This window comes from Cinclus cinclus, chromosome 1 (genome assembly GCF_963662255.1).
Source record: "Cinclus cinclus chromosome 1, bCinCin1.1, whole genome shotgun sequence".
Lineage (NCBI taxonomy): Eukaryota > Metazoa > Chordata > Aves > Passeriformes > Cinclidae > Cinclus > Cinclus cinclus.
Window position 1 is genome coordinate 56,178,329 of NC_085046.1, and position 72,089 is coordinate 56,250,417.

Below are 72,089 nucleotides of genomic sequence, written 5' to 3' on the forward strand. Positions count from 1 at the left end.
CAAAGCATATTTAAAACACAGGGAGATTGGGCATAAATGGGTGGGGATTATGAAAATATCAGTCCATGTTAGGCAAATGTTTGTCTTCTCTCCTTCAGAGACAGGAAAGCTGTAAGTTTTTCAGAGCTGTAAAGCTGAGACAGGAGAGCTCCTTAACAGCAGACTCTAACTTGTCCCTCCTCTGGCTTCTGAAGAAGCTTTAGGGCATGCTCTGCAGTACCTGTGCTGGCACTGGTAAGACTTGTTTACTTTCCCTTATCCTTTATTGAAGCTGCATGTGTTTTGTAAGCCTATTCCACAGAAGCACTGCTGCCAGAAGGGCGATGCCAAGGGAAGTATCTTTGGAGGACAAAGCTGCTTTTCTGCTGTGCCACTGTTCAAATACATTTAATATAGAGGGAAGGGGTGACTTATACAGCAGGACTGTCTCATAACATATTATTCCAGTGCATGGCACAATGCCATTAGCAGTGGCTAAATCTTGAAACTTAAGTCACTGAGTAATTAAATATACACTATCTAAGATAGTAAACTGTGTAGTTTTATTGGTTTCTATAAAGTCAGATTAAGTTATTGACTTATTGACTGCACTTGTTTTGTCAGACATGGAGATAGAATTAATAATTGCTTAAATGAAATATCTGGTTGATTAAGGGACAAGAAATCTGGCCTACAACACAAAAGATTACATGTGCTTGCAGGGTCCCTCCTGCCCACTCCAGTATGCCAAATATGCTCTTATTAACACAGAAAAGCAAAATGTTTGCCCTCAGGGTTTCCCATGCCAGTTCACAGATGGGCAAAGCTAATGTTCATGAAGGCTAGCAGAGTCTGATGTAAATGAGGCTTTAACCAAATTTTCAGTGGGTAACTTTCAATATACTTTTGTATCCTCAGAATTAAACCTGAAGTGACTGTCAGTTAAATCAGGAGTAATTTTGAACAAAACCTATCTACTAAGAAAAATCAGTTGAAATTTGTACTGTAAAGAGAAAAAAGGAGTAATTCCCATTAAACACTTGTCAGGCTAATTCTGGTGAACCTAGAGTATTTCTAATCTGAGATACAAAATCAACTTCATCTAGTTTCTTTCTTTATAAACTGATACACTCCAAGAATGCTGACTTCTGACTGAAGTCAGCCAGGCTGCCTGTGAACCAACCAAAAGCTACCTGAATTTGCTCCAAAATTTGTGTAGTAATAGCTGCAAGCAAGCTGAATCAGGGCTTGCTTCTCTGTTTTAAACTATTATTGAGACATTCGTGAAATGCATATTCATTCTTTATTGGCTTTTTGAACCATTATTTTCTAGCAAGAAGTTTGCACTCCTATGTAAGGGTGAGGTAGGGAATAAAAAGTTTGATGTGAACCAGATTCTACCTGAACTGTATTCCTATAAATAGTGACATGTAAAAATAGTTTGAACTGATTCTATACCTTGAAATGTGTCCTTACAGGACTCATTTTCCATTGCAAGGGCTTGTAGACTTAACTATTGCTGTAACCTTTATGACTTACAGAGACTAATTTTATCAAGAAGAAAAGAAAATGTTCTAAATTTCAGTTCTGGAAATTTAGCTTGGTCATAAGAATGAGGGCAGTTATTTCTGGCTCAGACAGTGCTAAAAATAAAAACAACCAGGCCATTTGCCTCTTCTGGAATATCTGTATGTAACTCTCTTGAAACCAGTGGAAATGGAAATAGTAGGATATCTGCCTTTTATAGATTCAGCATTGCTATATAGATTTCACTGTCATGCTGATATGAGGAGGCAGGGAAAGCTGCTTTTGCCATTCCCCTTGAGATTGTGCAGGATTATTAAAATGAAAGTTACAATATGGTTTTCAATAAAATCAACAGAAGATTGAACATGTAGAGGGAATAAATCTGTTGATTGGAAGACAGAGGCCAAACATGTTTTCAGACATTAAAGAAGACAGTACTTCTCATAGGTTATTCCCTGTAAGTCATTTTTTCTTTCAAGAGACTTATCATCCTGACTACTTCACTTGTCTCTACTGCCTGGTGCACTATTATTTAAAGTAATGCCAAGACAACTGTTTCTGAACAAATTTTGTAGCAGAGGAAGGAAAAGATCCCACAGGGCAGGAGGATGAGACTAACAGTAAACAAATGCTAAGTTCAGTTTTCAAGGAGACTTACACATAGTAAGGGTTTGTAATCACTTTGGCTTAACAGGACAGGTTGCACTGGAATTTTTATGCTTTTCTGTTGCTGCTGCAGAGTGCATATGGAAGAGCATTGTGAGTGGCCTGTGGACAACACAACCCCACTCTGCACTGCTGCAAGGCTAGGCTGAGGACTTGAAGCCCTCGAGAGCTGCTGCAGGCATGCAGGGATTGCTGCTGGTTCAGTTGTTTGCTCCCACTTCAAGTCTGACCTTCATCCCTCTTCTTTCTTGACTTACTCTATGGGCTAGTGCAAAAAGGGAAAAGGAAAGAGTAGACCCAGGGCTTCATTTAATTGCCAGGTGCTCTGAAAGGGTAGAGAAAGACTGAAGCAGGTGTCCAGTTATGCTTACATAAGTGACATGAGGCTAGGGCAGTATTTTTGTGTTTTATACGTGCTCCCTTCTCTGTCTTTTTCACCAACAGCACAATGGCTGAAAGGCCTGACTAAATCTGCCCCATCAGTAGTTAGTATTAGGGCTATGAATGGTACTTCAGGAAATGCCCAAAATAATCCACAGGTTATCTAAAGATCCTGGTCTGGTGTCCTGGTTTGAAAAGACAGGTGTGTTCTAGGGAAGAGCAGGGCCTTCCCTCGAAATGGGGCTAATAAACCCTTCCCTCTGAATTAGTATAATTTTGGAATTAAGGGGCTCTCAGGCAAAGATATGGGGATAGGAATAACAGTTCTTTACTAGTATATCTAACAAGACAAACAAAACAAAAACAACAGCTATGAAATTAACACCAAACAGAGCAGTAACCCAGTCCCAGTCCCTTTTTTGCTGCAGCCACCCTCTCCCTGTGCTGCAGTTCTCGGTGGTGGGCAGGGACAGGTCCTGAAAGCTGCAGGAGGGCTGGGGGTGATGGCAGCGGTGTCCTGGGTGGGAAAGGGATGGAAGAGAGACTTTTGCTCACGGTGTCGGTCCCAGTGCTCAGCAGGGTGCTTGGAGATAGCAGGCTGAAGGGATAAGGCAGCAGTGCGGGGATCCAACAGTAGAAAAGGTGGCTCCTGGCGTTAGGATGGCGGGGGGAGCAGCAGCTACCGTCCTCCTCTGACTCCATGAACAAATCCGGCAAGCAAGTGCCTCTCTCCTCTTTTACCTGCTTCTGATCCTGTGGTTTTCCCCCCCTCCCTTTTTTCCCCCTTCCCCCAGTCACTAGCTATCAGACTTCTTAGCATGTCAATGGGGAAAATTCCACAGAGAGAAAAGGGAGAAAAACCAACCCCCAACATCTGGTCATATTGCTGTCCACTTCTAAAACCAGCCTCAAGGTTATATATGACTGATAAAGGGTCTGAGTTCAAGGAGCATGCTGAAGTGGGACAGAGGAGCAAAGAGGTAACAATGCATTTGTCAAGCTCCCTCTTCATTACTTCCAGTATTTGCTCAGGGATAACATGGCAGTGGGCTTGAGCTCCCCATGACAACAGTGATAGAAAATGCATTCAAGCATAGGCATGGTGCCAGCTGCTTGGTTTGGAAGAAAGGGAAAAGGCAAAGACGTTTGGGGCTGATACTTCTCTCACTTGCAGAAACCAACAAGAAACTAATCCACTGATGTAAGTGGGATTATATTGGTTTAAATCTATTATTTCATGGACCCTTATGAGAGCAACTGAAGGGTCAGTGGTCCTAATTAGTCCCCCATACCCACAGAGAATGATGGCATGAGAACAGAGAAGTCTGATTGCACTCTTCTTGTCAAAGGAAACCAGTTTAGATGGCTCTGGTGCCCTGTCACTAATTATGGGCCACTATCCTGAAGGGGAGGAGACAAGAAGAGTATCTTGGAATTATACAGTTGCCCTAGCCCCATCAGAGAAGTGCCTAGTCCAGTGCTAAGGGAGGAAAATATTTTTGCTCAACATCTGATTGAGCCAACTATTCTGCCTAAGATCCTTTGGAAAGAAAACCCTTGATTCATTTATGTGGAAGAAACATTTGGTATACAGTTCTCTTTTTGCCAAACCAATGGCACTTGGGCCAAGTTGCATATATATAGAAGCAGGGCCACACCGTTTGTATTCCATGTCAGTTGAAATAAAAATAATATATGATTATATATCTGGCAAAGCTTAAAGCACTAATAATAAAAATACTAACAATCTACCAGCCAAACAATCATCCATTATTTCTTTTTGGGAAACAAGACTATTTTCTCCTCCCTATTAACTGTACTGCACTAGTTCCAACTAGGTCTCCTTGAGAACTGCTCATTTAACTGGTCCTTTTGTAACAAAGTTATTATACAGTACTTCTGCAGAATGAAGAGGACACTCAGCTAAATAAAAACTGTTGTAAAAAAGCCCAACAATCCTAAGATCTGGCTGCTTCTTAAGCCATTCTAGTGTTCGTGGAGATTACTTAGTCCAGGTTATCAGCATATTCATTTAGCTATAATATCCCGTAGGGAAAAGGACAGAAAGCTGAATTGTTGTCATACCTATATGTTAGTTATTTCACACTAGATAGTACAAGAAATACCAATTGTTCTTCAGATGTGAGTGATTCTGCATCTTCTTGCATCTGAAATGCAACATCCCTTACCATTTTTCTCTTCATAGCAAATGCAGACCCAAAGCTGGTGATTGTTTTACTTGTGATCAGTCACAAGGAAGATCCTGAGACAGTCTTTTGCCAGAATACCATATTGTGTGTCCTTCACTCCTCCTGATTGTTTGTAATGCAAATTGTAGGCTTTGTCTCCTGTAGTGCCATATCCATGGTAACCAAATGAAGGTAAGTTTGCATTACTTCCTTAGTAAAGTGTAATCCTTTCTCTGGTGAATGCGCCAAGAAAGCATACAAACTTAAAGGGACAGTAATGTATTTCATGGAAAGGGAAGCAACCAGAGCATCTTCTGTTTTTTGGGTTTTTTTTCCATTTCTTTTCTCCCTGTGTCAGTTATCGCTGCACTCACTCCTTCATCCTCTCTTTCCTATCTTGTCTTTTTCTATAATTCCCATTGTTAAAAGCTAGACTAGTTCTGATTTCTGCTTTTCCTTTGCCTAGAGGCTAAGCAAACAAGTAAAACTGTCAATTTAAACATCACTTCTTGGCAAAGTCCTTTCTTTGCCTTCTTGGTATCTTCAGAAAAACATAAACAATGGGAGTGGAAAACCACATGAAGAATGACAGTGCTTGTATTCTAGTTTTTCAGACTTTGGGACTCTGGGAGAACAGAGGCAGATGTGCACCAATGCACTATTATTCCACTACATTAATGAATAGGTCAAACCATACAGGTTAGAGTTATCATTTTCTTTGTAATAGCAAAATATTTTAGAAAAAAACTTCTTTTTCTTTTCTGATCTGTAAGATATGATTTAAAAACAATCTTTTCCTCTCCATTTCTGGTTTTAATTCCACTTAGAAGAGCTTAGAAGAGACTTAAAGCACTTATTTTTTTTTCATAGCTTCATAGACTCTCTTAACTGGACAGATATGTTTTTGAGCAAAGGGAACAGACTCAAACTGAATGTACTGCAAAATTGTTGCTGTTGATACTGTTTTCAGTGTTGTTGTACTTTTCTGCTTTTGACAACCTCTGCACTGAATTCATGCACTTTCCCTTATGTATCTGGAAAGTTCAAATGCAACCCTTTCCCTCTTCAGCACAGTCTCATGTTGTTTGAATACAAGGAAGAACTTCTTTACTGTGTAGGTGATCAAGCACTGGAACAGATTGCCCAGGGAGGGTTGGACTCTCCCTCACTGGAGATACTCAAGAACCATCTCAGCACAAACCTGTGCCAGGTGCTCTAGGATGAGTCAGCTTGAGCACAGAGGTTGAACCAGATGTCCCACTGTGGTATATTCCAACCCCACCCATTCTGTGATTCTCTGATTCTGTGAAACATCTTTAGCTATTGTTATTTACCTTTATCTGTGGTGCTCTCTATCAGAGAGACCTCACATAATTACAATGCAACATGAAGATACCATCAGCTTTTAATCTTGTTTTTTAGAGTGAGCAGCCCTGCTTGTCTCAACCAGCTTTATGATTTCAACATCGAAAAGAGCAGGACAAGTTGATATTATGGTGTCTGGACAGAAATTTTACTAAAGGCTTCACATAGATAGAACCCTCTCAAAATTTATATTTACCAGCATATGAGAAAGCTTGAAGCTTTATTACAGCATTCACTACCTGTTATGCTTTTAGAAAAGCTCCTTTTCCTGGAGTCACACATCCTTGTGAGTTTTCACATGGATGTTCCAGTGGTGCTTTGAATATCAAACTAAGTGTCCTTTGTTTCTGTCAAAGCAAATGGCAGGCATGCTGAGAGACAAAATAAAGATAATCCTACAGCACCTATGAGTTCAGAGTGCTTAACAATTACAATGTTGATGGGCAGGGAAAGGGGACCTCAGCTTCATTTAGCTGTCCAAAGTCAGATCCTAAATCTAAAGACTGAAAAGGTTTTTGTCATCTCCTTTTGCTTCTGATTAAGACAGAGAGAAAACATGAAGTTTTCAAGCACTGATTTATCCTAATGAAAACAGTGTCCTGGCAACTGAAAAGAAAGAATAATACAGACCAGAAAAGACAACTACTTTGTGCCTCGGGGCACCTGGATAGATGCATTATTTCTTCTTGTTTACTGGAGCAGCCATTGGTAGAGAGATACTGTGCTCTTTTTCCCTGATGGAACTGCCATAAAAAGTGTAGCTCAGTCAGAATGCAGAACACAACTGTGTCACATAAGGGACTTCACAGTAGTAGTATGAAGGATATCTGCTGTTTTCCTCCCATTTTGTTTTTAAAGTGTTACCTAAAAGCAACAAATAATTAATAAATTATACAGAATATGATCTCTGTAGCTCATAGATTTGATAATAGAAAAATTTTCATCCTAGCTATGGGATCTAAAAAAAGCATATTTTTTTCCTATTCATTCTATGTTGCAAAATCATATTTAGTATTCTGTTGTCATGCCAAAACACCCCAGTTACCAAAAATATACTCAAATAGGGAGGACACTGAGGTGCTGGAGCATGTTTAATGAAGGGCAACATCTCAGTTTTGAGACATATTTCAGAGAGAACTCTGTAATGAGTAGTCTCCTCTAAAGGTTTTCAACCCTCAGTCCCCCTCCATCAACAGAAAATTAATACTAATAGCAAAAAGTGGGAAAAACCCCCCTAAACCAAGAGTTTATTAATAACAGAATTCCCACAAGGCAAGGAAGAAAAGTAAATAACTAGTAAACACCAAATGATCAGAACTCACACCTCCCACACACACAGAGGAACAAAGACCCAAAAATACTTGAAAAATAGGGCAAAAATAGGAGAAAATCCCCTTCCCAACATGTGGCGCAAGATGCTGCCAGCTTTCATTTTGAGGAAATCTGAGCTTGCATGGGGGATGTCCAGCAGAACCTGGTGGTTCTCTGGTATCAACTTCTTCTCCACAGCAGCCACAGTGGGTGAAGCAGCTGGGCTGGAGCCTCTTGGTGGGTTTTGTCTCCCTGGCTTGTCTCTCTGAGGCTTGGGGCTGGAACGGGGTGGCCCACTTCAGCTGGTCCTGCTTCTCCATTCTCAGACCAGCAACTGTTCAGCTGACCTCAAGGCAACTGGAAGATTTCTACTGCAGTACCTCCAAGACATGGAAGAGAAAAACTTTTTGCCTGGGCCAAGAAAACCAAGATAGCCAAGAAAAGCCTAACCACACAGTGCCACAGAATACCTGGGAAGGGAGGCTTTGAAAATGCCCACCAAAGAACCCAAAGCTCCCCCATTCCTGGTCCAGCACATATCCAGTCCTGGGCCTTAAAGATACAACAACCATTTTTGGGCATAAAACAATCATGGAATAGACTATCGTCATAAATAGATAGACAGACAACAAAGCTGGTGAGGGGCCTAGAAAATATGTCCTATGAGAAGCATATGTTTAACTTATGAGAGGTTAAACACCTGGGATTGTTTAACCTGGAGAAGAGGAAGCTTGTGGGGGACTTAATTTCTCCCTACAATCCCTGAAAGAAAGCCATAGTGAGGCAGGGGTCAGTCTCCTCTTCATTGGCTCAAATAAAGGATGAGAGGAAATGGCCTTAAGCTGCACTAGGGGAGGTTCTTATTAGATTTAAGGAAAAAAATTCACTGAAAGAGTGAGTAGGCACTGAAATAAACTGCCCATGGTGGTGACGTAGTCACCATCTCTGGAAGTGTTCTTGGCAATATTATTTAGGGGTCATTATGGTGCTTCTACACTGATGGTTGCACTAGGTGGTGTTGAAGATCTCTTCCAACCTTTTTATTTTGTGATTCTGTAACAGGAAAGCAATTTTTTCCCCCACCCCAAACAGGTGTAGTGTCTTTTCCACATATTTTACCTCTGGTGTTACATCTGAGCTGTTGTGCATGACTGTGGCAGACCTAGACACTGCTTTTTATTGTCTCATGCCAGGAAAATCATAAAATCACTTCTCTTAGATGCAGTTCCCCTCATGGATGGTACTTGCTCAGGAGGTGGTGGCATTGTCCCAGGTGGTGCATATCAAGTTTCTCAGCAAAGTGAAGACATTTCTTCTGTGACAGCAGAACCATGCCTTGAACCAACACTCCCAAGGTCAGACAAGAAGTTTCCCAAATTCACTTAATAGTACAGCATTTTATGTATTTATGTATTTATGTATTCCCTTCAACACGCCTGATACTAAGACAATTATAACCTGTTTTTGCAGGGCTTAATTAATTTTTCTCTCTGAAGGTCTTTAATACAGCCTGATTTCTATTTCTTCTCCCTACTCCTTTCACTATTTAAGGAACCTTGTTGTGATTAAAAATTGCATTGAAGGAACATTGCTTTTGTGGTTTGATGGAGCAGTTTGCATGGTCTGAGGGCTAGCAGCTCGACAGCTATGTCAGTGCCATCACACTAAACTCACATTCAGTTGCAAAGGCATCTGAACAGTTGGGAAAGGTTTAATTTCTGAACGACATGAGAACTGACAAAATTAAGATGCCCTAGCACTTGCTGTTTCAGAGGGCTTCAAAATTTACGTTACAGTGATATTAAAAAGAAAAAGAAGAACACATTATTCCACTGATTAGGGTACAAGGATAGAAATCTTATAATTTAAAAGAATACTATGAGCAAGAGAAAGTATTATTATATTTGTGTCACACACAGGAAACTGATGTGCAACAGAAAGAGATTTGTCCATTTGGAGCTCGTGTTTCCAGATTACCAGCCCAAAGATTCATCCTCAAAAAAATATCTTCCCACAATATCATCAGCAATACCGCTCTCTATTGACTTAGGGGCACTAAAAACACTGATGTTTCGCAATAAATAAATGCAGGGAATTTTTCTTTAGTTTCCAGACTTGCTTTATGAGATGATATCACACCCAGGCCAATGTACTGTACTGGTGACAAGTGTTTTTGCTTTGGTCTTAGTCACAAATTCCATCCTTGTTTTTATTCTGTGTTGCCTTCTTGCTCACAAAGAATCCTGTGGAATCTTTGCACCTGTTTGTGTTTCTTATTTGTTGTGGTTTAACATAGCTTGGTTTTTAGCTTAGGAGAAATCCATCAGCTATCAAAGTGATTCTCTGTGAGGAACTACTAAAAGCTTCCTCCAGACCTGACAGAACCAATCACCTGACTAGTTTTGAATACTGACACCCTGTTAAATCACTTAAGAAAGCTGAACAAGCCTCTGTGAAATTACATTTAAAAACAAACAAACCCTAGGAAAACTCTCTTGCTTCCAGCTTTTGGACAGGTAACTGGGAGCCCACGTGGCCCGGCAGGGCTGAGCCCTGTCCTGCTGCAGTGCTGGCTGGGCTGCGCCCTGCTCCAGAAAGCAGCCCTGTGCAGAAGGCAGCCCGGCACCTGGAATTGGCCATGGCAGGGGTCGGAGAACAGCCATTCAGCCAGAGCAGCCACTGCCTGGCAGAGATCACATGGCCATCCACAGGCCCAGGTGAGATACTAACTCTGTCAGCGCACAGATGAGACTTGCAGACATCACTACTCTCCTTAATCACAGGAAAGGAAAAAAGTGAAGGCACATGAAGAGAACAACATAGAGACACCAAAGTCAGTGAAAAAGGAAGAGCTGAAGTCCAGAGGGAGAAGAAAGAGGAGATGCTTCAAACTTAAGAGCTGAAATTCTTTTGTGAGGCCATGATGATGGACTATGATACACTAGAACATACCTGTAATTCATGAAAAGCCTGGGGGGATGGAATGTTCAAACTGTAGATATGAGCAAAGGCACCTGTGCTAAAGCAAGCAAATGTTGAAGTAGTTGTGATTCCATGAGAAGACTGAACAGAGAGTCAAAGAGTGATGAAGACACTTTGCCCCCAGGAAAGAAGAGGAAGACCTCTGTTCCCAGAGATGAAAATGATCTTAGAGATAGATGAAGAGAATGTTTGCTTTTGAACAGCTCATCCTTAAAAGTGTACCCCATTAGCCAAAGATTGAGCTCTCAAAAACTATTGTGGAGAAAGCTGTAAGTCAAGGGGAGGGACTTTCACATGGTGAACAGATTTCTATCTCCTGGACAGCTGATTCGCTGTGACATTGAAGCCATGAGAAAACTGTTTCTTGTGGAGAAGTTTCCATGGCTTGGCATGAGAGGCTTCTCTCCCTGAGTGAACTGAAGAAAGTCTACTTTAGAGGAGGTAAACTGACTAAAAGTCCCAGGCTTTGTCTCTTTACATTGTCAATGGGAAAGAAAAGAGGAGATGTGGGGAGGAGAAGTGTTCTGAAGGTATATTCTGATTCTCATTATTCTTCTTTTAGTTCTGTTAATAAAGCTCTATTTATAACCTTTAAAATTTTGAGCCTGCTTTTGCCCTTCTCCTAATCCTTATCTCACAGCAGAAAATGAGTAAATAATTTTAGTGGGTACATTGGCATTTGGCCAGTGCTCAACCGACTACGCTATTGAAATGTTAAAAAACCACAACTTTCTTGTTTCCCAGGTGACTTTTTAAGTACCAGATACTTATATTGATACTCAGCGTCATAGTAGTGATTGTGGTCTTCCTCCTTTTTCTTCATTAGACAGGGAAAATATTGCCAGTGCTGCAAAATCTAATCTTTCTTTCACCAAACCTTCACCAGTGTTCTACTCTTTTCATTTCTGTCTGGGTGAATGTGACTCTTGTCAGGGAATATCATCTCAGAGCTCTGTGTTTAGGCTAGGCTGCTTCTTCCACCAACAGAGAAAAAAACCTCTTTGTGTCTTCCTCCTAATGTGGGTGAACTCTTTTACTGACCATAAAGGAAACTGAAAAGATTGGTTGGGAGAAAACATGCTGGCTTACTGGTAGAGTCTAATCTTCAGTGAACCAGTAATGAGCTTTCAGAGTTGCAGCTAGGCAGACTCAGTTGCTCTGTAGTTTAACAAAAAAATAAAGTAACTTTGTAAATTCATATTCCACATATCAAAATTAGGTCTCTAAAGAGTGTAAAGACTTGTGATGGTTGCAATCTTTCCATGTCTTTTCACTGTGCTAATGAGAGTCGCAGCACTGAATCCAGGAGGTAATAATGCAATGAAGCCACCTTCCACTTTATCCTATGTCTAACTCAGACACATTGCAGATCAGCCCTTCCCTCCCTCCTCTGTAATGGAAAGCAAGGCAGCTCCTTAAACTGATAGTCTCAGTGGCTTTGGTTGAACCTGCAGGGATAGACACCTGCCTTTGATGTTTTCCAGCAAGGACTTAAGTATCTGTGACCCATGTTTGTTTATCTTTGGGTTAAAAATCTGAAAAGAAAGGTAGGATTGCTGGCATCCATTTCTGGCACTGCTGGAGGCTTCCTTTTTGCTCGGTAAAAAGGCAATAATCCTCCCTCTACACAAGAGTGGACAGTCTCCGTGATTCGAGCTATGCAGGAGCTGTGTATTGGGATGCATTAATGTAGAACAAAAAAATATTGTTTTCAATTTTCATTAGGACTGCTGGATGCTTCAAGAATATTTATGGCTGCTTATAATAAAGGAATGCTTTGCAATTTTATTTTGCTTTCCAAATTTAGTCATAAAAAGCCCTCAGACCACTAAAGGAAATCACTAGACACTTCTCCCAGTATTCCCCATCCTTTCCAAGATTCACCAAAAATGAAGTCATACAGTAGGGTGGTTATTATAAGATAATTTGGCAATGGTCTTCCAGAGACCTCTGCTATTATTTATAGTGGACTGTATAGAAGAAAATCTCCATCACTGGTTACATTCTTGTGCTCTGTAAGTTTGTGTTACTTCATAATATAGTTATTTATCTTTTTTTTTTTCCAGTAAGGAATATAGTATCTTCAGTATTGAAGATTCTGGTAGGAAAATTGTGACCCCTGAAAATTCAGAACAAAATGTTCTACTTTGACTTATTTCAACAAAATATTGAGCTTTTTTGTTGAACTACATAAAAACGATTTTTTCACAACTATTTGTTCTGAAATGACCTGTCTTGCTTATGAAACAGTCCCTTATGAGAAAAGTGTCTCAATGCTCCATTAATTTCAAGGCTATTCTTTGAAGGATAGAATCTCCCATCATATCTCTCAATCTCTTTCTGATAAAATAATCGGCTTTATCATGGGAATTTCACAAGGCTGTGTGCCCCGGGGTAGATGTAGCGCACTGTACAAGAATGATTTATAGCAAAAACTGTGGTTACACATACTGTACCTGCAATCCCATTGGCTAAGTACCACTATAGAGAAATATAGTTTAATCTTAGACTTACTTAGAATTAATTGCCTTTTGATGACCAAAATTGAGATTTATTTAAACTTTTGTCTAACTGGCATAAAAACCAAGCCTGAAAGGCTGGTATTTCCCATGAATTCTTCAGTATGACTTCATGCATTTGCTGCTTTTAAAGTGTAAAAAAGAAAGAAAAGAAAATATGCAGACTTAGGAATGATATTTGGAAGTGATATGAAGAACAAAGAAATAGCAGCATTCTTATATTGCAGTCATAGCAACATTTTTCAGTATTAGGGTAACATTGAAGTATTATCCTATTGGTAAGCCAAGTAATCCACATTCATGGAAAGGAGAGCTAGCTATTATTGCAGGTGTCATTACTAATTACCATGTCACTAGGCAAACATGGAACAGTTGAGAGCTATCATACAGTTTCCTGTTAGGTGATACACTGAAAAGGCCTTTGCTTCCTTTCTGCTCACTCCTGGCCCAGATAAGATGATTTAATTGGGTTCTTAGTTACATTTACGTTCAGAAATGGCAGACTTTACTCATGCAGAATGCTAAAATTTCACGGGTTTTTGCCTTAAGCATAAACTCAAGATTTGAATCTCAACACTTAACAGAAGTCAATATATAGTGAGGGGAAAGTAGGTAATACATACAGGAAACATGAGTCTATGGCTCTGTTTTTCCACAAGCTATCCCCATCCATGTCCTGAATGACCTGCGTTGTGCCTGCCCATTGGACCACCTTCCTGACCGTATCTCTCCTTAGGACAGAGCAGATATGCTTTTGGGGGATATAATTTTTTTTCTTTCTTTCTTCAGTGGTTTTTATCTTACAGTCTACTAACAAGGGGGAATAAACTGTGAGGCCAAGACCAGGAAGCTAAGACAGAACATCAGAACACCATTCAACATTTCTAATAAGGACTACTTAACAATAAATCATCGAGCACTACACATCTTGTTCTGGGATGGGGGGAGGTATTGGGAGAATGTGATATCATGGATAAAGTACTTTTTTTTTCTCTCATGAAGCCTTCAACTAAAATATCCCTCACTCATCTTCTTTACTGGCATGATTTTGTTTTCTTCTGCTGAAGTAGTAGAGCTTTCTAGGATGGGTTTGCAATACACTCTGGAAGCTATGGTATGAGATTTTTAGGTGACTGTAATTCTGCTTGACCTAAATGCAAAACTTCTCACTTGTTCTCACCTACTTTCCTGATCTGTTGAACATAGGGAATTCAGAGATTTTGTTTTTTAATAGGAAAGGAACCAAAAGCTCAAGTCACTTCACAGCTCATTATGTCCACAGGAGAATATTTTTGAAGCCCAAAATATTATTTATCAGTCTTTCCATATCTACACTTTCTGTTTCTTGGGTTCACAAGCTGAAGATGCAGTTCAACAATTTGTGATTTAACTTTGTCTTCTGTTAGTAAGAGATTACTAAGGCTAAAATGTCCTATCTTCCCTCAAGTATATGAGGCCACATTTTGGTTAGCAAAGATATACTTAGATGTTCAGTGAAGAGTCACAGCACCACAGTTTTAAAAGCATTTTTTATTTATTTGTGTTCATTAGGTTTTGTGACAGATTTCTAAAGGGCATTATTACCCCGAAGGTATCTTCCAGTTTGGTATGAGATTCAGTCTTTCTAGTGTTGGGAAAAAAATACTTACACAGACCAAGAAACATAAATACTGTGCCCTCCTCATGACTATTTCTGTGATGTCTTGAATATGGAGAAAACAAACTCTAATAAATGTCAACCTCTCTAATGAGAAACTTGCCATTAGAGTCTTCTCATTAGAAAAAAAGCTGGAGACTAACCATAAGTGAAATTACCTGTGTTCCACTGCCCAGAGATGTGAACTTTGTCCAAGTCATGAGGTAGACACGGGGTTCTGAGCAGTTTATTAACACTTAACAGATTGGATGTCATAGTCTTGGTAGCAGTGCATTGGCATGCTCTTGCCCCACAGAAATACAGTACAAGTCAACTTTGGTGTACAATAAAAGCTAGTTAAGGTGTCACAGCCTGCGTTTGCCTGATTTTAGAGTTCAGGCACAACAGCTACTGCCTCTTACCCAACCTATCATGTTCTGCCCATTTGATTTTTTTGGTGACTTGCTACTGCCTATATCACCTTTAAACACAGAAATACAAAAATAATCATTAAGTTCTTTACTTAACACCCTAGCCAGTGTTTGACAGTGCTAGGTTTTTATTTTGCAGCATTCAGGTTCATTGAGTCCTGGCAATGTGAGATATTGAGGAAATGGCAGCAGCCAGTTTCTGGTATAATTTTCTCTTGCAGAGAGGAGTCTGTGTGTGTTTCTAGGGGAAAAATTGTATTAATTATCATTTTCTAATCTTATTTTTTACATTTTTAAGGATTTTTATAGTGAATTTTTAACTTCTGTTGGCACATGAGTAGGAAATAATATACAACTAGCAGTTGATTCTAATTTAAAGTATGCTCAGTTTGGTGCTAGAAAGTCTGTTTTATGTTACTACACAAATTACAGGATGTCAGTAACCTTTATATTCTCAATTTGGATGGATATCCTTTTATTGAATATGCTAGAAGAAACTCATATTAGAATTTATGATCAGAAGAATAATCCTCTGAAAGGATGTTGTCTCCTTCTTTACCAAGACAATTTTGTAAAGTAGAAAACTTTAAATGTTTATCTTCTCTACTTAGTTTTATAGATAAAAAAGCCCCTAGTGTTTATCTTACAGAATTCAGGTATCTTCTGCTGCTCATAGGCAAATGTTACCTTAGCTTTCAGAAGATCAGCAAGTGTGTTATTTCAGTGTTAGAAGAGGAAGTTACAACTACAGGCACAGTATATTTTCATCTAATTTATTCCTATCTCATCCTCATGAAATTATCAAATATATACCTTACTGCTCACAGGTATAGCACACTTGGAGTCCACTAAACTGTCATAAGTTCTTGGACATATATTTCCTCCTCCAGAACCTCTTGCAAGTATTCACCACCTGTCACTACTCTCAAACATATACAGTGTGCAATGCTAAGCCCAGAGAAATCAATACTCACAAATACTCACAAAATTTTGAATATACTTGAAAAATTATTATGTACCAAAAAATCATACCTGTATATGTTGGAACGAGACTATAAAGCAATATATGACAACTTTCTATTTTAAAAAATTCCCCTTTTTTCTTAGAAAAACACCCCAGAGATTTAAAAAAGTCCCCCTTTTTATTAAAGAAATGGGAATTGAAGTTTCTTTTTAATAAAATATGCTCTATATATATCTTCAGTGGTTTAGCAGTGCTTGGTGGAACCCAATTCATAGTGCCTACATTTAAATACAGGGGCTTAGAGTGCACTGCTATTGATTCATGAAATGTAAAGGTATTTATTTTCCCTTTCTTATTGACATGCATTGCATTATTCTATGACTAAACTACAGTCTGAGCTTTCCACAGTGATATTGTATGGCAACTTTGTCACTCAGGCTAAAATTTTTCCTTATTTAATTAAATCAGTCTTTTCATCTTTTCTCTAATTTGTCAGATTTTTTTTTGAGGGGGAAAGTGTAAGAAAAATAAATTATTTTTAGTTCTTCTTTGCAGTTTCCTTTGCTCAAACTTGTATCAATAATGTTAGTTCAGAAATCTGCATATCCCTATAGGTTGTTTAATATTTGAGCTGATGGATAACCTGCAATGGTAAAAAAAAATTATCAATGCAATGCTTTGATAATTGTGAGGGTTTATATGCACTCTATATAAATTGTGAGTGCTTTTATGCACTCTGTTTAAAGATTTGCTACTGATCTTGATAGCTGTGTGTAAGATAAAGTTCATTTTGGGCATGATTAAACCTGTTGACAAGGACTGCTGTGGTGTGGAATATTCCTTTTACAGTGTGAGGACTCTGAAAAGTAGTTTCTTCTGTGCAGATTAGCAAATACAGACACAGTCAAGTGAAGAACAGAATCATTCTCATCTGCCACTCCTGTTGCTGCAACTCATTGCACCTTGTGTCTCCAAAACTTTGTTATGAGCAATTATATCTTTTGAAGTAGGTGGCTACAGAAACCATACTCCCTAAAGATTCCCCAAAGATTCACCATCTGTCAAAAGTGAGCCACTCTGCCACCTTTATAATTAACTGGTACCTTACACCTACATTTTCACACCTACTGTAACATACTGTTCTTGAGAATAAGCGTATTGCCTCACTCACATCAACCCCTCTTCTAAGACACTGCAATTATGTATCATAATAAGCCAAGACAAAATGCAAATGTTTACTCTAGAAAAAAATAATAATGACAACCCAGAGGAGTTTGTAAGTAAACACATTTCATGGTTGCTTTCTTACCAACCAGGTCCCTGCCTGAGGTTTCAGAAAGTCCAGTTATGTCAAGCTGCGAGAATCTCAGCTTTTCCCACATGCTCACTGGTCCACCCCGAAGGTTAGTTACATCCATATATTACCAGCAAGGAATACAAGTTATTAGTCTGTCAAGAGATCAACAAATGTGAGTACCATTTTAAACAAGCAGTCGAGGTCTTAATTTTTTAAAAGCCATATACTAATTTATTTGAACAAGATCAAAATAATCTTCTCAATAATTGTTACCTGATCTCAAGCAAATTTGTAAAAAATCAAAACCTACCTGAAGCTACACTGGGCTTTGCATGCTCTGGAAGGTAAAAGGCTGGGAGATATTATGGCAGCTGCAGCATGTCTTGTCTGTGTTGTGTCTAGAGCAAAGGGATCCTGCAGAACTGTGAACCTTACACCTTCTATTAATGTTCTACTTGCTAAGATATCTAGATGTAATGTCACCAGATTATTCTGGGGAGAGGAACATATATATTAATCTTTTAGCACCATGACCCAAAATGCAAAGTGACTACTTCCACTTCAGCAACAGTTCCCCCAAGATGTGAAAAGAAGGGAAGATAATTATTAAAAACAAGGCCATATGATAGCTACTGCAAGATAAAAATGGTACCAAGACAGTGATGTAAATAATCTCGATGTTTCCACCACAGCATCACTGAATGGCTGGTGTTCTGGGAAAAGGATCCAGTGGAGATTCTGCTTAATTTGGGGTTTGGTACAGAAGAACCTGATGTCCTCACAAAAATCCCTCCTCGGTTCCTCGGTGGTGTTTCTGTTGCAAAAGGATTTGATGTCCAAGCCCTTTTGGAAGCTCAGAAGAAGCAGACGGATATTGAGAGGCCAAACCTATATGGTAAGGAGAAATATTCTGGCAAAAGGAGTTTTAGTCATAAACAGTGTGGGAACTGAGAGGCTAGAGAAGAGGATTATGAAAGAAAATTCATGAGAAAGAGACATATTAGGAGACAACGAGGAACCTTATGTAGTCCTTTGTGGCAATGATACTTCCTGATATGACTGAAGTGCTATTTAGGTCTACTCAGCTATTGACTCTGATTTATGTGCTGAATCTACCAGCTTGTGGCAATTTAAAACAAACCTGCATATCCTCCATAAGACCTACCCCACAGCCAGAGACAGTCCTTGGTGTTGCAAAGGCTGCAGAATTAAATGAGTCCATTGGCTCAGCCACTTCACCAGCAGTACATTGATATGTGCCAACCATCACTGGTGATGTAAGTCAATAGAGAAGGTACGGAATTCAGTAAGGCCAGACGTGGGCCTACATTCCCTTTTCCCCCTGGTAGATTCCTCTCACAAGACAAGGTTCAGAGCAGATAGCAAGATATTAACTTCCCATGACTAGAGGTGCCAGAGCTTGTGCATTAGACCCTAACTAGAACCTAACAGTTTTGTGGTTCAAATATGCACTGAGGGTACATGAGGATCATATTTTAAATACAACAAATTCCTTATTCAAATTGCACCACAGTCTTGATTTTTATTAATTTAGATGCTTTTAGTTCTTGTTTTGTGTATTTTGCTATTGAGAAATGAATACATGGTCTTCACCCTAAGATATTTCTGCATTAAGATAACATTGTTAATCCGCTGGTATATCATATATCTGAAAAGTCCCCTTTTGACATCAGATTCCCAAAGTTGTGGCACAGGATAGCCAGATGGCTCTTGAAATCTTCTGTTAACTGAAGATGCTCAGTGAAGCAGGATCTCTCACACAGCCCATGTATTGTTGTGTAGAAATACACCAAGCAAGAAGTAAAGATGGAATGAGAATTTAAAGTGAAATGTCAAAGCATTGTGAAAAATGTGTTCCACTCTCCTCCCCCACCAAGCCCCTCTCCTTTTATAGCAAGGCCCATATTTCAATATTTTCAGCAAACTGATACATCAAACAGGTTTCTCAGCTCTTACTTTATTTCTCTCCTTAGAGAGGGGAAAGAGAGGGACATGAGCTCATGGATATGAGTGGATGGAGATGTATTTAATGAGAGGACTCTTAAATGGAAAAGGAATTGGTTGGATGGAAGCATCCAGAGGGTAGTAGTCAATGGCTCACAGTCCAGAAGGACTATGGGATCCAGTGTACCTTCAGCACATTTGCAGATTACACCAAACTGAGTGGTGCAGTTGACACACCTGAAGAAGAGGATGTCATCCAGGGGAACCTGGGCAAACTCGATAAGTGGTCCTATGGCAATCTCATGGAGTTTAATAAAACCAAATGCAAGATGCTGCCTCTGGGTCAGGCTGGAGGATAAACAGATCAGGAGCAGCCCTGAAAGAATAGGGGAGGTGTTGATGGATTAGAGGTTGAACAGGACCCAAGAATGTGTGCTTGCAGCCCAGAGAGACAAATGTCTCTTCACCTGCATCAAATGAAGCATGGCCAGCAGGGTGAGGGAGGTGATTCTGCCCCTCTGCTTTTCTCTAGTAAGATCCCATCTGGAGTGCCGCATCCAGCTCTGGCGTCTCCAAGGCAGAAAGGAGATCTTAGAGCAAGTCCAAAGAAGGGCTACCAAGATGATCAGAGGGATGGAGCTTTTAGGAAGAAAACAGAAAATTCTGTGATGAAAAGTTAAGACAGTTGGAATTGTTCAGCTTGAAGAAGAGAAGGCTTCAGATTACCTAATTGCTGCCTTCCCTTCAGTACCTGAAGGTAGTGACAAAAGGCTGATGTGGGACTTTTTTTATAAGAGCATGTAGTGATGGGATGAGGGAGAATGGCTTCAAACTGAAAGAGAATAAGTTTAGATTAAGTGTTAGGAAGAAACCCTTTACTGTGACATTGGTGAGGCACCGGAACAAGTTGCCAGGGGAAGCTGTGGATACCCCAATCCCTGGAATTGTTCCAGGCCAGGTTAGATGGAGCTCTGAGCAACCTGGTGTGCTGCACTGAAAGATGTCCCTGCCCAGGGCAGGAGGGCTGGAATTAGATAGTCATTAAGGTTTCTTCCAACCCAAGGCTTTCTATGATCCTCTTATGGTGGATGGAGACTTAGACAGTAGAAAGTTAGAAGGGAATGAGAGCAGAGAAGAAGCCTTTGAGTGAAGGAGTTTGCCTAGTGCAAGTAGACAGTCAGTAACCAAGGTGTAATTTAATGGCTTGTCCTGTAGTCATCCTCAGTGTACAGAATTGTACAATTGCAAATCTTCTGTACAATCTTCTACAGTCCCTGTAATGTCAATGAGAATAGGTGCTTTTGAAGGTCTCAAGAAAAATACTGTTCTCTGTAAATTAAATAGAAGGTTGTACTGGTTTTGTGTTAACTGATTTGTGGTGAAGTGGGAAAAAGTCAGCCATGGAAGTGATTCCCTGAGGAGCTGCTAGCAGCTTCCTCCCTGCCTGGCAAAACCAAGTACTGGCTAGCTCTGAGAATTAGCACACTGCTAAGCCCATTAGATAAAATCTGATAACGCCTCTATTATAACATATTTAAGAACAAAAATCTGTGTGAGGCTCTCTTGCTCCCTGCTTTCAAAAGAGAGGTGGGGAGGCACGTCAGGTCCCTTTCCTGGTGTGGCTGGGGCCCTTTCCCAGAGGGTGCCACCAGACCCTGTCCTGGTGTGGCCACTGGGCCATGCTGCCAGAGGCCATCCTGGTGCCACAAGCAATCTGGGGTGGCACCACGCAGCCATGGTTGCCTCAGCATGGCTCACAATGGACTTTATCTACTTAGCAGCTTTTAACCAGCCATGCTACAGACAGAAAGCCAAAACTGGTGGCAGCAGTTTTTCTTTCCTTTTGGCATCCCACACGATGAAAAGTGGAGCTGTCAGCCGGCGTAGCTTGCACGGTGCTGGCAGAGACCACCTGACCAACAGAGAGAGGCGTGGTGAACAATTCCCTGATTGTGGAGCCTGGACAAGATTATCCTTTCAGTGCTACAGTGCTATATAAAAACTGTTTAAATTAGATAGAACTTGGGAACAAATGAACCTACAGACACCAATTCTCTCCTGAGTCAGAGAAAAGGAAAAAGTGAGGACATGAGAGAACAACATGGTGATGCTAAGGTTGGTGCAAAAGAGGGAGGGGGAGGAGGAAGTGCTCTGAGTGTTGGAGCTGAGACTCTTGTGCAAGCCATGGTGAAGACTATAACCCAACAGTCTGTTTCCCTGTAAATCATGAAGTGCATGGGGGGATGAAGCATTCAACCACAGCCCACGAGAAAAAAGCACTCATACTGGAGCATGTGGATGCTGAGAAGCTGTGATTCAGTGAGAGGCTTGAACACAGAGAGGGAGGACCCTTGCTTTCATAAATAGAGTAAGGACCCTTGCTTTTATACCAGAACAGGTCATCCTGAAAACTGCACCTCATAAAATAAATGGCCCATGAAAAGCAGTTGTGGCAAGACCGAAAGCCATGAGAGGGACTTCACTTTGCAAGCAGGTTGCAGGCAGACTGTTAGCCATGAAAATTAAAACGATGTTAGAAAAGTTCACAAAGAACTGTTTCCAGTAGGAAAGACCCCATGGCATAGCAAAAGAGACACCTCTCCCTAAGTGACCTGAAGAAAGGTTTTAGAAGTGACAAACTAAAAATCCCCTGTTTTGTCTCCCTGCACTGTTGGTGGGAAGGAAAAAGGGGGAGGAAGATGTTCCAATGGTTTATTTTTTAGTTCTCACCATCCTTTTTTAATATTGTTAATAAATTTTTCTTTATACCTTTTAAAGTTTTAAGCCTGATTTGCCCTTAGAGTGTTTTTCTCTTAATACTTACCTCACCCCGTGAATTTTCTTTCCCCCTCCTCTGCTGAACTATAGCAGAGCAAAATGAATGAATTATTCTCATGGGTGCACTGGCATTTGGCCAGTGTCAACCCATCACAAATTTCAGGTCTAGAGATGTTCCACAGAATTTACCTCTCCATGAACAATTTGAGAAATTCCAGACTCCTTACTGGTGGACAGTACCAGAATAAGTACCAGAATAAGGCAGAGCATATGCCACTTCTGGACATTTGACACAGTATTGAGGCACTGATTCCAGAGACAGTGGTATTGGATGAATTCAGTTATTGTTACCCTGTTTGGTTTAGTATCACTGAGCTATTTCAATGCTAAAGCACTCTAAACCCCTCTCATTTGCCTCTAGGAAGAAAAGGAAAACATTGTTTAATATGAGTTAGAGAAAACTTGAGAGGTTTTCTCATTGTCAGTTTACTTCTTCATATTCTCTGAGTCAGCAGAGAAAGTTAGTTGATTTAGTACGATTTGTGTTGCTCTGGAAAGGGAAGACATAAGGAGAAAGGTTATAGGTAAAATAGGGAAGACAAGAAACCTGGAGGAAAAAGAGAGAGGGGAGGTGAGGGAGACTAAGGACTTCCAGAGTGAAGTGATGCCTCTCCATTTTCATATTTCATTCATTTACTATTGCAGTCCTTTTCTGTTTCTGTGTAGCTTTTCCAGGAATATAGTTTTCTAGGCTGCCTTCACTGCTGATTAGATCTTTTAAAATTAGCATGGATTGCTATAGAGTTACACATACCCGGTGCTGATTCCTCAGCATTGTCAGAGTTTTCAAGAGGTTCAGTTCACAAAAAAAAAATTAAAAAAAAAAAAATAATCACTCTCACAGTTTTCATTTCTCAGACAGATCCAAAAGAAAAGCTTATCCCTATCATTTGACATTGGTGAAAAATTTACTTATCTCATTAGAAGTGATATTAGTGACTTCCCCAGTGAAGAGATACTCGCTTAACAGTCAGAAAATTTAAGTGAGAAGTGATTATATTTCTGAACATGTTGATCCTCAAATTCTTTGAAAACTTCAAGTGTCTGGACACCTTAGTTCAGAAATGTTGAAATGTTTCAATCTGATGCTTAATAATAATAATAATAATAATAACAACATATTTCAGCATCACCTTTTTATAATGCCCTATCTCAATTTACTTGGGGTGTTGTGTCTTGTTTCTGTTGATTTTACTTCTGTCTGTGTTAGCCACTGCAAGCCCCTCTCTGGAACAGTTCAAGTCTCACTACTCTCTGTGAGACGAGTATATTATGTATCATTCCCCATGATACCTTGTTGTTCTGTGAATACTGGTTAGTTAGAAGGTTAGTTAGAACAGAGGAAATACATGTCATCCCCTCTTAAAAGAGGAAGGAAATGTAAATTGCTAAATGTAGTCTCTGAAGAACAGCTTTGATTCAACCAAAGGCGGTATTGCCAAGACTTGAGTTGAAACAATCTAGAGAAACTAATATATTTTAATATATGACAAAGTAGACAATGCTGAAATTTCATATTTACATCTCCTAAGAAAGCCCAAGCAATTTCAGATGTCTTGATTTTCCCACTGAAAACTTAGATATTTTTTTTCAAATTCTGCCATTTGCTGTAGAAAAAAACTTGTTGATTGATTTTTTTTGGTTGGCTCTGGAAATGTTCTGCGCTTCTTCAACTGATTGTGGGCCTACTGAAGACTTTCAAAATCTTTCACATAATTACATCAGCCTGTGCAATAGCAGATCTAAGGAAGGAGGAACAAAACTAAATTTCCTCTCTTCCTAAATTATAAAAATGGTTGATCACAAAGTCATTAGAAACCCTATAAAAGATACAGATGCTGTTGGAGATTGATTGATCCTATTTACAGCGTGACCATTTGTTTGTTTGTTTTTTTGGGTTTTTTTTTTGGCTGAAATTTCTAGTGAAAATTAACCTATGTTCATATAATTTAATATGTCATCTGTGTTACCATTTTAGACTATTTTGCAGGGATTAAAGAGACCTTTTTAGCCTCTTGCACATTTCAGGTACAATACTTGGAGAACATACATAGAAAGAAACCAGTTGCTTAGAGAGAAATAGTTCATGAAACAAGGCTATCCTGACATAATTTCTTCACTACCTAAGTATTTACTACATTGCACATTAGAAAGGTGTTTATTTTTATATTGTTTATTTATAATTTAACTTGTTCAGTTTGCTATTTAGGTTTCTCAAGCTATCTGAAGTAATTTTAAAAATCTAAGCAGTAGGTAAAAACAATTCAAATCACAGTAAGTTTTGTTCTGGCTCAAACCTATGATCGGACTGCTGTGCCACTGCCAGTCAAAGGAGATTAGCACTTGGCATGTTTATGGTGTGATGTAGTGGGACCCAGATGAAATACTGAGGAAAAAATATGATTTATGTGGAAAGCATGTGGTAATACAATGAATGTACAAAACAAAAATTTATTTACTCTGAGACTCTAACAGAAATGGAAAGTATACAACACTGCGAAAGACATAGTATTGATCAGATAGATCAGATAATTCTGTTAAACAGTATCAAGTGAAAACTTTTTTTTTTTTAAAGTGGCCAAGTTTTCCTCCAGCATTAAAATATAGACAGGGGCAAAAACAGAAAGGAGTATTCATGAAGTATAGTAACTATCAGGAATTACATTGTCATGGTGTTTGTCCTCAGTGGACCAACCCAGATCCATGTTAAATATCCCCTCATTGACTAATTGTCAGTGAAGCAGCTTTACCAACAGCCTGCATGCCAACTGCATAGAGAAAATGTGGCTGCTAAGTGAAACAGCAGCCAAGAAAGATAGCATTTTGCCATCTACTATCCTCAATGAATCACTCAAGGAAGGAGGAGCTCTGGTGACATATTTGTTGCCTCAGGAGGTAGGTATTGACAAAACATGCAAGCAAATGTGTTGTGTTCTACTGTATAAATAGCTTCCCAGTACTGTAGTTATGGAGATCTCCAAGATACCTTAGATACAACATTATTGCCTTATCTATATATATATATTGTATCATGGAAAAAATGCCCCAGAAATTACAGGAGGTTAGTACATAGAAAAAAAAAAAAGGGAACTTCTATGCAAGATCAGCTATGAGTTTCTGCAGGGTAAATGTTTTGCTTTGTACTCCTATGAAAATGAGAACATTATTTTTGTCATCAATTTTCACCAGTTAATGACCATATACATTTTACAGCTAGCCTGGACAGCTGGAAGCTGTAAATTTTTGAGGTCAGACTTAGATAACTTTCTTCACATGGTTTTTAATATGTCCTGAAATATGGCATGCAAATCTAGCCAAGCCAACTGGAGAATTTCAGGCTGGATTCTGTAACCTTTTTCCACAGATAGCAGTATTTAGTTGCACTTGTCCCAATTAATTCAATATTGCATGATTTTCAAATATAAAGAACTACACACTGATGTCTCTATGTAATCTGAACCGGTCCTTTGGAAGCAAATGGAAAAATGTAGCCATTTTTGAATGAAGTAATTTGTATGTCTGTTGGTAATGACAAGTTTGAATAATCATTGCACCTGATTATATAAAATTACAAGTTTTAATAACCATGTTGCCTCCCATTCTGCCAAATTTATGAACATTTTCAACAGCTGGAAGTACTTGACCATGTAGTCAGTGCCCTCTCATCTTTGCTGACCCATGCTAATACCCAACAGACCAAAGCACAGGACACTGGCAGGGGTGACTCTAGTCTGCTGGAGGCTGCAGAACTCGGATCTGCAATTGCACACTTGAAGTGTAAACAATAAGACAGCTCCTTTCAAGAGCTTCTCAGCAACTAATGCTGTTGCCCTGGTTTAAAAGACAGATGTCTGATAAAGAAGATGGGAATGGAAAGATTAACCCCTCCTTCCAAATTATTATTGTTTCAAAACTATGGGGCTTCCAGGCAAAAAAAAAAAAAAAAAAAGAAAATACCAAAAAAAGAATAACAATTCTTTACTACACTTTATATATAACAAGACAAATACACAAACAACAATAACCACAGCAACAAGAAGTCCAAGAAAATCCAGTAACAGCCCATTAAGCAGTTTCTTCTTTAGTGTAGTTGTCACAACAATCAACATGGAATATTGCTGGCTCACATTGAGGCGGAGAGGCTGCAGTATCTCCCTATTCCTGAGTGCTTCAGGGGGCACTCCAATGCCAGAGAGGGACCTCCCCGTGGAGATTACAACTCAGATGAAGGAGAGGCAAGAAGGGTCGACGCCCTCAGGCACCTGCATGGACTGTGCTGGAGTCTCCCGGCACTGGCCGCTGGTGGAGTCTGTGTCAGTGGAACAGCTGGGGCTCTCTTTCTCTCTTGCAAGCAACGGGCATACAAGCTGGCAGCGGGCACAGCTCCATGGCAGTGTTAAAATGGAGAGGTCCAAAGCAAAGAAAAAAACACACAATTGTCTCTGCTCCCAACTGCACAAAAGATTGATGACCACCCCCCCAGCTAAGAAACTGCCAAAACCATCCCACTTCTTCTCTCCCACAGAATCATTCCAACGGCATGTCAAGGAACCTGACATAAATCTTAATTGCCCACCATTCATTCCCTCCTGGGCATCAACTGTCCCTTCCTCACTATGTCCCCCTTTTCAGGTAACAAATGTGAGAAAATTCACCAGAAAAACCGAACCCACACCAGCTAATGAAACAGGGCTCACTAGCACTTGGGCAAGCCAACTTGCCCGTATTCTCCCTTAGGAAACAACACTGTTCTTGTGCAGATGTTGCTGAGAGGGAACAGTCCAGGCACACATTTCACATGTATTAAATTTGGCTGTATGACACACCAACAAATTCCTGGATACAAAGGTGCCTTAGCATATCCTACATCCCAGTGCCTGCCAATGACATCAAAGAATGGGCTTCACTGAACTTAGCTTCAGAACAGTCCCATTCTGAACAGAACCCTTCTCCTGCATGCAAGGTGCCTGCTATAAACAGGCCAAGAAAGTGGTCTCCATTTCTGGTAGCCCACATGATCAAAAAAGTAGCTGGCCTAACCTCCAAGTTGCCAGATTAATTTGAAATCTAAGAGGCACCATGGATTTTGTACTTTGTCTCCATCCTATTTACAGGAGAAGTTTGGGTTCTGTTTTTCAGGATGGAAGCTAAAGTATTTTCAACAAACACCATGCAGCCGCATTATGGGGAAAATAAGTAGAATTCACTACTGATTGGGGGTTTGATAATTTTAAATTGTCTTTGTGTTAGGATATTGTTAAAGAAGCTGCCACTGAAGTTATTGAGCTAGGATTCATTAACCAGTATTATAGTCTAAGATGTCAATGTTTTTATACAGCGTTAGGTGTTGGGTTTTTTATAGAAGGAAGTTGCAGGGACACTGGTACATATGGTAAGAAAATTATATATCCAGTCATTAACTAGGGTTGATCCTCTTTTCCTGTCCTTATTTTTCATTTCCTTGTGTGCTTTTTCAGAAGGTTGCATGGCAAAATTAGCCTTATTTTATAGCAGTGTTTGAAATAATCTATAACTCTGTAAACTGAGCATACTATAACCCAAATAAAGCACTGGGAAAGTTCAGGCTGAGGTGGTAGCATTCTTCTCGAAGAAAAGATATTTATCTTTTCAAGTCCTTCCAAAAGTGTATTTTTCTGTGATTAGATTGGTGCAGCTTTTCTCTCAGTAGAGCTGATTCAAGAGTTGGAGGACAGACCTAATTATCAGCCTCAGTGGGAAATAAGTGTCTTTTACAGATCTGCAGTACTGCAAATTTATACTTCTGGAGCAATCTCTATGGCTTTCTAAAACACTTAGCATGCCCAGCTTGCAGCTCCATGACTAGAAGTTCACACAAAAGTGAGGGCACTGACAGAGGACTAAACACAGGTGATCATAAACTCTCCAGTTTGATGTCAAAGACAATTTGGTAAATACAGTATTCACAAATTAGATAGTGCATACATTGTTTACCTTCTGAGTATTCTCTACCATATAATTAAATTAAGACCATGTACTGTTTGAAAACATGAGGCCACCTAAATTTTTAGTCTGGCAATGGCCACTAGCAAATGTGTGAGGTATAAAAGAACATATAGAATGATCCTTCTCTTTTATTCTAACTTTTGAAAATGAGAATTGGAGACTCCTTAAGCTGCAGACTGCATGGAGAACACACCCAACATCAATGTTAATGTGTTACTTGTATCTAAAAATTCCTTTCCTCTCTGAAATTATTTTTCTGAAGGATTTTATGCAGCACCATGACATGATATACTCATTGATATTATGAAAAAGTCAAATGGGTCTAGTGTAAAAAAATTCCGACCTTACATACACTCTTCAGCAAAAAATATTTTCTTGGATTTCTTCTGCTAAGTAATTTCTTTTTCTTAGAGACTTCTCTCTGTGGTTGTTCAAACAAGATTATTATTGTATTATAATCTTTATGAATTGATTACTTTGACCAAGGCATGGAACGGTTCTGAGACTATTTTAAAGAGAAGACTTCAAAAAGAGAACCATCTGAAAGATGTTATCTTTTCACCTTGAAGCATCCAGAATGTTTTTGTTTTTTGCTTTTGCTCCTAACTTCCCCAACATGAAAATTCATTACTAACAGTAAGAATTCTTCCTCCTTTCTCTTCAGATTCAGAGTTTGAGGATCAAACTCTGTGTGGAAATGCACCTGACACCCCTTCAGCTGAGTGTTAAAATATAATTTGGCTATTTTTATTTTTTAAAATAAAAATATATTCTCATCTAGTTGCTTTTAAAGTTTAGCCGAACAATATATTTTCCCTCTCTGCTCCCATCATCTCTGGCATTTGAATGCATCATCCTACACAATTGTCTAGATGATATGACTTGCTAAATCTTAGGGCTGTAAAATATACTTAGCTTGCCAAGGAAACTCAAGGAGTGCACATGAAAAGGGTATATCTCACATGCACAGCTTTGAGTATGTAGGGTCCCAGTCTGATGCTTTAAGCAAAGCCTCTACTCTTCCAAGCAACACTAAAGCTGTGCTTCTGCTTGGTGAAGTATTTGTCAGGCTCAGATGATGCTTTATACACCAACTCCCTGATCCTTGTAAGCATACGAGACTGAAGAGAGCAGCTCTATAGCTATTCTGTACTCAAACAGGACCATTCAACCAGAGCTCTCTGGTGGCAGCATGGCCTCTACCCCATGATCTGCACCTACTGTATCACATAGACTATCACCAGGAGCTGACATAGTAGCGAATCATGAGTTAGAAAATAAATTATTTGAGGAGCCTATGATCAAAGGATCAAAGGCAATGCTGCTGGGCCAGTTGTTACACTATCATTTGGAGTAAACTGAGTTCAGATCCTGAGATGCCTTTGCTGTCACGGATGGTGGTATTGAGGAAGTGGCTGTTCAGCCTCCAAAGCAGGAAAGTCATTACGTTGTAGAGACCATTGCTATTCAGTGTTTAGAGAAGGACTGCTATATCTTAGGGTTTTTTTTAAATGGGTTATGAATTTAATGTGAAAGAGCTATTAACTAACAAGGGACAAAGGTGAACTACATTATATAATTTTTTGTGGAGCCTGAACAAATAATATAGCAACCCAAGTTCCTACACAGGTATCTGTCCTAGTTTAAAAGACAGGTGCCTGCCAAGGAGGGTGGGAACTTTCCTGGAATGGAAAAGATGATCCCCCCTCCCTCTAAAGTATTATAACTTTGAAATTATGGGGCTCTCAGGGAAAGATATGAGAAAAACAGTTCTTTACTAGTTCTTTACTGGAATACACATGCACACATGCACACATGCACACACACACACATTTATATACATACATATATACATACATATATACATATATATATTTATATATATATATATATATATGAAAAACAATACAGGCAAACAAAAACAGCAACAACAAAAACAAAACAAAACAAAAAACAAAACAAAACAAAACAAAAGCCCAGGAAAGCCCCGTAACAACCTTTTCCTACCTGTAAAACAATTTCCTCTTTGGTATAATTGTAACCACAACCGTCTCCACTCCAAGTCAGGCAAAGACTGACCCATTCCCAGTTAAGAAACTGCCAAAACCACACTGCTTCCCCCCTCAGCAAACCGGTGTCCAACCCCTGCCCTCCCACCCTGGAAGATTTTCAGTGGAATGCAAGGGTGATCGGACTGTTCTTCTGTATCTTTATTGCCCATCCTTCATTCCCCATACCCCACTCTGCTCCAGCTTCATCTGCCCTTTCTTTGCAGAGGCCTCTTTTTCAGGTAGCAAATGGGAGAAAATTCACTGGGAAAACCAAACCCACTGGAATATAAAAAAATATTCAGGTATTCACTGGTGTGAGGCATTCACAGGTGCTGTTGGCTAAAGTGGCAGCTGTGTTTGCAGAAGTGAAATCATGAACCTGTTGAAGTTAGTATCCTACTGACTTTAGCCAGCCAATATTTTTATCAAAATGTGTGAGGTTTTCTTGATGAGTGCTAGAGCTCAAGAAAGGTGATGGAATAGATTAATTAAATATTCAGTACTCAAGTGTTTATTTGTATTTTCAAATAATCCTTAAATATATTTGCTGTTTTCCTGAGGGGTTGTTGGTGGTGGTGTGATGTTTATCTGTATACAGGATTGCATACTCATGGCATTCAACTGCTCTTGCCATATCTTTTGTCTTTTTATATGTGTTCAGTTTGTGGTTTCATCAACCTTCAGGGCTCGGTGTTGCTATTCAGATTCGTCACCTGAGTTACATTAGGTTACTTTGGTTTTGTTTTCTGATTAATATCTTGATGCTCATGAACAAAGATGTGAACCTTGTAGTCTTGTTCACAGAAGTATGTGCAGAAGTCATAACAATTCCCCAGGACCGGTGAAAGGAATATCACCATTTAGAGAAACCTTCAGTGATAAATTAAAAAATGAGAATGTGGACATAGCCCAATAGGTAAAAAATTTAAAAATGTAACAATACACACACAAATGCTTTATTTCATTCTTTGTCCATCTCTAAAAAATGCCTGTACTATTTAATTAAAGGATTTAACAAGTAGTATAGGTATAGTAATAACAAGACAAGGGGCAAAAATTATAACTGTGTATCCCGAATACTCTTTCAAGACATATGAATAATCACATGTTTAGTAGCAATTTCATGACAGAAAACAGACTGCAATTATTTATTTCCAATTCAGGTAAGACTGTCATGCAGTTAAGTGATCAACCAAATTTATACAAGTAAACTGAACTTACATAAGATTTATGCCTTTGTATAACCATATTACTACTTAGACTTCATTTTAAACAGCATAATTTTTCTTTTTCTTTTCTCTGTTGTTTAGAGTCTTTGATGTTATGCCTAAATTTAAAGTGGAAATTTCCAGGTTTTTTAACATGCTTTTATCATATTCTTTGTCATTTTCTCACTATTAAATGGCACATCCCTCCATACTCAAAGAAGTCTTTCTGCAACTTCAACTTGCTGTTCATCATGGAAATAATCTAAAAATTTTCAGTTGTGAATGTAATATTATTAGCAAATAATACCTAGCTTTTAAGAAAGTTCCTATTAAATTCAGCAGGATGTGGCTCAGACCCATAGGAAAGGTCTTCAGCAAGTGGGAAAGAGTCCATAAGGAGCCTTCACAAAGAAAATCTCAGCTCTCACAAGCACATGCCTGAATTTATATTTGGTCTTCAAGTCTCCTAGGGCACAGGCTGCCTATTTTTCAAGTCTCAATGCAGTGCCTGATGCCATAAGGGTCCACTCTCATTTGGCTGCGGGCTCTCTTGGAAAGGGTGTGAGTAATGATAAAGATGTGAGAGCCTGACATGACCCTGCTGAAGTGAGACCTTACCTGAATGAAAGTGTGAAGTGACCAACATGAGAAGAAATAGAGATAGACAGGAACAGACTGCTTTGCCTAGATGAAGCATATTAGAGAAGTCTCTTAGAAGTACTTGTCCCAGTGGTATTATTCCTTGGCTTCGTAGCCTGGCCTCAATTTTAGTCCAATTGCTTAATTTTCTACATTCCCCATGAAAGCCAATTCCCTAACTGCAGTGTGTCTTCTTTATATTTCTCCATAATGTAGAGTCTGGCTGTTTAACTGCAGTAGACTTTATGATAAGGCTTTTTCCCCCTCTTTCTTGGCAGAATACTGAGACTTAATTTTAAAAGACACTCAAACCTTCAAACACCCCTGAATGACTTACAGGAAAAGCAGAGTGTTTACTAGCTCTGTTTTTAAAAATATGACGATTTTTTTTATTAGGCAATTTTATCATTGTTATAAATAAGTAATTGTACTGGGGAGAAGGGATAATCCTTATTTAATTAAATTCATCTATACTCCCAGGTTGGCAGCAACCACACATATGTGAGACTAATACCCACAGCCTGCCAGTATGCATGTGCAATTAAAAATTCACTCTACAGTAGCACTGGCAGTTTAGTGTTGCTTTTGGCATTTACAAATTCTTTTATTTTGTGACTTTTTTTTTACCATACACATATGCTGGAGCAGATGTTGCTTATTTGTTGTTTATTCAAATCTGTAGGCTCTGGCAGCTAACTCCATTGTTCTGTAATGAAGCTTTATTCACTGTCCTGTATTAGGACCCAGCAAATGCATGACGGGCAGAGTTAGCTCTCAGCAGGAGCTACAGTTATTGTCCTTACTTATTGGCTGTTTATAAGCTAAAACTCACAGTTAAGAAAGCTGGCTGGGCAGGGCATGGGGCTAGATGCTATATGCAGGGAAGAAGTACTTGACTCCACTCACTGTATCTTTGCTCTGATGAGGTGTGGGCTTGCATGTAAACTCAACTGTTGCAGAGGTTTTGCATTCAGCACTTGAAAAATAGAGCTGTTCTCCCCCTCTACACCCTATCTCCTTGTTCTTCCCCTTCCACCCCTGCTGCTCCTTCCTTTTTTCAATTACCCTTTGTAAAGTACTGAGTATAACTAAAGGATGTTTCAATGTTGCTCACCCCATTAACTCAGTGTGCGACTGAAAATTCATTAACAGCAGCTCCTATCAGGGAGGCATGGGAAGTCAGTGTTATTTGTGTGTGTGTGTGTTGTAGTCAGCCACTCTCTCTTCTTCTTTGCTTACTTGCCTCTCGATCTGCTGGGCAGCCATGCACTGGAAAGGCAACAATTCCTGTACAGTGCTGACCCAAGGGGACACACTGTTCTCTCACATTGACACTCCAGTGCCAATAGAAACTCATTACCTTGCTGGAAGAGCCCTTGGTAGCCCAAGAGGTAATCAATCAGGCAAGTAACCGCCTCCATTTGGCTCACTGTGACATGGTATCTTGTGATATATCTTGTCCCAACTAGTGGTGCTGGGGACCACATACATATGGTTTTTGCAGCAGCAGGGAATGTCCCAGCTTCCCCATGAACTGAGCTAACACGTTAGTTCCTGTGACTTATCAAGTAGCAATTTTTTCAATTAACACAACTTCACTCTTCCTACTCGCCAGATCCTCTGATGGTTTGGCACCATTGCAATACTCACAGAATTCAACTGGTATTTCTTTTAATTGACTGAGTACCAAGAATGTGAATTCTATTTATTATCTATTATCCATTATAAATTCTGCCTGCAGCTGAAGGAGCAACATCTTCAAAAGTACAAGAAGAAAAGGTATGTGTATTTCCTATGCTTTAAAGAGAATAGGATTTTCCATGTGCTTTTCTCTGGTTTCAATATTAAGAAGTGAACAGCTGGTTCATAATTCATATTTGCTGTAGTGCCAACAAAACACTGTTTTTCTTCATGTATAACACAGTGACTTTTAGTGTTAAGTATATATTAAAAAAAGGGAAAGGCAAAGAGAGAGAAAACGGGAAGACTTGCTAAATCTGCAGTCAAAATTTGGGAGCCTTAACTTAAAAATGTTTTACAACTATTCTTGTGTTGATACCACCTGACATTTACATTAAAATTTGTCATTGGTTAATAAAAACAGTCTCAAAATACAAATTCTCCCTTCATAAAACATGATGAATAATAGATAAATCCTTCTTTGAAGCAGTTCTATCTCCTGCAGGTGACCTGGCACAAAGGAGACATAGAACTTCTTTAGCTGCCTTGTGTTGCTTCCACTTCTTTTATGATGCAATAGCCTGTATTTACCCCCTCTTATACACATAAAGCATGTTCTTCTTATTTCCTGTTTCTTACATAAGGGATCTGTAAATAGGATTAAGAGGAAGTTGCTATATTTTAATGCCTTTTATGTAGTGAATAAGTCTGGAGGGGAAATCCTGTGGTCCCAGAAAGAACTAGAGAGAAAAGAGCAAAGTTGTGAAATGATGGGTCTTCAAGATTTCCTGCTTTTTCTCCCCTCCAAAAACATCTTGACTTGCCTGGTTTCCCCACAGAAGTCCTTCTGGAAAAACAATTTCCTTTTGCAGCTCTTGGCAATACCTTGTCCGCTTCACTTTACCATGGTCCTCCTTGATGTGTCTCACATACCTTATATATGCCTAAGTCCAGCAATGGATATAAAATGGAAACTTAGGATATGGTGATGTCAGTACAGGAACTGATGGGTAGCAAAGAAAGGAAGATTACTAGCTTTTTGAAATTGTTTCTGTAAGGTTATGCCACCCAGCAGAGGTGCGAGGATACCCTGTCTGCAGTCCTTGAGTCTAGCAGCATACCAAGGCCTTTAGAAGGCTGTACAATTTTTAGTGAGAACATTCCCAAAATTCATTGCACATTTATGTCATTTTGTTACATATGTGTGTCATATTCTAGGTTCTGCTTCAGCAGACTGATTCATCCTAGTGGAAAAAGATATGCACACACTGCATGCTTAAGGCAGATGGCCCAGTGAAGCTTGTAGAACCTGCTGTTGTTTAAATCATAGGGGGAAAAAATAATAAAATATCTTAGGTATCCAGGAGGGCAACCAAATACTTAAGAAATTAGAGAATGGTTTAGATCAAGGGGTAGCCTTTAACACAAGAAAATTCCTGAAATGAAATCTAGTTGTTTTAAAGTTGTGCTTTTGTGCCCTTGAAAGGCCTCTTCTATGATTTCCATCTCTGCCTTTTCTTCCCATATGCTTAACAGCACAGGAATATCAGAGACTGTGCAGTCACAGCCATCTATGTTGCTACACTAATTGTTCCAGTTGACATCTGATCTTCTGAACCTTGCTGCAAAATTCAAAATCCAAACCCCACATCCAGCTCAGGCTTTGAGGCAGCTTTTTGAGAACATACATTATTTTTTCTGATGGCACCACATTGCTTTGAGAGAATTGGTTCAGCTCACTATTGGTGACACCTCTGAGAAGAGGACCTTGTTATCCGGAATGAATTTTTGTGCTCTGGACAACTCTGCATGACTCCTCCTCTATAGATATTCCACATGCTTGTTGTACTCTTCAACTACTTGTTAAAACTTAGCATTTTTCCTTGGGAAAATATCACCTGCAAGGGAGAGGCAATCTTACTAAGCTGGACAGTCTTAGATTCCCTGAACAGAGTTTGATGGCTATTATTATTGAAATAGAGCTATTGTAATTGATTTTTGATCTCTAGAAAGTAACACCCAAAGATCAGTACTTGTTCTAGCCTTTCAATTGCTTTGGGCACAGCTGACCAGAAGTAACAGGATCTAGCAAAAATATGCAGGTTTGTTCTGGTTCTGGCCAAGACAGGGCTAATTTTTTAAGCAGCCAGAGAGGACACAGCCAGGACCCTGGGGTCATTTGGATACCACCTCAAGACATGGTCAGAGGGCTTGGAGGGGGCTAGGGGTTGTACAGTATTGTTAGGGTGTGCAGATTGTGCAGTTGGATGGCACCAAGATCACAGTTCTACATGGTGATCAGTCACAAGTGAATCTTTTGCCCATTTTGTATATTCTGTGTGCTGGCTTGAAGGTAAACCAGGGGGAGGAATTAACTCTGCACAAATGCCTTGCGAGAGATTTCAAGATGGAGTTACAATTTACTAGGAAAGTCACAATGAAGGTAATAGTACAAATCACTGGTTTAAACCAAAAAAAGTCAGTCAGCCTATTGGTCGGGGTGGTGGTAGCAATCCAACTGAATGATGGTTGCAGTCCCCTTGACATGATGGATGTGGTCTTGCCAAAAATGATAGTCCTGTGAAAAGGCCTGGTCCTTCTCTGGAGGTCCGGTTGTGGTGGTGGAGAATTCTTGTCCTCTGGGTGTCCAGTGGTGGTTGTAATGTCCCAAGACCCAGATTATACAGAGGCAGGAATGTCTGGTACCTCCCACAGGGCAGGGAATTTCACAATGGATGATGTAATTCTATGACTCATTCTGGGGAGTCCTTGAATGTCCATTAGCAGAGATGAGCCCCTCCCCTCAGGGTGGGTGGTGCTGCTACTTCCCCAGAGAGAGTTATCACAGTTGAGACATGGTAAAGGTAAAGAAACATTGCTCCACCTATCTTAACAGTTAATCAGAAGGTAATGTAGATGGTGGTAGAACATATACTTTGGTTATACTCCATATTGTAACCCAGGACACTCTACTATTAGTATTGCTGTTGTTACTGATGGTTTTCTCATTTCATTGCTGTTTCTAGTAAATTTTTCTTTATCTCAAGCCATGTTACCTTTCTGTGCCTCAAATTTACCTCTCCATCCAGCCGTAAGAGGTCTGGGGGTGAATGAGTGAGCAGCATGTTGTCTGGGATGTTTCAGTGGGAACACTGAATTGGGAAATATTATTCCTAAACCATGACAGGATCTTTCACTCATTTTTATCGAATGAGTAAAGGTTTCTGGAAGCAATCCTCCCTTTTTTGAGTTGGTTTCAATTGCAGAAAGGCTTTTGAGGCGCCCTGTGATCACTTATTTTTTATTCATTATCTTTCTGCAGGTGCTACTAGAAGCAGTTGTGATGTAAAGTGATCTTCAGTGTAAGATGATGACATTCACTCTACCTCTTGTTTTCATCAGAAGCAGACACAACCATCACACCACTCCCAAATGCAGTGGTACAAATCTGAATTTAAGACTGTTGGCTGAAGCTCAGTGGAAATAAGATGGAAGTGATACTGACTCTCAAGGCAAAGTTGGAGGAGGACCTGGGAAAGTTTGAAGCTGTTTTATTAGCTGAGGGAAGATAAAAGACTACTGTCAAAATGAATGCAGTTTGAGGTTTTGACTAGATTCCTCACTACTCCCAACCTCCCAGACTGCAGAAATATGATTTATCACAGAGAACTGACTACAGTGTTCTGTCTTTTCCTGTCAAATTCAGATCATAGATTTCCTATTGTCTTGGTTTGAAAGACAGGTGCCTTCCAAAGAGGAGGTGACCTCCCTTGGAGTGGAAAATATGCCCCTCTACCCTCCAAATCATTACAACTTTGAAGTTATGGGGCTTTCAGGCAGAGATACAGGAATAACAGTTCCTTACTAGAATACACACAGACATATACATATGTATACATATGTATATAAAACAAGACAACTGAACAATAGCTACAGCATTAACAACAAACAGAGCCCCACACAGGCAGTTCCATCCTTCTCCCGGCTGTCCGGCACTTTCCCCTCTGGTGCAGTTCCAGTCACAGCCGCCAGGGGCACTGGTGGCTCCCGGCCGGGCAGGGCTGGTGCGATGATTCCCCCGCGCCTGCAGGGGGCGCTGTGGCGCGAGCCCCGCTGCCTCTCTCCGCACGGGAACGGCGGCACGGCCGGCGGGAGAGATGGAAAGGGGCTTCCTTTACAAACTCACGGGGGGCAGCTGGGCCCGGCGCCCCTACGGATGGTGAAATGGGCTGTAGCAGGAACCTCGGAGCAGCAGGCTGGAACAGCAGAGGCCGGCACACCCAGGGTGGCAAATATAGTGTAGCAAAAATTCAGAAGCCATAGCAGGAGCTGCAGGGTGTCCTGGTGGATAAAAGGTGTCAGATTAAGGTGCAGCAAAAAAAATAAAAGCCTGAAGCAGTGGCAGAAAGCAGCTGGGCTGGGCAGTGGTGTCTGGGCTCCCACAGGCACTCAGGAGAAGTCCCCTCCAGAGGGGTTCAGGGGTCAGGATTTCCCCTGGGTCCTTCCCAGGGAGATCAGGTGTTGGAAAGATCCCAGCTCAATGGCTGCTGTTAGGAGCAAAGGCTCACCATGGTAAGGAGAAGCTCTGTGCAGGACAGAACTCTGGGGTAGCAGTGAATTTTCCCCACGGCAGCAGCCGGGCACCAAGACCACAACCTTCTCCCCTCTGATCCCGAGAGCAAGAGAGCGAGCGAGGGCCAAGCCCAGCCCCTCACCCGCCAGCCAAAATCTCGTGGTTTATCTGCACTTCCTAAGAGAAAGCTGCCCAGTTAAGAAACAGTAGTAAACTGCACCCTTTCCCCTCCCCATCCTCCCATCCACATCTCTTGTCTCTTAAATGTCATAACTATCATGGGAACAAATTAAAAAAACATTAAAAGTCCTAACCTCTAACACTCATTTATACTTCTACTATTTCTAGGTGTTTTCTTGTGTAGGATGTGCAGGAGGTCATGGGAAGCTCTGATTTGCAGAAAGCAGACACCTTTCTCCTGAGTCCAGCAGTTTGCAGCTGCAGTATGGGAAATTCAGAGTGTCAGTCTATATTACCAAACCTGATATAACCTCTTTCTGTAGATCCAGCTAAGATGTTAACAAAATTTTCAGAGTTGTGGGCCAAATTGTAGTGAGGATATATTTGAAAGATGCAAAGCACTGACCTTCAGTATGGTGAACCTCTTCCAAAAATGTCCACAAACAGAAGATCTTACCCTCTCTAGAGAGGCACAGGATGGTTCACTAGTGGTGGAAATCACATCCTTTTGGGTGATGTACATGGCAGAGAGCACGCTTCCCTTTGCCATATTAATCTATGATTTGGGTAGGTAGGAAGGAAAACAAATATTTATATTTTTTCATTTTTTTCTTTATTGAGTGGCTTTATGGCTTGTTATCAGCTAGTACAGGTCTCCTCTAAGTCTTCCTTCTGCACAGTAGCTCAGGAAAAGCTTTAATGCAAAAGAATGAAAGAGAAAGCATACCAATCCACCCACCAATCCCAGGCACGTCATGGAGAGGTATATTTATACCTGCTATTGAGACACTGACTGAAGTGTGCATCTAGTTTTTCACCTGTAAATATGTGCACAAGCTTTGAAAATATTAGCATACAACGCAGGTGCCAATGGCAGAGTAACCACCCCACTGGGGAGCTCTTATGCTGCTTTGCACACACAGTTTTTTCAGCCTGGGCAGCACTCCACACTTCTGTGCTCTGCCTGCTAGTTGTGTTGTGACATGAGCATGCCAGACATAGCCATAATATACTCTGTATCTTAAGCCAAAAGCTTGCCTGAAATTTGGTGCAAAATTTGTTCGGGAGGAGGACTCAAGCTGAAATCTCTGGTGATAGACACAGACTTGCTACATAGTTCTGTTATGTGCTGAGCCAATTGTTTTCTTAAAAGCTCTATGACCTGGTTCTCTTATATGCTTACGGCTAATATCTGGAGACCATCTCGGCAAACATCCTTCTTGGGGGACAAGGGCACCCAGGGCTCTGGAGGCAGAGGGGCACTGTATGAGGAGCCTGAGGCTGCATAGGAGGACATGAATCATGGTGTGTGCTCTCCTAGTGCCCCTGGAAGTATGTGTCTCCTGCTAATTGTGACTGTGACAGGCAGACCCCAGTGACAACCACATAAAAAAAGTGCAGGCTGAACAAGGAGATGAAGCAAAATATCAGTAGCTGTCACATTACATATGTGCCTTCTGGTCCTCTCTCAGATCCTTGGGGTGCAGCATACATTGCCTTGTGTCCCACCTGGGGTAGTTGCAGTCATGGGAACTGCAGTGAAGTTGCAGTTCTCCCCCTTTTTCACAAAAAGACAAGTATACCTGAAGTCCTCCACATGTCAGTGGTACCCAAAGTGAAGGGGAGAAGAACACTGTAGACTACGTGGAGAACTGTAGTTTTGACAAACAGAAGAAAAAACGTCAGAAGAACCAGATTTTGTTCACCTTGTAAACTTGTATTCTGGGCATGAACTGTTCTTTTATTGAATCCATCCACCAGCACAGTGGGTCACAATTAATAATAAAAATTGTATTTCATAGAGATTTTTTTAATATATTTTCACCTAGTCGCACTGTGTAAGATGATTGACATGAAATTCCTCTTCAGTTCAAAGGGAAAAGGGGACCTAAAAATATCATAGCTCACTTGAGTAAGAGTAGGAGCTTTTGCTGCATCTGGTGCATTTTGGAGTGTATTGTTTCCTTTCAAGTAATATAACTATTCTAATAAGATGGTTTATTTGCGTATTGTGTTCTAAGATACCATTGAGAAATGAAATTTGCAAAAGGACATGGTTGCTAACTGGACTGTGACAGCCTTTGGAAGTAGTTATTGGTTTGTGTGCTACTGCCATCTGATGGTTATTCTCTTGAAATGCTGCACAACTCTGAGACGTCAAGCTGTACAGGAAGGGGTCAATGCTGCTGTGCTAGGGACAAGCGGGTCTGGACTGGGGTCTCCTACGAACAAGTTGTGGAAATGCGTATTGCATTTTAGCTGGAAAAAAAGTATAAAAGAGATCTGTCTCATCTCAGTTATCTTGTTCTTCGCCATTTCTACAATGTGCAAAATTAATCAGTGTTACAGGAGTTTGCAGGTGTATGAAATATTTAATAATTTCCTTTGAAATTTCAATGGCACTAGTTGAAATGTTAAACCTTTATAGTCAATGATCAGTAATCTGTACAAATGTCAATGGGGCAGCTGTGCCTTCGAGAAAGGAAAGACAATTCAGTATACTGGGAAGAATCAGATTTTATGGAACATTTACCTATGATCAAAGTTTTTCACACACATGGTGTCCTGGTTTGAAAGACAAGTGTTTGCCAAGGAAAGCAGAAGCTTCCCCTTGGACTGAAAAAAAATGTGATTCTTCCGATTATTATAATTTTGGAATTAAGAGAGCTCTCAGGCAAAGATATGGGGGTAGGAATAACAGTTCTTTACTAGTATAGCTAACAAGACAAACAAGAACAACAACAGCTATGAAATTACCCACAAACAGAACAGTAACTCAGTCCCAGTGTTTTTTGGCTGCAGGCACCTTTTCCCTGAGCTGCAGTTCCCGGTGCTGGGGGCGGGCGGGTCCCGCAGAGCCGCAGGAGGGCTGGGGGTGATGGCAGAGCTGTCCCAGCGGGACAGAGAGAGACGGAGAGAGAGCTCTCCGCTCATGGTGTGGGTCCCGATGCTCAGTAGAGTGCTGGATGGTGGTAGTTCACAGCGAGAAGACAGCCGGGCAGGGTCCGATGGTGGTTTCCCGACGCGGGGATGGCAGAGATGGAGGAGAGGCGGCGATCGTCCTTCTCGTCCGAACTCCACGGGGGAAATGGGCCGAGGCCCAGCCTTCCGCTTCCTCTTCTGGCTGTTTGAATCTCGCGGGGCTTGCTTCTTCCCTCCCGTCCCCTCCCCCTTGTCACCAGGGCCCAGTCAACAGGTATCTTAGCATGACAATGGGGAAAATTCCACAGAGGGAAAAAGGGAAACAAACCAACCCCCAACATTATCCACCCCGAATTTTCCCCTACCATCATGCCAAATCAAATTAAAATCTTCAAATTATAGACATCCATACAGTTACAGATACAGGCACAGTATTGTAGGTAGTTCACCCTAAAACAAGGTCTCCTTGGGGTATGCATCGGGTCTTTCCATCCCTTTGCATGATCCACCAGGTACACCCTGGCCCTTGAGCAAAAACCACCCCATGAATTGGATTGTCTTTGCTGGAGGCAGGGTTCACCCAAACAGTTTTTCCTAGCATACCTCTCATATGCACCACTGGAACCTTGTCCCCATCTGGTGTTCTCAAGGGCTCAGACTGGGCAGGGCCTGCTCGATTAGTGGAACCTCGGGTGTTCACTAACCATGTGGCCTTTGGTAGATTAATCTCCCAGTTTTTGAAAGTCCGCCCACCCAGTGCCTTCAAGGTGGTTTTAAGCAGCCCATTGCACCGTTCCACTTTCCCAGCCGCTGGTGCGTGATAAGGAATGTGGTACACCCACTCGATGCCGTGTTCTCTGGCCCAGGTGCTTATGAGGCTGTTCTTGAAATGAGTCCCATTGTCTGACTCAATTCTCTCAGGGGTACCATGTCTCCAAAGGACTTGTTTTTCCAGGCCCAGGATGGTGTTGCGGGCAGTGGCATGAGGCACAGGGTAGGTCTCCAACCATCCAGTGGTGGCTTCTACCATGGTCAGCACGTAGCGCTTGCCTTGGCGTGTCTGAGGCAGTGTGATGTAGTCAATCTGCCAGGCCTCCCCATACTTATATTTGGACCACCGCCCCCCATACCAGAGGGGCTTCACTCGCTTGGCTTGCTTGATGGCAGCACACGTCTCACAGTCATGGATAACCTGGGAGATACTGTCCATGGTGAGATCCACCCCTCGGTCTCGTGCACACTTATAGGTAGCATCTCTGCCTTGGTGACCTGAGGCATCGTGGGCCCATCGAGCCAGGAACAACTCTCCCTTGTGTTGCCAGTCTAAGTCTATCTGTGACACCTCTCTCCTTGCAGCCTGATCTACTTGCTCATTGTGTTGGTGCTCCTCATTAGCCCGACTCTTGGGGACATGGGCATCTACATGACGGACCCTTACGGGTAGCTTCTCTACCCTACTGGCAATATCTTTCCACTCGTCAGCAGCCCAGATTGGTTTTCCCCTACGTTGCCAGTTAGCTTTTTTCCATCTTTCCAGCCAGCCCCACAGAGCATTGGCTACCATCCATGAATCAGTGTAAAGGTAAAGCTTTGGCCACTTCTCTCTTTCAGCAATGTCCAGGGCCAGCTGAACGGCTTTGAGTTCAGCAAGTTGACTTGATCCACCTTCTCCTTCAGTAGCTTGTGCAACCTGTCGTGTGGGGCTCCATACGGCTGCTTTCCACTTCCGGTTCATCCCCACGATGCGACAGGAACCGTCAGTGAAAAGAGCGTAGCGAGTTTCATCTGCTGGCAGTTGGTTGTATGGCGGGGCTTCATCAGCCCAGGTCACTTGTTCTTGCTCCTCTTCATCGGCAAGACCAAAATTTTCACCTTCTGGCCAGTTTGTAATTATTTCCAAAATCCCAGGGCAATTTGGGTTTCCGATACGGGCACGCTGTGTGATGAGGGCGATCCACTTGCTCCATGTGGCATCGGTGGCGTGGTGGGTAGAGGGGACCTTCCCTTTAAACATCCACCCCAGCACTGGTAGTCGGGGTGCCAGGAGGAGCTGTGCTTCTGTGCCAATCACCTCTGAGGCAGCTTGAACTCCTTCATAGCAGCCAAGATCTCCTTCTCTGTTGGGGTGTAGTTGGCTTCAGACCCTCTGTAACTTCGGCTCCAGAATCCCAGAGGTCGGCCTCGGGTCTCACCAGGTACCTTCTGCCAAAGGCTCCAGGACAAGCCCTTGTTCCCGGCTGCAGAGTAGAGCACATTCTTCACCTCTGGTCCCATCCTGACTGGGCCGAGGGCTACAGCATGAACGATCTCCTGCTTGATCTGGGCAAAGGCTTGCTGCTGCTCAGGGCCCCAGTGGAATTCGTTCTTCTTCCGGGTGACCAGGTAGAGAGGGCTCACGATCTGGCTGTACTCAGGAATGTGCATTCTCCAAAAGCCTATGGCACCTAGGAAATCTTGTGTTTCCTTCTTGTTGGTTGGTGGAGACCTCACGGTGATCTTATTGATGACTCAGTGGGGATTTGGCGCCGCCGGTCTTGCCACTTTACTCCCAGGAACTGGATCTCTCGGGCAGGGTCTTTGACTTTGCTCCTCTTGATGGCAAAACCGGCTCCCAGCAGAATCTGGATGATCTTTTCTCCTTTCTCAAATACTTCCATTGCCGTGTTCCACCACACAATGATGTCATCGATGTATTGCAGATGTTCTGGAGCTTCACCCTTTTCCAGTGCAGCCTGGATCAGTCCATGGCAGATGGTGGGGCTGTTTCCACCCCTGGGGCAGTCGGTTCCAGGTGTACTGCACGCCCCTCCAGGTGAAAGCAAACTGAGGCCTGCACTCTGCTGCCAGAGGAATGGAGAAAAATGCATTGGCAATGTCAATGGTGGTGTACCACTTTGCTGCCTTGGACTCCAGCTCGTACTGGAGTTCCAGCATGTCCGGCAAGGCAGCGCTCAGCAGTGGAGTCACTTCATTCAATGCACGATAGTCCACAGCCAATCTCCATTCTCCGTCAGACTTGCGCACAGGCCAGATGGGGCTGTTGAAGGGTGAGTGGGTTTTGCTGACTACCCCTTGGCCCTCCAGCTCACGGATCATCTTGTGGATGGGGATCACGGCATCTCGATTTGTCCTGTACTGCCGGTGGTGCACTGTGGAGGTGGCAATTGGCACTTGCTGCTCCTTCACCTTCAGGAGTCCCACTACAGATGGGTTCTCTGACAGTCCAAGCAAGGTGTTCAATTGCTTAATGTTTTCTGCCTCTACAGCAGCTATTCCAAAAGCCCACCTGAGTCCCTTTGGGTCTTTGTAATAGCCATTCCTCAGGAAGTCTATGCCTAGAATACACGGTGCCTCTGGGCCAGTCACAATTGGATGCTTCTGCCACTCCTTCCCAGTCAGGCTCACCTCAGCCTCCAGCAAAGTCAATTCCTGTGATCCCCCTGTCACCCCAGCAATAGAAACAGGCTCTTCCCCCACATGTTCTGATGGTATTAGGGTGACCTGTGAACCAGTGTCAACTAATGCCCTATGTTTTTGTGGCTCTGATGTGCCAGGCCATCGGATCCACACTGTCCAAAAGACCCGGTTTTCCCGTGCCTCTCCCTGGTTAGAGGCAGGGCCCCTCTAGCACTGGTTATTATTTCCTTCCTGGGCATACATGTTGGAGGTTCCCTCAAGGGGATCTGACAAATCATCCTCCCTTTTGTAGTACCCTGCATCTTAGTTATGGGAAGTTGAGGCTACCTTCACTTTAGTGGAGGTTCCTGGGTTAGTGTTTCCCTCCCTGAGTTGACGCACCCGTGCTGCCAGGGCAGAAGTGGGTTTCCCATCCCACCTCCTCATGTCTTCCCCATGGTCACGCAGAAAAAACCACAGGTCAGCTGGTGGGGTGTACCCTCTATCCCTAGCTGGGGGGCGTTGGGCTCTAACTCTGGCATCTGTGACTCGCACTGGTGCTGCATTGACCTTCCTCATCTCCTCCCTCATCTCTCTCATCTCCTCTTTGAGTTCCCTAATCACAGCAGAGACCTGAGCCTGCATTGGGCCATTCATTATACTCTCAAAATTCCTGAGCTTATCGGCAACAGAACCCACTGTCTCGTGGTTGGTGTCAGCATTAATGGCTGCAATGAATGTGGTGTATTGAGATGGCCCCAGGTGTGCGAGATTCCACAACATCTGCCCTGTGCACCTGACCTTGTCGGGGTCATTGTCATGTTGTCCACCCCTCCCAAAGAGTATCTCCAGTACTGCCACTTCTCTCAGCTGTTGGATCCCCTCCTCAGCGGTCTTCCAGCACATTCTATGGTGGTGCTCCTGCATTCTCTCTCTATGGACAAACCTCTCTCTTACACTCATTAAAAGCCGCTCCCAGAGGGAAAGGGGGCCTGGTTCCCTTACGAATATGTGATCCACACCTGAGTCCTGGGTCAGGGGTCCCAAATTCCTTGCCTCAGTACCATCCAGCTGCACACCTGTACCCATAAGGTCCCAGACCCGCAGTAACCACGTGGTAAAAGCCTCACGGCCCCTTCGTACAACATCTTTACGCAGATTACGGAGACTCTTGTATGACAGGGACTCCGTGACGATCTCAACCTCTGGCTCCCCTGCTGGTTGTGAGGGCCCTGCTTTCTGATCATTATTATCCAGGTGCTTTGTTTTCACTTTAGACTTTCTAGTTTCCACAGGGGCAACTGCTGCTGGTTGTGAGTGCCTTTGCAGTTCAGCTGGCAACCTGGCGAGATGTAACATCTGTGGGTTCCACTGCTGCACCATCAGGTTCTCCCTCTTTAAGGCAGAGGGAGAGTTTCTCAAGACCTGGGGAAAGGTACTCCTTCAGCATTTGGCCCATCTCCTTCACTAGAAACCCCACCCACTCTGTATGGTTTCTTTCTGAGGTGAGCTCTGGGGCAGAATCAGGCTCAGGGGCAACATCCTTAACCTCTGGGGCAGAATCCTTAGTCTCTAGGGCAGAATCCTTAGTCTCTGGGGCAGGGGCAGGGTCAGGCTCTGGGACAGAATCCTTAGTCTCTGGGGCAGAGCCAGGCTCTGGGGCAGGATCCCTATTCCTTGGGGGACGTATCAGGGTTGTCATCCAAGTCAATCTCCCCTCATCTCGGAATGTTAAATAGAACAGGTTTACAAGGCCTATTAGCAATGTCAGCCACTGTATGATATCATTACTGCTTAGAAGAGATTTGAACCCCTCAAAAGCTGGTGGAGCAGACCCAAAAAACTGTGTAAGGGGTTGGGACAAAATTTTTCTTGGTGTCATATCCTCACAGTATGTGCCATTATTAATGTAACCCCAAAAACATACAGTTAGAGTGTGATAGCCCTGAATCCATGTACCCACCTTCCAGAGGAAGTTAAAAATCCATTAATTTCTCACGTTATCAGCCCACAAAAGGAACTGGATAATAGTTACAGCAGCCTGAGTTATAGGACCCATGTTCAAGTAAGGGATTGCAAATGGGAGAGATAAAGCTGTGGCCACATGGAGCCCAAACCACGGTAAGCTGGACAACATGATGCCACCTAACACAAAACTGAGGTAACTCAAGAACTGTTATTCCTTTTTCACCCTTTTCTCTCAATGCCCTCGGGCCCCACGTTGGGTGGCTAAAATCTGTCTTGGTTTGAAAGACAGGTGTTTGCCAAGGAAAGCAGAAGCTTCCCCTTGGACTGAAAAAAAATGTGATTCTTCCGATTATTATAATTTTGGAATTAAGAGAGCTCTCAGGCAAAGATATGGGGATAGGAATAACAGTTCTTTACTAGTATATCTAACACGACAAACAAGAACAACAACAGCTATGAAATTACCCACAAACAGAACAGTAACTCAGTCCCAGTGTTTTTTGGCTGCAGGCACCTTTTCCCTGAGCTGCAGTTCCCGGTGCTGGGGGCGGGCGGGTCCCGCAGAGCCGCAGGAGGGCTGGGGGTGGTGGCAGCGCTGTCCCAGGGGGAGAGAGAGATGGAGAGAGAGCTCTCCGCTCACAGTGTGGGTCCCGGTGATCAGTAGAGTGCTGGATGGTGGTAGTTCACAGCGAGAAGACAGCCAGGCAGGGTCCGATGGTGGTTTCCCGACGCTGGGATGGGACACAGGCGGCGATCGTCCTTCTCGTCCGAACTCCGCGGGGGAAATGGGCCGAGGCCCAGCCTTCCGCTTCCTCTTCTGGCTGTTTGAATCTCGCGGGGCTTCCCTCTTCCCTCCCGTCCCCTCCCCCTTGTCACCAGGGCCCAGTCAACAGGTATCTTAGCATGACAATGGGGAAAATTCCACAGAGGGAAAAAGGGAGAGAACTAACCCTCAACATGGGCAGCTGTGCCTTAGAGAAAGGAAAGACAAGTCAGTATACTGGGAAGAATCAGATTTTATGGAACATTTACCTATGATCAAAGTTTTTCACACACATGGGAACACATATTCACATATGGATAACAAGATTTATTTTCCCCAAATATTGAAAGTTGTACAAAACAATTACTTCAAGGCTGAGTGAGCTTCAGAAAGTTCCCTGTTCTGGGTAACAACAATTTTAAAAATTGTGGCTTATGCAGAATGCATATTTCAGTGAACTTTTGATAGCTCTTAAACATTAAATTGTAGAAGGACTCAGGTTGGAAGAAACTTTAAAGACCATGTAGTTCCAATCCTCCTTCCATGGAGAGGGACACCTCTCAGTATAGTAGGTAGTTCAGAGTTCCATCCAGCCTGGTCTGGAACACTTCCAAGGATGGGGTGTCCACAACTTCCCTAGGCAACCTGTTTCAGTGCCTCACTGTAAAGAATGTTTTCCTAATATCTAACCTAACCCTACTCTCTTTCAGTTTGAAGCCATTCTCTCCTATCCTTTTGCTACATGTTCTTAGAAAAAAATCCATCTCCATCTTTCTTGTAAGGTCTCTTCAGGTACTTCAACCACAATTTGGTTGCTCTAAAGCTTTCTCTTCTTCAGGACAAACAAACCAAATTTTCTCAGCTTTTCCTCCCAGGAGAAGTGCTCCATCCCTCTAATGATCTTAGTGTGGACTTGGACTAACAGATTGATGTTTTTCCTGTGCAGGGGACCCCAGAGCTGGAAGGAGCACTCCAGCTGTGGTCTCATCAGAATAGAGCAGAGGGGCAGAACCCCCTCCCTCACTCTGTGGGCCACATATCATTTGATGCAGCCCAGGACACATTTGGCTTTTTCGGCTTCAAGTACACTTTGCTGGATCTTGTCCAGCCTCTCATCCACCAGCACTCCCTTCTTGGCAGGGCTGCTCTGAATCTGTTCATCCCCCAGCCTGTGTTGATACCAGGGATTGCCTCAACCCAGATGCAGGACCTTGCATTTGGTCTTGTTAAACCTCATGAAATTCCCATGGGCCAAATTCTTGAGCATGTCCCGGTCCCTCTGGATGGGATCAGATGGGATCCTATCCTTCAGGTATGGAAGCCACATGACTCATCTTGGTGTCATCTGCAAATTTGCTGAGGGTGCTCTTGATCCCATTGTCCATGTCATTAATGAAGATATCAAATAACACAGGTCCCAATACCCGGTGAAGGACACCACTTGTCACTGATGTCCATTGGGACTCTGAGCCATTGACCCATTAACCTCTGCATGTGACCATCCAAGCAATTTTTTATTCATATATTAATGCATTCATCAAGCCATCTTTCTCCAGTTTAGAGAGAAGGATGATGTAGCAGTGCCAAAGGCTTTATGGAAGACTAGATGGATGACATTTGTAACCCTTCCCTCATCTACTGATGTAGTCACTCCATCAAAGAGGGACACAAAGTTGGTGAGGCAGGGCTTTTCCTTGGTGACGCCATTCTGGTTGTCTCAAATCACCTCCCTGTCCTCCTGTGCATTAACATGGGTTTTACAAGGATCTGCTACACAATCTTCCCAGACATGGAGGTGAGGCTGACAGGTCAGTAGTTATCAGTGTTATCCTTTCTACCCATTTTAAAGATGGTTACCTTCTTTAAAGAAATGTTTCCCCTTTTCTAATCACCTGGGACTTCACCTGACTGACATGAGTTTTCAAATATCATGGAAAGTGCCTTGGCAACTACATCAGCCAATTCTCTCAGGCCTCTGGCATACATCTCTTCATGAATGAGTGTTTCAAGTCTCTGAAAGAGTCACTGGCAAAAGCATCAGTAAAAACAGGTTTAATATAAAAGCGACAGCATGACGAAGTTCATTAGCAAGGTTCACTGTACTACCTACTAGATGGTTAAGGCGTACCAAGGAAAAGTAAACAAAAATCCAAAGTCAATTAATCTAAATCAAAATAATCCTAAAATTGTCTATGTGGAAATGTGGGGAGAGGGGAGAGAGGGGACAAAACAATAGAAAGGGTAAGAATAAAAAGGAGTACTGCCTAAATGTGCAGCAGCACTTAAGCTTTACTTAAGCATAACAGCATTTAACTTAAGCTTAACAGCACTTAAGGGGCATTTAACTTAACTTATAACTTCAGCTAAACCATTTAGCGAATTATTCATATAGGGTTTATTATATCACAACAGTAATTTACGTAAGGCCTAGCTTATAAAACTTAAGTATTTAAGAATCTTGGAAAGCAGCATTTCTCCCACATTTGATGCAGCATATGCACACAGACATAAAGAGATTCTACAAGGTACCTGTTAAAAATTTCCATTTATGGTAATGAAATACTCAAGTCAGATGTATTTGCATCTTCTCAACAGGCAAAGTGTTGACCCTCAAAGAGTGGGAATATCAGCCCAGGATCAGTTGGTGATCCTCTGAGCACAGCAAACTTGACAGTTTGCTGGTTCTGAGAGGCTTTCAGAGGGACTTTACTGGTCACAGGTGCTGCAGTCCAGGAGAGCTAAAAGGGTCTCATATATAGGGCTGCAAGAGAGCGGGCTTTAGCTCATAACAATGTTTTATCCTGGCCACGCTTCAGGTTAGAAACTTTCTTTGAAAGATTGGGAACAAAAATATCATTCCACTTAGGTTGTTAATCAGGCAAAAACTTTCCAAAGTTATTGATTAAAAAAAAAAAAAAAAAAAAAAACAAAACAGGAGCTCATTAGACAGCACAAGTTCCTGGGAGCAGATAGTGCTTCTGATAAGCTCGAGAAGAACTCAGCCCAGGTACTATTCAAAGACCAGCAAAAATTTTTTCCAATCTTAGAGGCCTGGAGGGAAACAGATACACTACCACAGTCCCCTAGAGTTAGGTACATTCAAGTTCATGAGATGATCATGAAGCTGATCTTTATTTACAGTGACAGGGACTTTGCTCCCCCAATTCCCATCCTACTGTCCATCCATATGGGAGGTGTGAGAAGAGAGTATCTCAGCCTCCTCATCCATTGTTACCATTTTTCCAGCACTGATATTGGCGGGGGGAGGGGGGGATTAGGGTGTACACCTTCACTGTTCTTCCTGTTCTGGTTAATATTCCTGTAGAAGCCCTTCCTGTTGTTTTTTGGATCCATTGGCCCATTGGACGATTCTGTTACACCTTAGCCTTGGTCTTCTTCACCTCATCCTTACTAAGTTGTGCTTCATCTCTATACTCTTCCCAGGTCACATGTTCTTGCCTCAATTTTCTGTATTTGCTTCTTTCCCTTTAGTTCAGACTCTGGATGAGCAGTCCAGATTTTAATTCTTTAATTTAAAGTTCAAATTTGTTCTTGCATTTGTAATGTTTGTTCCTATTCTTCCCCATATATTCAAATGATATAGAAAACAAATATTGATATTGATATATATTCATTGGTGTTAATGTGATTCAAGAGACATGCAAAAAAATCCTAATATTTAGAAACAGTGTAGCAGGTCTCATGACATCTTCTGTAGTTTACAAGTGTTTTCCAGACTGAAGATGGGAAAGAGGTCGTGTTATTTGCATCCAGCTCCACAGAAAACCATCTGTGGGCTCTTCATGAGAAAGCAGAATTTAACTTCAACACTTATTACTAATTAGGAAATACTTTTTCATTCATTAATGGTGAACCTAGAAGCCCTATGATTTGAGAAAGTTACTGAAGGCTTCTGAAAATAGGAACCACTGTAACTGCATGAGAATATGGAGAGAGAAAAAGTTTCTTAATTAATTTGGATTGATCAAGTAAAGGGCTAGAAAGTTGGGACACCTTTGATTTGGAAGGCATGTACTTATATGATCTGAAGCAGAAACCTGATTAGTAATTTCCTTTACATATTTTTATTTAAAATTCAGGCAGAAAAGAAATGGAATGCAGGAGCTAAATTATCTCAGCTCAATTAACACTGAAAGTGAAGAGCCAAGGTTTACCTCACCACAATCTTCAGGGGCAATTCTCAGGTTTTCTCTTTCCAACATAGCCATATGTATTATCTAAATAAGACCCAGAGTTACAGTTTTTAATTCGCAGTTGAATATTGGACTGCGCATCTACTTCTTTTCCAAACGTACTTTGTCTTTCCTTGGTGCAGTTCTCTGCATGTATTTGCAGAATCTTTACAGATTTGGGTGTCTTATCACATTAGCAGAACTCAGTAGAACTACACAAATAATGGATGTTTGGGTTTGGTGGCTGAACCAAATGATCAGAGAAAAAGTGCAGTTTGGGCAGACTAGAAACAAAAACATGTTTTTCTTAATATTGTTGATTTATCCCCCTCCCTTTTCTTTTTCATACTTTGCCAAAATAATTTTTGCTTTTATATTTCCTTCATATATTCATAGCTCTGTAAACTGTAGTTATATAAGTATATAGTTCCTAACTAGCTTCAGTACTTTTCCTACCCTGTTAGGCAGAAAGACAAACACATTCAAAAGGCTCCAAGCCCCATGGGGTCCAATGCCCCTACCCTACCTTGGGTCTTCCTTGGAGCCAAGATTGAAACCAGCTCTTCAAGACACATTTTCATAATGTGTTCCATGCATTCCATAATGTGTTCATAATGTGTTTCATAATTTAGTTCCTATGTAAAGGGGAGCTACAGAAGAAGTAGAACCAAAAGGGGGAATTGTTTCATCACCTGTGCTTCTAACTGGGGATTCTTGTCAAGTATGCTAATTTGTTAAACTTATAAAACTGTACTCACTCTATGTGGGTTGGGCATTTTTTCATATCTGCCCCTTGGAGGCCTCCAATAAAGACCAGCCTTTATATTACTCCCTATACTAATATTGTGTTGAAAGTGTGCTGTTTCATTTCTAGGTCTTTAATGTATCAAAACCTTTAGCCATCAAATTTAAAAAAAAAATAGTGATTTTGAGGAAAAAAAAGTAGGTTCAAAAACCTTATTGGAAATAGAAAGGTGAGATAAGTAAAAAATATTGAAATATACTTTGCTGATTTAGCTGACCTCCCCCTCCCCCCTCCCCACCATTTTACCTAACTTACATCCTTTCTAAAGACATTATTCCAGTCACTAGAAGGTTTTAATTCATTTAAACATGAGTAATGGTTGCCGTGAATAAGTGGTGTCCCTAAAGGTGGCCTTGGCCACTGCTGAAAGGGCTTGAGATGCTAGCTCGTTCAGGGAAAAGCCACTACAAACATTCAGTTCATTTTCAGAAACCTGTGAGACCTAGCAAAAACTGTCTTTGTGCCCCTGAAGGGTCAATCTCCTATCAGAAACCGGGGCTATAGGTATCCTTGCTTGTTATTAGAAACTGACAAGAAAAACTCCACTATTACCATTGGTGAGCTATTAACATGAGTGAAAATTCCACTATTTTAGTGGAGGGAAACTCTATTCACTTTTTAGAGAAGGGAAACTCTATTTCTCCTCAGGACAGCATCAGGCATGGTCTAATTGACAGTCTTATTTAATTGCAACTTGGTACACTAAGAGGAAAAGAAGTGATAGCTTGGTCCGCTGTTCAACTAAAGCAGAGTTTCCAGGTATGCAAATGTTGACGGCCATTATGAAAATTTACTTGGCTCTGGTACACAGATATTAAACCAAACTACATTTACATAGGTTTAAAGTTAACTGCCTCAAGTTGAGAAAGATGTCATGTTTAATTTAGTTTCATCACAGCCCCAGCCTGCCTTCACAATGCAGTCTCAACCTTGTTTTTCCTGGAAACATGTTGTTAAGTTTGAAGTCCTTATGAGAGCACTATGGGTATCTCAAAACTTTTTACCTCACCTTAATTTGGAGGCAGATATTAATTCTGAATATCTATTTTTTAAAATTCAGACTTCACTGAAATCAAGGCACTACTGCTTGGCTTTGAATAAAATGTTACAGTCAGAAACATATAATCATTTAAAGAGCCCTACCACAGAATCACAGAATGGGTGAGATTGGAAGGCATCAGCAGTGCAGACAGCGGATCCAACCTCCCTGCTCAAGCAGGGTCATCCTAAAGCACATTGACAGAATTGCATCCAGACAGTTCTTGAGTATCTCCAGAGAGGGAGACTGCACGTCCTCTCTTGGCAGTCTGTTCCAGTGTATGGTCATCTGCACAGTAAAAACTTCTTCATATTCAGGTGGAACTTGTGTGCATCAGTTTTTGACTGTTGCCTCCAGTCTTGTTGTTTGGCACCACTGAGAAGAGCTTGGCTCCCTACTCTTGACACCCTCCTTTCCATACTTATATACACTGAAGTCCCTTCTCAGTCATCTCAAGGTGGAAGAGTCCCAACACTTTGTTGCCCTCTGCTGAACCTGCTCCAGGAGCTCCATATTGCCCTTCTCTTGAGGAGCTCAGAACTGGACACAGCACTCCAGATGTGGCCTCACCTGGGCTGAGGAGAGAGAGGGTCAGCATCACCTCCCTCCACCTGCTGGCAATGCTCTTCCCAATGCTCCCAAGGAGACCATTGGCTGCCTTGGCCACAAGGGCTCACTGCTGGCTCATGGACAGCTTGTTGTCCATCAGGACCCACAGGTCCTTCTCTGCAGAGCTGATTTCCAGCAGTTTGGCCCCCAGCCTGTACTGGTGCAGGACTCTGCACTTGTCTTTGTTGAACTTCAGACAGTTCTTCTCTGCCCTCCTCTCCAACCTGTTAAGATCTTTCTGAATGTCAGCACAAGACTCTTGGGTATCAGCCACTCCTCCCAGCTTTGTGTCATCAGTGAACTTGCTGAGGAGGCATCTGCCCCTCACCCCAAGTCACTGATGAACAAGTTAAACAATACTGGACCCAATACTGACCCTTGGCAAACACCACTAGTCACAAGCCTCCAGCTAGACCTTCTTCTACTGATTCTGTCCCTCTGTCATGTGCCATTCAGCCAGTTCTCCATCCACCTTGCTGTCCACTTATCCAGTCCACACTTCCGGAGTTTTTTTGCCTGTGAGGACATTGTGAGAGGCAGTGTCCAAGGCCTTGTTGAAGTTGAGGTAGACAGTACACACTGCTCTCCCCTCATGCATCCAGGTAGTTGTCCCATCATGGAAGGCCATAAGGCTGGTCAAGCATGATTTGCCTTTAGTGAATCCCCTTCTTTTGCCATCCACATGAATAAGAGATGTCCTCCAGAATGAGGCACTCCATCACTTTTCCAGGGATTTTGTTGACATCAGTGGTTTCTAGGAACCTTCTGGACAGTTTGTCCTTCACTCTCTTTCTTCTCCAGCAAATGTCAGAATAGTTAAAATCCCCCACAAGAACCCATTCTTATGACTGTGAGGCTGATTCAAGCTGTCTGTAGATGATCTCATACACTTTTTTCTCCAGATCAGGCAGCCTGTAACAAACACACACAACTGTATCACCCTTGCTAGTCTGCAACTCCACCACCATGCCTTTCTCCTCTGTCTTTCCTGAGCAGCGTATGACAACAGCCCTTCCTTCCAGTCATTTGTGGTATTCCACCACTTTTCCATAATCACAGTGAGATCAAAGCCCTGTGACTGCGCATAGATCTCTTTTTTGTTCTATATACTGCATGCATTGGTGTGCAGGCATTTTGTAGTATTTCATCGTGTCAATATCCCAGTAGGGGTGCACAGGGATGCCACACAGTTCTGTCTTGTGGTTATGTCTTTTTCTGCTTATTATTGATTGAGATATTCCCCCTTAGGCCTCCTTTTGCTACTACTGTCATTGCTACAATTCTCCCTGTACCACACCTTGCCTCTGTCAAGCCTGTCCCTGTCTCCATTTCCCCTTCAAATCTATTTTAAAGCTCTCTCAATAAGTCCTGATAGCTCCTGTGCTAAGACCTTTTGTTTCATTTGAGACAGGTAGACCCATTTAGTTCCTAGCAGGCCCAGTGTTGTATAAATTGACTCATGCTCAAAAACCCCCCAAATTCTGTTCATAACATCTGTCTCAAAGACAGCTGTTCATCTTCATGATTTTTCTGTTTCTTGCCCCATCATTCCCTGTAACTTGCAGGACAGAAGAGAACTCAACTTGCGCTACAGTTGTCCCTGACCAGTTGTCCCAAGACTCTGAAGGTCCCCCTTGGGACCTTGTTGGTACCTACCAGAAAAACCAGTAGATGGTAGAGTGGGCTGGACCAGGCTGGGAAGTTTCTTGATGATTTCCCTTACCCAGGCCACAGGGAGGCCACATACCTCCCCATGGGTTGGGTCTGGTTGGCATATCAGGCCCTCCATTCCTCTCAAAATAGAATCAGCAATGACTACTACTACTCCTTTTTTTTTTCTTAATTGAGAAAGTCATGATGCAGAAGGTAGGCTGCTCTGCCCCAGGCAACATCTCCATCCCAAAAGAACCTTCATCCACAGCCTCATTTTCCTAGTCCTGAGATTCCAGGGCCTTGTATAAGGGCACACAAGGAGGTGTGCTAGATCTGGAGGGGATTCACCTGGCACCCAAACAGAAACCCTTTTTCACTTCCCTCCATCTCTAAGATGGCCTCCCTCTACCTGGAGGTGAGAGGGTCGGGGATCCATTGCTTCTTGTGAAGTGAATGGTGGGTGCATTTGTCTAATAAATGAGCAGTCAGCTATAGATCCAGATCAGGTCCAGCTTATACAATTCATGTGACTGAAGTTTGTATGGAGTGCACCATTGTCATATACCAAGTGACTGACACTAATGTCAATGAAAGAAGGAGAAGAAACACTGCTTCAGGTGATTGCCTGACTTTGACAATATGAAGATCATCTCTTTTGTTCCCTACTAACCTGCATCTTAGCTGTGAAAAGACTGTACAAGACTGTGGATAGATTTCAACAAGCTAGAGAGAAAATGTCCCATGCCCCTGCCAGTATGGACCAGAGTCTCTGCTCTTGGGAGCATGTATCCCCCTGCTCAAGAGAGGGGGGTACACACAAGGAGGTAACCTGCAGTTTTACCTGCATGACCACAGAGAAGCCATAAGGACGTGGGATGGAACACTTACCTCTGCCCTAGAAGCACAGGTAGGTGAATTGAGAGAAAGGGCAACCACCAAAGGAAATTCTTCAAGGATAAATGCCGCTCCATTTTCCGGTGGTCAAGTCCTTAGACAGAGTGGAAGGACTGAATGTTATTTCTGATCCTCTTAATGGGATCTCCAGTTCATATTTACAATAAATGGACAGAGTTCTATGACAAGAATCACAGGGGCCCTGTCTTTAGCCAGCTAGGGGGAAGGGACTGTTGGATATATTGGACTGAGTGGATCTCTTGGCCTGGCATATCAGACCTACAAGATGGTCCAAATAAAGTCTTATTTGATACTGGCATATAATGTACCCTGATGACATCAAGGCCTGCAGGGGAAGAATCTATTTCTGGAGTAACAGGGGCATCCCAGCAGCTGACAGTACTGGAAGCTGAGGTGGTTTGGAATGAATGGCAAAATCACCCCATTCTGACTGGCCCAGAGACCCCGTGTGTCCTTGGCATAGATTAACTCAGGAGAGGGCACTTCATGGACCCAAGAGGGCATTGTTGGGCTTTTTTGGGATAGCTGCTATGGAGGCAGAGGAAATCAGACAACTGAATTAGAATACCTTGCCTGGTCTCTCAAAGAACCCTTCAGCTGTGGGACTGGTGAAGGTCAAAGAACAACAGGCACCAATCACTACCACAACAGTGCACCATCAACAACACCGCACCAACCGGACTCTGTGACCCTCATCCATGAGATGATTCGTGGAGAGCCAGGGAGTGGTCAGCAAGATTCACTCACCCTTTAATAGCCCCATATGGCCAGTGTGTAAGTCCAATGGAGAGGGGAGACTGAGAGTGGGCTATCATGGCCTGGATGAAGTCACTCCACCTCTGAGTGCTTCTGTGAAGGACATGCTGGAGCTTCAGAATGAACTGGAGCCCAAGGCAGCAAAGTGATGCCACCATGTACATTGCTAATATGTTTTTCTCCATTCCTTTAGCTTCACTCCATTCCTGAATGAAGGCCACAGTTTGCTTTTGCAATGAAAAGGCATCCTGTACACCTGGAACAGACTGTCTCAGGGGTGGAAACCCAGCCCCACTATTTACTGTGGGCTGATCCATACTGTACTGGAAAGGAGTGGGGCTCCAGAACACTTGCAACACATTGATAACAACATGGTGTGGGGCACTTTTTGCTGAGGAAGTTTTTAAGAAAGGGGACAAGATAAGCCAGATCCTTCTGAAGGCCAATTTTGCCATAAAACAAAGTAAGGTCAAGGACCTTGCCAAGGAAATTCTGCTTTTAGCAGCAAAATGCAAGACAAATGTTGTCAGATTACAATGCAAGTGTTCATCAGAATAGCAAATTTGTCCCCCACCAACTTTCCAAGAAGGAAACATAAACTTTCCTTGGCACTGTGGATTTCTGAAGGATGCATATTCCAATTACAGTCAGATTGTAAACCATTTCTATTTACTGACCTGGGAGAAGAATTTCAAGTACAGTCCTGAGCAACAACAAGGTTTTAACAAATTAAACAGGAGATTGTTCATGCAGTAGACCTTGGGCCAGTCAGGACAGGAAAAAATGTGGAAAATGTGCTCTACACTGTAGCTGGGGAAAATGGTTCTTCCTGCAGTCTCTGGCAAAAAGGTACCCAGAGAGACTTGAGGATGAACCCTGTGGTTCTGGAGTCAGAAATACAAAGGATCCACAGCCTGTAACAACCCAATTGAAAAGGAGACACTGGTGGCTTATGAAGGAGTTCTAACTGCTTCATAAGTGATGTGCACTGAAGCACAGCTTCTTCTGTCACCCTAACTGCCAGTGCTGGGCTGTGGAAAGTCCCTTCCACACATCATGCCCACTCATGCTACGTAGAGTAACTGGATCATGCTGATAACACAGTGAGCTTGCATAAGAAACTCATTATTCAGGGATGCTGGAAGGCATAGTGAACTGGCCCGAAGGTGAAAATGTCAGACTATCATCATCATTGGAGGAGGAAAAGGTGACATATGCAGAGTAGGCCCCACCATATAATCAGGTACCAGAAAGTGAAAAGCAATGTGCACTCTCTATTGATGGTTCCTGCCATATTGTAGAGATACATCAGAGACTGAAAGCTGCAGTATGGAGTCCTGAACAAGGCACAGAAGATATTGAGGGACAAGACTGATCAAGTAGGGTTGCAGAGCTGAAAGCCATACAGCTAGCTTTAGGTATCACTGAATGAGAGAAATAGCCAGCTCTACCTCTGCAGTGACTCATGAATGCTCCTTGGGTATGGCTAAACCAATGAAAAAAAAGACCAACTGCCAGTGCAGAGGTAAGCCCACTTTTTGTGGGAGGACATCCCTGCCTGGGTAGAAACACTGACTGTCAAAGTATGTCATGTAGATGTACATGTACATAAGAGCTGGATTACAGAAGACTGCAACAACAGACAGGTGGATCAAGCTGCTGAGATTAAAGTGTCTCATGTGGATCTGGACTGGCAACATGAGAGTGAATTATTTCTGATTAGGTGAACCCATAACACCTCCAGTCATCAGGGAAGAAATACAACATATAGATGGGCTTGTGATTAAGAGACAGACTTCACCATGAATACTCTCTCTCAGATTATCCATAATTGTGAAATATGTGCTGCATTCAAACAGGCCAAGTGGTGGTATGGTAGATGATGGTTGATACGCAGACATGGGGAGGCCTGGCAGACTGATTACATTACACTCCTGAAAACCCACCAAGAAAGTACCATGTACTTAAAATTATGGAAGCAACAAATGTGGGTGAAGATGTACTCTCTTCCTCATGCCACTGTCCAGACCATCTTTGGCCTTGAAAAACAAGTCCTACGGCATCATGGCATCCCAGAAAGAACTGAGTTGGACAACAGGACTCATTTAAAAAATCAACTCATAGACAGACACCTGGCCCAGGACGCCCTGCTGTTTCAGCTTGCTGTTTCTGAGTGTCCTGCTGAAGCACCAGGACTGACACTGCCCAGGGTTCGTGAATCAAAGCCTCTCTTTTCCATCCTTTCCCATCTTGGACACAGCAGCCATCACCGTGTGCTCCCTGGGCTCGCGCCACAGCGCCCCCTGCAGGCGCACGGGGATGATCGCACCCACCCTGCCCGGCCAGGAGCCACCAGCACTCCCTGGTGGCTGTGACCGGAACTGCACCAGAGGGGAAAGTGCCTGCGGGTGAGAGGACTGGAACTGGGATCCTGTTCTGTTTGCTGTTAGTTTCATAGTTGTTGTTTTGTTTCCCTTGTCATACATACTAGTAAAGAATTGTTATTCCTATCCCTGTATCTTTACCTGAGAGCCCCTTAGTTTCAAAATTATGCTAATTCAGAGAGAGGGGATTTACTTTCTCCATTTCAAGGGAGGGCCCTGCTTTCCTTAGTAGACAGTTGTCTTTCAAACTGAAGCAATGCGGACAGTTGAAACACTTAGGATCTGCCTTTTCCTTTCCTCTCTAGCAGTGCTTGCTTCCTTAGTGATACATATCTTTGGAAAGTAACTGAGAAAATGGATAGGGAAAGATACATTCCCTTCTGGAAAAAAAAAACAGCAAATATATCTGTGTACCTTCCATTTTGTTAGGCTGCTTCTCTTGGTAACATATATACATCTGTTCAATGTTAAAATTGTTTATTGTCAACTGGGAGGTAAAGTTTACACTCAAATGAAGAGCTGAGAAATGAGAATGAGTTTCAGTGAATCAGCTGAGTTAATAAGTAACTTACTGGTTTGCAGAAAGTGAGAGGTTACGTGATTTACTGTAATCCTTTGAATACAATAAAACTCATTTAGGTTATATGACTTAGTGCTTATTTAAGACTAACTGTGAACACTCAGATACATACCATAAGTCAAACTGCTGTAAATCAAAATGAATTGTGACCTCTCAGAACTTGAAGCTATTTTACTGCAGTAGAATAAGAAGCTTGCATGAAATCTAAAGTCGGAGTAAGATTAATTATTAATAAAAATAGCAACAGTAAAAAGACAACAGATATTTTATTGCCTTGCTCAGAAATGCTGAGTATTCTCCAAAGTTGTGAAAGACTCAGGTTGTGATAGGGAAGAAAGCAAGTAAGGGAGTCAGGAATGACTTTTTATCTTGAAAAGAGTGGAAGGAGCAGCATCACCACCTGCTAGTTTTCAGGCATTCAGGCATTTCCATTTTTCCTCTTTTATTTTCTCTTCATAAGAAAATGAATCTTGAACTGTTGTAGAAATTGGGGAAGAAAATTATTAGATAAAAATTCCAGAAAGTGAAACTGGTGAATTTTAAGCTGCTGTGTCATTGAATATATAAATCTGCAATATCTCCTTTTTTTAACAGTATTTTAGAAAATATGCTTTTTGTTGACTATCTTGCAATTTTCAGAAGATGGCGGAGTCAATCCTTAAGCAGGACTGAGAAGCCTTTTCTCATTTATTCACACCATTTTATCACCCTTCTAATGGAGGATAATGGGATATTTCTTCTCCAGTCTGCAGACAGGAAATGTGGGAAGAAGAGATTTGCACTGTACCATTATCCATATCTGTTCTTAGGGATATAGCTTCACACCCAAGTCACTGTGAAATAAGTGTTAATTTACTGAATATTAGTCATTTTACAGAGATTATACCCATGCCTACTTTGTATGGCAGGTGATGCAGTATCTATAACTTTTACTGGGAGAATTTTTCCAGGTTGTGTCCCATTTGCCAAGGGCATACATGGAGAGGAAAAAGTATAGGCAAATTTTCTATTTACTACCTTGTAGCACAGGACTAATACAATGGCAGCCCTCTAGTGACATTGAAATAAATCCTTTAACTGGTGTCCAGCAGTGTCTGAGCTCCTAGAAACATTAAAGACATTTTTCTAAAGGCTTATCCTTGACTTTTCACACTTGTTCAGGGGAGTAATGCAAACAGTATCATCCAAGTTATTCTGGAGACAGTACCATCTTCTTTCTGAAAGCATGCTTCCCCATCAAGCTGAAACTGCTCTGAGTGCAAGAAGGTGTTTGACATGTTCCCATCATAACACACTTTGGTCTCTTGTAAGCCATGGAAAGACAGAATAGAAACTTACACTTCACTGTTGACTACTCTAACTGATAGAAAAAAATAGGCATGTTTGAAAAGCATAGAAATTCCCAGTCTCTTTGAATTCCTACTGATGCCTAGAGAGGCTTAACTGGAACAGAGACTAGACAGTTAAAATCACACCCTTTTATGAACTCTTCATGTTTGTGTGTTTGAATGTATCCCTCAGACCCAGGAACATAATGAAGCCCTTCCTACTAGGAGATCAATTTCAGCTACAGAGCAAAAGATGCTACCTGTGCATTTGAGAATTCTCATTTTCAATCTCCATTTCAGTGTAACTGCTATAGCAGGCACAGTCCTGATGTGTGTGAACTGTCCCATAGCAGTAAATTAAAAAATATAGCCCCAAAATCTCATTGATGTCTAACCTAAACCTCCCCTGGTGCAGCTTGTGTCTTGTTCTGTCAGTGGTTGCCTGGGAGAAGAGACCAACTTGCCTTCTACGTCCTTTGAGAAAATTGTACAGAGTGATAAAGCCACCCTTAAGCCTCCTTTTTTTCCAGGCTAAACAATCCTAGCTCCCTCAGCTATTCCCCATAGGACTTGTGTTCCAGACCCTTCACCAGCCTTGTTGCCCTTCTCTGGACACATTAAAGTGTCTCAACATCCTTCCTAAACTGAGGGGCCCAGAACTGAATGCAGCACTTAAGGTGCAGCCTCACCAGTGCTGAGCACAGGGCAAGATTGACCTCCCTGCTCCTGCTGGCTACACTGTTCCCGATATAGGCCAGGATGCCATTGGCCTTTTTGGCCACCAGAACACACTGCTGGCTTGTGTTCTATCACTTTTTGACCAGCACCCCCAGGTCCCTTTCTGCCTGGCCTCTGTCCAGACACTCTGTCCCCAGCCTGTAGCACTGCAGGGAGTTTTTATGGCCAAAGTGCAGGACTCAGTGCTTGGACTTGTTAAACCTCATGTTGTTAGGCTCAGCCCATCCATCCAGCCTGTCCAGGTCCCTTTGCAGAGTCCTCCTCCAACAGACCAACACATGCTCCCAGCTTGGTCTCATCTGCAAATTTACTGATGGTGGACTCAATCCCCCCATCCAGATCATTGATATTAAACAGGTCTGGCCCCAGCACTGACACCACTAGTGACTGGCCAGCTGGATGCAGCACTGTTCACCGCCACTCTGGGCCTGGTCATCAAGCTGGTTCTTCACCCAGTGAAGGGTGCTCCTGTCCAAGCCACGGGCTGCCAGCTTTTCCAGGAATATCCTATGGGAGACAGTATCAAAGGCTTTGCTGAAGTCCAAATAGGCAACATCCACATCCTTTCCTGCATCCACCAGTTGGGTTACCTGGTCATAAAATGAGATCAGGTTGGTCAGGCATGACCTGCCCCTCCTAAACCCATGCTGACTGGGTCTGATTCCCCAGCTATCCTATAGTTGCCATGTGGTGGCACTCAGGATGATCTGCTCCATAACCTTGCCAGACACTGAGGTCAGGCTGACAGACCTGTAGTTTCCCAGATTCTCCTTTTGGCCCTTCTTGTGGACAGGTGTCACACTGGCCAGCTTCCAGTCATCTGGGACCTCCCCACTGAGCCAGGACTGATGGTAAATGATGGAGAGTGACCTTGCAAGCTCATCTGCCAGCTCCCTCATCAACTTAGGATGGATCCCATCTGGTCCCATAGATTTGTGAGTATCTAAGTGTCTCAGTAGGTCTCTGACTGCTTCCTCCTGGATAACAGGGGGACTGTTTTACTCCCTGACACTGTCTACCAGCCCAGGGGGACAGCTGTCCTGAGGACAACCTGTCTTTCTGTTGAAAATTGAGGCAGAGAAGGTGTTCAGTACCTCTGCCTTTTCCTCACCTTTAGTTACTAAATTCCCTCCTGTATCTAATAGAGAATGGAGGTTGCCCTTGCCCTTCTTTTTGCCATTAGTGTATTTATAAAAATATTTTTATTGTCCTTCACAGAAGTTGCCAGATTGAGTTCTAACTGGGCTTTTGCCTCTCTAATTTTTTTCCTACATGACCTAGCAAATCTTTAAGCATTTCCTGAGGTACCTGACCCTCCTTCCAAAGGTGATGCACCTTTGTTTTTTTTCTTAAGTCCTTCCAAAACTTCTTGCCCACCTAGGCTGGTCATTTTCCTATCAGCTCATCTTTTGGCATACAGGGAGATTCTGTTCCCGTGCCTTCAATATTTCCATTTAAAGCATGCCCATCCTTCTTGGATTCCTTTGTTTTTAATGGCTGTTTCACCAGGAACTCTCTGGGTAAGTCTCTTGTATAAGTCTGCCCTCTAGAAGTCCAGTGTGAAAGTTTTAATGATGCCCCTCCTGCCTCACCAAATATTGAAGACTCTATAATTTCATGATCACTGTGCTCCAGACAGGTTCCAACCACCACATCTCCCACCAGCCCATCTCTGTTTGCAAAAAACAGGTCTAGCATACTCAAAATGTCTCTGCAACTACATTTTCAATTTTGCAACTGGGATAGTCAAACAAATGAGAATCAAGCAGACAAGGACTCTAATTCATCATTTTGTAAGGTATCCTGTCATCATTAATAAAACAAGATTGCAACAGGGGAAGATACAGGCATTATGATGGAGTTGAGATAAAGGGGGTGTCTGCTGCTCACTCTAATGTGCTTCCACTGCTGTTCCTACAGGAAGGAAAGCAGGTATCTGCAGTTCTTACAGCAAGCAATTGGTCAGGAGGTTGCAGAGCTGGAATTTCAGCAGAACGATTCAGTGTGTCAGGTCAGAGAGAGTATCCTTATGGCATGTTGCACAACCTCTGTTTTGGATCATATGAGAAGAATTGGATGTCCTGTTATTTGGTGTTCAAAGTGTTAACTCTGGAGGTACATCTGAAAACCCTTCCAGAACCAAGAGAAGGATTTTCAAATACAAGACTTACAGTTCACATACTTGAACTTCTTTCTCCTTGGTTATGCTACTTGAACTCAACTATCCAGGAAAAGTGACAATATTTATAAGGGTCTGTATCGTACCCTGTTCTCAATTTCCAGAAAAAAGGTGACACAAGTGTCACCCTACATAATTATTGGGAAATGGTTACTATCCTGGCTCTTTTCTGAAACACCTTTCAATTTGGTAAGGAAGAGTAAAGAAATGATGGTTAGGGAACTTGTCTTTTGATTCTCACCTGACAAGTTTGGGTTTGAGAGTCTCAGAATTGCAGAATATCTGAGATTTCCTCATACTGAGGTAGAATTCCTTGTGGTTTACTCTATGGCCTTTCCTCCTTGTCCTGTTGGAAGGCTTCACTGAAAAGAGTCTGGCATCATCCTCTTGACATGACACCCTCCTATGAGATATTTCTATGTATTGATTAGATCCCCTCTCAGTCTTCTCTAGGCTTAACAGCTCCAACTCCCACAGTGTCTCAACTATAAGATGCTCCAGACAAGATTGCATTGGCTACAGATTGAAGTCTGTTTGCAAATGATCCTTAAGGCAATTAGATCTGTTGAAATATAATGTCCTTTAGGGGTTTTGCCTCCTTTTTGTGACAGCTTCTCAGTAGCCAAATATTGCATGTCTTCTTCAGATTAAGCAAAGGCAGACATGTCTCATATACTCTTGTGTATCTTGTTAGATTCTTTTTATTATATTTTTATTATTGCAATATGCTTTTCCTTCTATTTTCTTTGCAGCAGCTGGACTAATTACTAGCAGAACAATCCCATCTGTTTGGTGAGCTCAAACTCTCTGACTGAAAGGGAGAAAGAAAAGCCCAGAATAAACAAGTGATTCCAGATGCTGTTGACACTGTGCATTCTTGAAGTGGGTGCTCAAAAATCATGCACAAAAGAGCTCCTAGCAAAAACATGAGGAAAAGGCAAAAGGCATTCTCTCTGCCCCACAGCAAGGCACATCTTCAATGCAGTTTCCCACCAGGACAGTACTTGACCCAAATTCAGTTGAGCCTGCCCCACAGAATCTCTCCACCAGTAATAAGGAAATGAAAGAACATCCACAAGCAAAAATGAAGTTTAAGACATCCATATACAATGTAAGAAGTTTCAGCCTCAAGGTTTTAAGTGGAAGAGATTGTTGACCTGCAGTATAATTTTGCTATTCTACGTGTTAATTTCCAAAGTGTAGCTCAGGATCATTTCCTTCTAAGCCATGAATTTGAAGGGATTAAGTCAGTATTCTGGTCTGCATAGACAACACAGGCAGAATTAAGACTGAACCAGCTTTGATATTTCTCAGTAAGCTCTGGCAAGGATCTAGATGCTCCAGAGAGAAGAACATATAAATACATGTATTGTATTTGGCTTGCTTGAACTATAAAGCAACTGTTTGACTTATTAGTATACTCAACCCTCTCTCCTGATGAAATTAGTAATTTATGGTTTCAAATTTTAGACCAAATTAACCAATTTTACAAGGGCAGTAAAGTCAGTTAATAGGAAGGTTTGTTGTTTTTCTGAAGAAATTACAAATGAGCATATACCTCACAATGTAACTGTAAAAAAATTTACCTGTTTTTAAAAATATTATATAAACTTAGAAAATATTGTAAAAATAGACAATATAGAAAATAGCTGCCTTTTGAATTAATGGTGTCTTTCATCTAAAGAAGTGTCCCAATTTTTAAAGGATTTATCATTCTCTTAAATGAAAAATTAGGGTTAAATTATGCTCTTCTTTGTAGTCTTATACTACTATATTGATTTATGTCGATGTTATCAAGCAGAATCAAGTTCCTAAGCCACAAACAATGAGGAACAAGGAACTGAAATATTTGAGATAATGTTTTATTATCTTTTGCACCCATTTATTTTTAAGTCTAGTCTTGGTCATTTTTTCAACATACAAAGAAAATAACAGATTTTTCCTTTTTTTTCTTTTCCAGTTGAAGAAATCTTTCCAAAATTTTGAAGCAATGATTTAGCAGAAGGAAAAGACATATGGATGTCAGAATAATGGATTAGGTTTTCAATAGTTGTGGCCTTTTTCTTGGAAGGCATGGTATATGACAGAAGCAAATGAATGAAACTTTGCATTATAGAAAGTTCTGATCACAGCAGCTTCATTTGCCACAACATGAGTGACCAGAAGAGCATGCATTTTTAAAGGATGTTTTGAAGAAAGGTGCTATGTATTTTGCTATTCTGTGATTACTAAACTTATTATGCTCCTATTAGCAATTACATGGGATAGGGCTGTCTTTTGTAAAAGCTTTTTAAAAGAAGAAGGAAAGGCTTATATTTTTTTTGAAGAAACTTAAGAACTTCCAGACAGACCAGGAAATAGTCCTAAAAGATATTCTTTTTATAGTCAGTTATTTTAATAGTCCTTCAAACAATACTGATTTCAGGTGCAAAGTACCTCATATAGTCCTAACCACATTCTAAATTTTAGCTTGCTGCTAACTGCCTCTGACTATTTGTTACCGTCAGTATCAAATTAGAAGCTCACTTACAGTGCATAAAAAGTTAAACTGTCCAACTATTGCTGTGCAAAGTAACCTGGCTGTACTCTTCATGCTTGCTTCATATCAATCCAACTAGAACCAAAATGAGATAAGAAATGAAGGATTTTCTACATTATAAGCCTGGTATCAGAATCCTGGTTCAGTTTTCTGGGAAGCACACGGACCCTGGATTTATGCAGAAAAGCCTCTCAAGTTTGACCCCAGCAAAGAAATGCAACTGGCTCATTTTCAAAGCAGTGCAGTTTTCAATTTAGGGCTTCCTAGACTGTGAGATGTCCTACTGTCTTGTTTGTTTAATGTTTTAAAGGGATCTTAGGTATCATTTAGGCTTTGGTGTTGCAAATCACAGCTCTGCTAAGGTGCAAATAGAAGTAGCATTTGCACGTGTTTAAGGAGAAAATGCAGTCAGACATGCTGAGCAGCCTTGAGGCTCCTTGCACCTCCATGTTTCCACAGATGTTCAGGGTAATAAAATGATTAGAAGAGAGAGGTACATAACATAGGAACTGACAAGATCCTCCACAGGCTGCTGGGCTATGAATCTTACAGGTTGAAATTTGCCCCTTTCTTGAGACCCCACATGGGATTTGTACGCCACTTCCATACTATCAAGTTTTTAAGGGTTTATATGTTTGTGATTCTGAGAGTATCTTAGGCAGCATGGAAATAGGACCAAAATATCTTAATTGAAATTTTTTGTGAAATAAGCTGTAAATACGGCATAGTGTTTTCTCTTTCCACTGGCTTAGAAACTGCAGTTGCAAACATTGTCTCTTGAATTGTGGACACAAGCAAGAGCATGAAGGACAAACAGTGCCAGTGTTGAAGATCTCTTGGAAGAAAGGATGGCTAAGAAGCTTCCTTGCTTCAGTGATACCAGTGATTCCTCCCATGATACAAGATGACTTTTGCAAGAGTCACTGCAACCCAATGCATAAAAGCACTGTAGGGATGTGAAGTTGCAATTACTGTTGGCCTGTCCTATGCCTACGAGTGGAGAAGATGGTATTGGCAGGTGGCAGCTGCTCATGATTAAAAAGATTGTGCAGGATCTTTTGTGCCATTTGAATTCTACCATTTATATTGATGAGGGCTGAATCTGACTCTAGTTAACAAAACTTTCCTGTTTGAATGATCTTTAGATCGGTATGTGCAGTCCAGCTCCTCCTTTCAATTCAATTATAAAATAATTTCATGCAACATATGAATTGCACAGGTTTCCCCCATATGCAACACTTAGACACAAATATTGTTAATGTGAATGTATTTGCATGTGTAGCTATTAAACCTTTCAAACCTTCAACACTGTTTTAATTATTAAGCCACAATCTTGTAGCCATAAAAAAGCATACTAAGCAATAGGAAAGTATTTCTTTCTGAATAATCCTAGAGCACAAGTAGTCTTTCACTTCATAACTCCTCCAAGCATGTTACAAGGATGACTGGACTGCACCTCATAATGTTGTTGTTGAAGACTGGAGGAAAAAAAGAAAACAAGCAGTAATTTCGGGATCAGGAAAGTCTGGGGGTAGCACTGGTGACTGTGACAGCCAGCTGTGTACCTATTTAAACTCACAGTGTTACCAACATCTTAAAATCCATCATTTATTTCCCTTTGGGGAAGTCATATGCAAATATAGTGACAATCTTAATGGCAACTCAAAAGAATTCATTAAATAATAATATACCTGATTGAGTATCACAATTGCTCTAGCTACCTAAAATACAAATTAGCTTGAAGGTTCATATCTTGGAGGAGTGGGGAAGCTACATTGGCTCTTTCTACAGGACTGATGAGGCTTCACAAAGGTCCGTGCAATATATATACCAGGTATGGAAAAGGATAAGACATATAGGGTTACAGCAGTGTTCTTCTTGCTCTCTGGTGCTCTTTCAGTATCTTTTGCCTCTACTAGCTCCTGAAACAAGCACCTGAAATCCTTTAACTCTCTTTAACTCTCCATTGAAGAGAGAATTTAGCATTTTGTTTGTTCTGGTTACAGTATCTAGAGTGCATGGGCAACACGCAGCCTTAGCAAAGCAGAAGAGAGGAAAGGAAGGAGACAGGAAGGGGGAGGTAAATTCAAAGACGATTCCCTAACAAAGATAGAAAATTTGAAACCTAGTTATTGCCTTTACCTACTCTAGTTCAGTAGCAATTTGTGTAACTTGGATTATACGTCTTCTGTCATTGTCTTTTGGTTTCCCCTATGCCCCCATAAATCTTTTAACCCTGAAACTTTGTGCACCAGCTTCAATATTGATTTTTCTAAAGAGTATAAAATCTAGTCAGATAATAAGGAAATTAATCTAAGATATCCTGCCAAGAACTCCCATTAGTTGTCATATCAAGCATCAATTCAATCAACCTTTGAGACTATCACATGAATAAACATCATAACCTCTCTGGCATGTTAATGCATCAGTTGCCTTATTGTCAATGCTGCCATGACATTCCAAGAAAAGTACTATCTCGGGAATTCAGCCCCTTCCAACCTCAAGTCTGAAGATGATTTGACACATGCTTAGAAGAAGGCAGGGTTCAGGAGAGGGGATGTAACAGCTAAAAAAATATGGGCAGAGCTGCTTTAAACATAGCTTTGACCTCTTGCACAATCCAGCCCTACCCAGTCTGGGCTTACTGCCTCCCTCTTGCATCCCAGTGCATGGTGATGTGGTGCCCCCGGCCAGGCCCAGGGCTTCCCCTGTGCTGGGATTTGTATTTGAAAAAACCAAAAAGTCTCAAAACTTGGACTCAAGCAATACAAATAAACTGGTTCTGAGCTTCTAGATATGAATGGATTTCTGCTCTAGGGATGTCAGGGAGCCTGGTGTGGCAGGATGTCCTCCCCCTCTCTCTACAACAGATGCCTGGTGCAGATGGAAGAGATAGCCCAGGCCAGGTCAAAGATCCAGCAAGGCAAGGGGTCATTTGGCACCAAAAAGTCTGCAGCCCCAACCAAGAATCAACATCTTGATATGGAGAGCAGATGTGGAAAGAGATAAAAGAAAAATAAATATAATTGACCAAAGACTTATTTTTATGACTATAAAAGTCACACAAATTAACACAGAGTAGAAGCCTCTTACACACTCCCTGTAAATGTGTGGGGCATCTTCTGCCCAAAGCATGGACAAATCTTCAGGGTTGCTTTTCTGGAATTGAGAGCAAAGGATTTTGATGTGTGCCCCATCGGCAATTGGATGGTAAGATACATTGAATCCTAATCTATACTATTTCTTCACTAGCTGTAATATATGTACCTTAATCATGTAGTCTACGTCATCTAGTACTTCTTTTTGTTTTATTCCTGTGTAGTAAATGGTCTGTTTAAAGTCTTATGTCTGCTAATCTTGTGTCTATTAAATAAACAATTCATTTTGTAACAGACCTAATCTGCCATTATTAAAGACTTTGTAAATGAGAGTGGGTTTTGGGGGGCTGGCCACTCCAGTAAAGTTCCTTCCTGCTGCTGGAGGATGAGGCAAAAAGCAGGGACTTATCTAATCTGCCATCTCCACTCATAACACCTGGTGACAAGAACCCCTTATCTTTTTCCAGACTGTACCATATGTTTTTTCTGTGATCAGGGTCTTTTTCTTTGCCCTGGGGGGACCCTTATCCCTGGCACAGCTTCCTTCTGTCTTATCTAACAAGGTTTTAAATTCATTGAAGCGAAGTTATTCTCTCCTAATACGTTCATGGAGTGCCTGGCACAATAGGGACCTGGTATCAGTCGGGATCTTTATTTTCTGCTGTGGTAATAATTTTATGAGCAGACTTTCATTAAGATCCATTGCTACTTAAGAAACAGCTGCACTGTCACTTTATAAGGCTGTTTACTGTTTTAACTCTCTGCTCCAGAAACAAGTTTTTAGTCTTCCCTGTAGAAATGGGTATGGGTAAAAGAGGCTGAAGCACGAACAAAGGCAATTTTGTTATTAAATGGGAAAATTCAGAACCACAACATCTAAGACTGCCAGGAATTAAAGCACTGTTAAACAACACTGATCTCACCTATCTAGAGAGGTGCATTTGAATTAATCCATCTTAATTTCATTGTTTTTCATTGTCTTTCAGTGGATGAAGCACTCTCTCAGCTAGCCCAGATCACAGCTAGTAAGAGGGAGACAGGTGTAGGCCATTGAGGATACTTAATATTGATAGGGAAAACATTAATTACCATGGCAAGTAACAAAACACAGGCAGCCTTTTCCTGATTTCTTTCTCCCCCCATCCCTTAAAATACAAAAGTCTGTAAAGACAGCCACAGAAATAGTGAGAAGGCAAGATCAAAAGTTGGAAACTAAGTTGTCTGTTCCATCCCCTCATCTCTTATCCTAAGGGAGTGTGAGGGCTCTCTGGTACCTCACCTGAACACTTGCCTTAGATTTCTCTTGCATGCCACTGTGAATCTCTGGCCTTGTCACATGCAAAAGGCTTTTGCAAGTACAGACAGCTGAAGCATTCCAGCTCCTCTGTATTCTCTGATGACCCAGCTGCCTCCAGGAATAACTGCAGTAAGTATTGATCAGAGGGATTTTAGATAATGCAAGAATCTGTCAAGGGTGACAGGGTGCTAGAAGTCATGAAAAGGAGCAGAACAGTAGTCCCAGGTGGTAAAGAAAACTGTGGTGCTCACCCCAATACTAATAGTACACAACCATTTTCATTACCCTGTACACAGTTTTGGAAAATTCTCTAGGTCAGCTTCCAGCCTGTGAAGGTACAGTAATGTGCACCTTCCTCAACAAATATAATTTCTATTACAACAGACAAGCTATTGTAAACTATGGCGAAACCAGGGGTGGGGGGACTTGAAAGTCTGTAGTCAAGTATTGTCTTACTGGTAAATTAGTTTTTTAAAGGTTGCCTGGATTTTACAGAGCTTTTTCTAAGCTACAGGCAGAGAAAGAAATTATGGAGAGTAGTAAATAATTATAATCACTTGG